Source organism: Argentina silus (assembly GCF_951799395.1).
Source record: "Argentina silus genome assembly, chromosome: 13".
NCBI lineage: Eukaryota > Metazoa > Chordata > Actinopteri > Argentiniformes > Argentinidae > Argentina > Argentina silus.
In genome coordinates, this window is record NC_139667.1 from 3,020,060 (window position 1) to 3,092,148 (window position 72,089).

The 72,089-nt window shown below is 43.6% G+C and overlaps 4 protein-coding genes across 5 annotated transcripts; 2 read left to right on the forward strand and 2 right to left on the reverse strand.

Annotated features, from left to right (window-relative positions):
* Positions 1-8,094: 8,094 nt before the first annotated feature.
* chrm5a (cholinergic receptor, muscarinic 5a) lies at positions 8,095-9,678 on the forward strand (the record flags this gene model as incomplete). The annotated part of the gene is made up of 1 exon (XM_083682845.1): positions 8,095-9,678. The coding sequence occupies one exon, from the start codon at positions 8,095-8,097 to the stop codon at positions 9,676-9,678; it is 1,584 nt and encodes a 527-aa protein (XP_083538971.1).
* A 160-nt stretch (positions 9,679-9,838) lies between these two features.
* LOC310814448 (fibrinogen-like protein 1-like protein) lies at positions 9,839-14,234 on the reverse strand. Its single transcript, XM_083683866.1, has 2 exons — positions 13,029-14,234; positions 9,839-12,270 (listed from the first exon to the last, which is right to left on the reverse strand). Exons 1-2 carry the CDS (start codon positions 13,171-13,173, stop codon positions 11,576-11,578), a joined length of 840 nt encoding a protein of 279 aa, XP_083539992.1. The 5' UTR covers positions 13,174-14,234; the 3' UTR covers positions 9,839-11,575.
* Positions 14,235-14,694: 460 nt separating this feature from the next.
* On the reverse strand, positions 14,695-17,893 carry LOC310814032 (KATNB1-like protein 1). The gene is made up of 10 exons (XM_083683255.1): positions 17,614-17,893; positions 16,853-16,981; positions 16,555-16,592; positions 16,096-16,363; positions 15,848-15,963; positions 15,706-15,756; positions 15,519-15,608; positions 15,319-15,423; positions 15,119-15,212; positions 14,695-15,036 (listed from the first exon to the last, which is right to left on the reverse strand). Exons 2-10 carry the CDS (start codon positions 16,967-16,969, stop codon positions 15,004-15,006), a joined length of 912 nt encoding a protein of 303 aa, XP_083539381.1. The 5' UTR covers positions 16,970-16,981; positions 17,614-17,893; the 3' UTR covers positions 14,695-15,003.
* acp7 (acid phosphatase 7, tartrate resistant (putative)) lies at positions 17,484-31,284 on the forward strand. Of its 2 annotated transcripts, XM_083683254.1 has the most exons (15): positions 17,492-17,508; positions 18,521-18,583; positions 18,724-18,860; positions 19,450-19,650; positions 19,763-19,945; positions 20,151-20,176; positions 21,211-21,308; positions 25,326-25,388; positions 26,748-26,862; positions 27,253-27,366; positions 28,672-28,738; positions 29,190-29,257; positions 29,375-29,446; positions 29,860-29,997; positions 30,448-31,284. In XM_083683254.1, exons 3-15 carry the CDS (start codon positions 18,752-18,754, stop codon positions 30,511-30,513), a joined length of 1,320 nt encoding a protein of 439 aa, XP_083539380.1. In that variant the 5' UTR covers positions 17,492-17,508; positions 18,521-18,583; positions 18,724-18,751; the 3' UTR covers positions 30,514-31,284. The 2 variants fall into 2 exon arrangements, with proteins under 2 accessions (XP_083539379.1, XP_083539380.1); XM_083683253.1 differs by having other exon boundaries at positions 17,484-17,512; positions 18,521-18,860.
* The last annotated feature ends 40,805 nt before the right edge of the window (positions 31,285-72,089 follow it).

Consider the following 72,089-nt stretch of genomic DNA (forward strand, 5'->3'; position numbering starts at 1 on the left):
TCAATTGTGTATGAAGTTGAAGATGACTACTTTCACTTAAGCAAAGCACATGTCCATTTTAAGACTCACAATGTCTCACCTGATACTTGCCTCCTTGCACATATAATTCCCCACTCAACTCCACTGAGCCTCAGGGGAAGCCTGTCATAGGTCCTCCTCCAGAATGCCAGATATGCTTGGATCTTAAACATGGGTCACTGGACCGACAAGAGGCATGCAGGATCCGCGGTGCCAAAGAGCCCTGGGGCGCTCCAGAGCGCACACACATAGACAAACACACGTGCACTCTCTCTTTCTCTCTCTCTGTCACACACACACACACACGCACGCACACACCTACTGGACACACACACACACACACACACACACACAGACGCGCACACACACACATACTGGATACAAACACACACACACACACAAACACACACACAGACACAGATGCGCACACACACACACACATACTGTTCACACACACACACACACACACACACACATACAAATACACACTCACACACACACACACACACACACACACACACACACATACACACACTCACTCACTCACACACACACATTCACTCACACACACACACACACACACACACATACTGTATACACACACACAGACACACACATACAAGTACACACTCACTCACACACACACACACACACACACACACATACAAATACAAAAACACACACACACACACACACACACACACACACACACACACACGCGCGCACACACACACACACACACACACATGGTACTGATGGAGTCCTACAGCCAGCTTAGAGTGCAGGGAAAGGTTAAGCGTGAGTGTTGGGGGGTGGTCAGTGCCAGTGAGGGGCAGATGGCTGACTGCCAGTGGATCTGAAGGTAATGAGCCTGTCATCCTATCCACTTAGTAAGTTTAGAATGGGACCTCTGCTACCGACTCTGAGCTCTTTGATAGACCAAAACACTAATGGCTCTTTGAAAAAAATACTGTTTTTCTCAATTGCTTGAGCACACTTCTTGAAACAGTATTCAACTTCAACAGTTAACACGTTCCCCTAAACCGTTAACACAATATCCAGAAACACCACATTTTTTGGGGCAAAAATTCACTAACTCTCACCAACTTAGAATACTGTGCATGTCACAAAAGCAAATCTGTGCATCAAAACAGTACTCGTTCAAGTTCAATCCACCACTCAATTCAAAATGACACATAGTAACTACACTCACTGAACACTTTATTAGGAACACCTGTACACCTTCTCATGGTGGAGGTGGTGGAATGGTGTGGGGAATGTTTTCTTGGCACACTTTGGGCCCGTTAATACCAATCAATCATCTCTTGAATGCCACAGCCTATTTGAGTATTGTTGCTGACCATGTGCATCCCTTCATGGCCACAATTTACCCATCTTCTAATGGCTACTTCCAGCATGATAATGCACCATGTCACAAAGCAAAAGTCGTCTCAAACTGGTTTCATGACAATGAGTTCAGTGTTCTTCAGTGACCTTCCCAGTCACCGGATCTGAATCCAATAGAACACCTTTGGGATGGTAGAACGGAAGATTCACAAATGTGCACCTGAAAAATCTGCAGGAATTGCGTGATGCAATCATGTCATCATGGACCAAAATCTCAAATGAATGTTTCCAACATCTTGTGGAATCAATGCCACAAAGAATTGAGGCTGTTTCGAGAGCAAAGGGAGGCCCTACCCAGTATTAGTATAGTGTTCCTAATAAAGTGTTCAGTGAGTGTATGTCAATATGCGCAGTCAGAATTTTATCCAGCAGAATAAAATTACATATAGTTACTACAACACAAATTGCGTTACTGTAGAACACAAAACGTGCCAACAAAAACATTTAGAGTAATCTATTCCCTCCCGTCTGCCAGACCACATGTTACGCTACTGATGACCTATTTCATTTGTGGTTACAGACTAGTTTGTTTGTTGGTTGGATACAGACTGGTTTTTAGTCGAACCGTTAAGCAATGAGAGTTTACATGAAGTAGAGATTCACTGTAGTGGGATAAATAGCTATATGCTGTCAGGAAATAGGAGAGTTGTGTTAACTGTTTTGCAAAAAGGTTCTTAACATTTGCATTTTGTGTGAAAGCAATGAGAAATTACAAACATAGTTACAGTGCTCATGTATGTTATTGCTGTGGGCATGTGAACCTCAGTTTAAGGCAATTGAGAAAAACTCATTCTCGTGTGCTCTGACGTCACATGTTCAAAACCATTAACACACAGGCTGAAACAGAAGCTGACTGGCCAAAATGACTCATTTTGTTTGCAAAATGCTCAAAACACTCACAAAACATGAAAAACATGCAACAAAAGCAAATATTTCCATCAAACAACACAACTTGTGGTCAAATTAATATATTCTTTCAATCAATCATTACACAATGGACAACAAAATACAGCTATCAATATGAACCGGTTCAATCTTAATTTGTGCTATATGCCTGTGCCATCTGCTGATACTTTACATAGTTATAGTATGTGGCAAAAAAGGCAAGCAAGCAAATCACAGCATGAACTGTGTTATTTTCTCCAAGGATGATTTTACTAGAGATAACAAACCCTGCTGCCCTGTTGAAATACTGAGACAAAAAAAGAGACATTTTCTAAGAAAGTTTTCTTCATTCATTTTATTCTTGTTGCAGGTCTTTCCGTGCCCATGAACTGTCGTTGACATGTAAGACATACAGTGAGCACCGAGATGAGACAAATTCAGACATTCATTCTGGTACGGCTTTTGTACTGCATTCTTTCTTCACCAAAGAACCAATAAAGAATTTCACCCAAAATTAGGAATACTCAGAAACAAAGAAACTCAGAAATGCTGAATACTAAAAATAAAATAAACATAAAAGTAACCAAAGGAAACTTATGGGTGGAAATATCCAAAAAACTAAATAAAGAAATGAAATACTCAGAACTTCACATTTAGTCCATCCGTTCCTGACGAATATGCCACAGGTTCTCATCAACATTGCATTGGATGTTCTCCCTCGCAATGCACCAAGGGAAAAACCTCTGTGCATGGCGTCTCCATCCCCGGCAGTCCTCTGCACCTTCCATCTCCAAGCAGAGAAGTATTCCTCAATTGGGTTCAGAAAAGGAGAGTATGCAGGGAGGAATTGCATTATCATACAGGACCGTGCTGCAAACCATTCATTCACAAGGCGAGAGAGATCATTGTCCCAAATGATGACATCCAGAGTCATACCAGGCCTCAACAGCCCCCTCTCTTCAGGTGGAACCAGTCTTTCATTCAGTGCATCAAGAAATGTGATGAGGCATTCTGTATTATATGGGCGGATAGTTGGTATGTGGCAAAGGACACCATCATTGGAGATGGCAACACACATGGTGATATTGGCGCCCCTCTGACCTGGCACTGCAACAGTGGCCCTCTGCCCAATAATGTTCCTCCCACGTCTCCTCACTTTAGAGAGGTTGAAGCCGGCTTCATCCACATAAATGAATACGTGATGTTGCCCCTTCAGCTTCAATCTCCATTATTCTCTAAGAAAATTCATAAAGCAAATGATTCCAGTTGCATGTAACTGTGTGGTATGACAAGACATTACAATAACAAATCCTTACCCGCACATACTAGTGTCTTGCCTCCTTGAAGTGAAAGAAATCCTCAACGGCTAACCCTTACTTAAGGAATGACCCTGATACAGCCCAGTCACACTCATCCACACTGACCCAAATATACAGAACACAGTCACACCCATAAACCAGACAACACAAACACACAGATATCATACTCATACTCACATCCAAACATAAACACATCAAATCTCACCTCCGCCTCTGAGCCGAGCTCAGAGTGGACACTACAGACTAACCCGGCAACCATATCTCCTCAGTTGAAGAAAAAAACCTTTTACCTTTAGACATGGTCGTCAAGCTATTCCCCCAAGTGCGTCACGCTTGACGATGTACTGCAACATCCCTGAAATGCGGTGAAAAGACAGACTATAGTCACTATTTATGGCGTTGTGGGGATATGTTTGGACTTGACTGTCTGAGCGTACCATTAGGGCTCTCTCAGAAGTAGGCTATTGTTGGCCCACACTAGCTCTGAAATCACCCCTGGGGTTTGCCTGGCATAGTGGCGTGTGTGTGTGTGTGTGTGTGTGTGTGTGTGTGTGTGTGTGTGTGTGTGTGTGTGGATGTGGGTGGGTGTGTGTGTGTGCATGTGTGTGTATGCTTGTGCGTATGTGTGTGTGTGTGTGTGTGTGTCTGTGTGTGTGCGTGTGTATGTGTGTGTGTGTATGTGTGTGTGTGTGCGCGTGTGTGTGTGTGTGACACTGTGTGTGTGTCTGTGTGCTTGCGTGCGTATGTGTGTGTGTGTGTATGTGTGTGTGTGACACTGTGTGTGTGTGCCTGAGCATGAGGGACAGTCATTGGTGAGTCATGAACTGAACGCAAGAACGCTTCGTCACTCAAGTGTCCGTGCATATGAGTCATAACTAATTCACGCTGTTCCTGGCATGGAAGGTGCTGACTGAGAGATCGTCAGACTCCGGTTCCCTCTTACTGCTCTTTCGGGAGACCTCTCAAACTTCTTGATGAGGCCTCATTGTGGAGGAGAGGGCAGTGAGGCTACTATGAACTAGATTACTTTGTCAAGGAAGTGAAAAGCAAGACGCCATTTTGCGTCACTTTCAAAAGTGGGGTTTCCGCTAGAGCAGGCAGAGAAAGAGAAGGAGAACGAGAAAGAGAAAGAGAAGGAGAAAGACAAAGACAAAGACAAAGACAAAGACAAAGAGAATGCATATAAAATGGCGGTGCAGATTAGAGGCAGGTGCCAGGTGCTATCTGGGTCCTCCGGCTCTTTAATGTTGATTGTGTGAGTGATATGAGAGGAAACGCCACGGCAATAATGTGAAGGGCAGTCCAAGGGTTCGCTGAGGCTCCCCACAGTGACTGGAATGTTGTTTGTGTGGGCCTCGGGCTGCGGCTGGCACTCCTGCCAACTTAGGTGTGCCAATAGAATACCAATGAGTGGCTAAGTTACTGGGAAGAATGGGTCATGATGGGGTCAAAAACACCGTCAGGGGGTGTGGATCTGAGAGAATGTGGAAGCTCATCCTCCGAGTCAGAAGTGATGACGGGGCGGGTTTTTCAGTTGATTGGGCATTCAGGTTCAGCAGATGTGATGGGAGGAGTGTGTGGAAGTTAGCGATCTGAATGTAAGCAATTTAAGCACCTTTTTTTTTTCTTCTCGAGAAGGACATTCAGCCAGATATTGCACGTCATACGTGAAGTCAGTGCCTCCGCTAGGGAAATCAAACCATTCAGGTCAGACAACGTACAGCAGGACTCCAAACTGTGGGCCTTGGAGGAGCAGCTGGTATATGAATAGTGACTGCTTCCTGATGGATTTGGCCACTCTGATCTCTCACTAGACTCATAATGGCTTCAGAATCCAGGTGTTTTGAGGAGATAAATGACCAAGCAGGTGTCTAGTTTATGAATGATAATGGGCATAATTTCATTACGCAACGGTCCCATTGATCAAACGTATCAAATGTGAGGTACCTGCTGCTGTGGTGTATCACCAGGCTCTTAACTCAGCAGCTGTGATGCCTGATCTTTCCTCCTACGTAGAGAGCTCTTTCTTATTGCATAAAGTAGATATTCAAAAAAATACATCATCCATCTAAGATACATTGTCTTAGATGTCCAGGCACAGGCTGTGGCATGCTATCCAGGAACAGGCTGTTGCATGCTACAGATTCCACCATCCAGAATCAACATATTTTGTCTTGATCTCCCATTTGATGTAAATGTATGAAGATATATTCAGCCCTATAGGCCTAGGTACGCTACTGTACTCAGACGCCTTGCAAGAACATCATACAGTGCAACTGTACATCTAACCATCAATACATTTTCTGTCTGAGGTGTTTTCAAGAGCGAAATGAAAGTAAAGGATGAAACAGTTGCTGTCAGATGTGACTGAAAAACACATGGCAGACAAATGATAGCAATCACTCCAATCACTATTTCATTCCCATTGTCTCTAAGGGTGCTATTACATTGACATATGCCTGAGTCTGTGATCATTAAACTGCACAATCTGGCAGGTAGAAAGAGGCAGAATGTTGAAATGACTTCTAGAGACTTCTGTCTCGTGTGCTAGATTTAGAAAAGAGCCACAACCCGGTTAGTTGGAGCAGTACAACTGGTTCAAAGGTTGCATGTTTAATTCCCCTAAGGGCCACCATAAACTGTAAATCACCTTAAAAGTGTCTGCAAGTTAACTACTCAGTAGGTCAGTCTGTTTGTGACTGAGACAATGTCTACCCGATATAAAATATGCCATTCAGCTGACGCTTTCATCCAAAGCGACTTACATTGCAGTGAGTGCATACATTTATCAGTATATATGGTCCCAGCGGGAATCAAACCCACAACCGTTGTTGTTAACGCCATGCTCTACTAACTGAGCCACAGAGGACCACAGGAGCCAGAGGACCAGAGGAGCCATAGATATGACTAACTATTTATCATACCTAACCAGAAAAGTCATCAGGTATGGACAGCAATTCAACAGACGCAGAAGCACAGACACAACTACTGCCACAGCTCGTAGATTTACCATGCAGCCTACAGCCAACGTCCCCAGTGTGATGTGAGGTGGATTAATTCCACATTAGGTGTGTGTGGACCAGAGAAACTGCAAAAGGTCCAGGTTTAATTAATCAATCCCAGTGAGCACACACTTGGCTCTCAGCTACAGTAGGTAAGGGAAAGACCCGTGATGTTGTCCTACATAATCTACACAGAGGGGCTGCTCTTCCCTCAGCTGGGTAAACTCACCCCAGCAGCAGAGCAAACACCTGGTATGACCGCCCAGACAATTCAAACAAGCCCCCGGGACTGAAATGGCACGGCCATCTCCCTTTGCCTGTTTGTTTATCGTTCCTTTCCCTCCGTCAAAAGCTTAAGCGCTTTCACTCCAGACAAACAGGTATCAGTCTTCATCACGCCGAAACAATCACTTCACCCGTCTCCCTGGTAACAGAGAGCCGCCGCGATAATACTGTGCCCGCGTGCGTCCGTACACAGACCATTTCGTGTCTTCAAAAATAGAAAAATGCTTTTAAATGTTAATGAAGGAACAAGGGACTGGGTTTTCTAATGACCTGGATTTAAACGTGTCACAGCTGTTTGCAGAGACAGGCTAAAAGGTTCCACATGGGGCCATGCAAAGTGACTATATCTGGAGAACGTGTCAGTACACGGTACCCACTGTAGCGTGCTGTGAGAGACCTCAATTCAGTCACGTATACATGCATAGTGGATGAATATATAGAAACTAGGGCACAAAGGGGTCTGCATGTTTCTGAGTCATCTAATGGCTGGGAACAGCCAGTTCAAAAAAGAATGCATGAGTCATTTATAGCAAAAGCTGACATGCATACTATATTTAGTGCATGGCATGTTTTTGCCTTGCATTGAGGTCATAAGCAGTCTTACCTGGTTGTTTTGCAGGGTCCCACTCCTTGGCCAGTGAAGGCATCCATGGTGTGAACAGGGCAAAACACCTGGTGAAGTGTTGTTTATTACTGACATCTAGTGTCTCACTGTGGTAGCTGCTACTCCTTTCATCATGTAGGCCTACACTTGCATACAGTCTGCATGAGCGGATATACAGTACCTGTCAAAAGTTTGGACACACCTTCTCATTCAATGGTTTTTCTTTATTTGTTTATTATTTTCTATATTGTAGATTGATATTGAAGACATCAGAACTATGAAGTAACACATATGGAATTATGCAGTAAACAAAAAAGTGTTAAACAAACCAGAATATGTTTTATATTTTAGATTCTTCAAAGTAGCCACCTTTTGCTTTGATGACAGCTTTGCACACTCTTGGCAAGTTTGTGTCCAAACTTTTGACTGGTACTGTAGATCTTCCTATATTCCTATATTATTATTAATTTACTTTCTCTTTTTTTTTTTGTCTTTTTTTTCCAGGACCCAGTCGAAATGGCGTATCCAAGAGACTGTTCTCTCATAGTCAAACCACAATAAGGAGAAAAAGACCATGGAGGGTGGGGCGATCCAGAACTCCACTGTTAATGGCAATGCAACAGATATCCACCTTGTCACACACAGTCTATGGGAGGTCATAACCATAGCCACTGTGTCGGCCATTGTGAGTCTGATTACCATAGTGGGCAACGTCCTTGTGATGCTGTCGTTTAAGGTCAACAGCCAACTGAAGACTGTAAACAACTATTACCTGCTGAGTTTGGCTGTGGCAGACCTCATCATCGGTGTGTTCTCTATGAACCTCTACACCTCCTATATATTGATGGGATACTGGGCTCTGGGGAGTCTGGCCTGTGACCTCTGGTTGGCTCTGGACTACGTTGCCAGCAATGCATCTGTGATGAACCTGCTGGTGATCAGCTTTGACAGGTACTTCTCCATTACCAGGCCCCTGACATACAGGGCCAAGCGGACCCCCAAACGGGCTGCGGTCATGATCGGCATGGCCTGGCTGGTGTCACTTATCCTGTGGGCCCCGCCCATCCTATGCTGGCAGTACTTTGTGGGTAAAAGGACGGTTCCTGAGAAACAGTGTCAGATCCAGTTCTTCTCAGAGCCCGTCATCACGTTTGGTACAGCCATCGCTGCTTTCTACATCCCTGTGTCAATCATGACTATCCTGTACTGCAGGATCTACAAAGAGACGGAGAAACGCACCAAGGATCTGGCCGAGCTTCAGGGCATCAATTTCGCCACAGATGCTAGTGTCACCAAGCCACAGAAGACCATCATCAGGTCCTGCTTCAGCTGTAAACAGCTCAGCTCCGCCTCCCACGACAGGAACCAGGCTTCCTGGTCTTCGTCCAATAGGAGCAACGCCGCCAAATCAGCCGCCGCCAACAACGACGAGTGGTCCAAAGTCGACCAGCTGACCACTTTCAACAGCTACGCCTCCTCGGAGGACGAGGAGCGACCCGTGTCTCCCGGGGTTTTCCAGCCCACCTACGCGAACCAAGCCTGCGGGCCCAGCAAGAGCACGACGTGCAGCGAGAGTGAGCAGCTCAGCAGCTACGAGGACAACTTCTTCCCCTCCCCACCCAAGAGCAACTGCCAGAAGGGCAAGAAGTGCGTGTCCTACAAGTTCAAACCAGTGGTCAAAGACGCCGGCGACCCCCTGCAGCAGGAGAGCAAAAACGGAGACACCAAAATGGCGCCAGCGTCTTTCTCCTCGGCGGAATCTATGAGCGCCCCCTCCACCTCCTCCTCCAAGCCCATGGACGCCACTCTGAAGAGCCAAATGACCAAGAGGAAGAGGATGGTGCTGATAAAGGAGAGGAAGGCCGCCCAGACTCTCAGTGCTATACTACTTGCCTTCATCCTGACATGGACGCCTTATAACATCATGGTGCTCATCTCCACCTTCTGCTCTGACTGCATCCCCGTCTCCCTCTGGCACCTGGGCTACTGGCTGTGCTACGTGAACAGCACCGTCAACCCCATGTGCTACGCCCTCTGTAACAAGACCTTCCAGAAGACCTTCCGCATGCTGCTGCTGTGCCAATGGAAGAAGAAGAGGGTGGAGGAGAAACTCTACTGGTACGGCCAAAACCCTGTAGTCACCAGCAAACTGACATGAGCCAAACCGTTCACTCCTTCAGGAGGAACGAGTGGAACAGTCATGAATCAGATACTGTACTTGTGGATATGTCTCTGTTTAGTACTTGAGTTACTGTATGTCTACAAGTAGGGGTGTCAAAAGTACAAACATTAGAGACAAGACTGTAGTTAATTTATGGTATTGTTCTTTAATTAAAACTTTGATCACTGCTCGCAAGAAATATATAAGTGTTGTAGATCATCTTGCCCAAATACTAATGTTGATACTGTACATCAATACAATTAAATATAAAAAAAATATGAATTCCCATCCTTATGCACAACATTTCATAGAATAACATTTTGCTGATAGTTTCATAGGTATCGTGTTTGTATTGATAATGCACATTTGGGTGTTAGTCTGTTTTAAGGGCTATTACTGTTTTTGTCTTGATTTCAGAGTCAGCTGGATAGGAAACGATTGTACACTCTGATCATCAACGCCTTTTTCACATGTGCCATTCACATAAGTCAGATACAAATAATCAAACATTCAACATGTCCTTTCCGCATTCTAGTGTAAACTCAAACATATATAAGGTCATTCATTCTTACGTCAAGATAAAAACCACACACTACAAAACACAAGGGTAAAGATTAGATGACAAGAAAATGCTGAGGTCTTGGTATCCTGATCATGTTACGGTTTGACTCAGCAACCGTGCACGCAAACAGCGAAACACGTGATTTCATGCTATATCTCATGGGAGACAAACATAACACATTGCTTGTCAGATAAGGGTCAGGCATCAATCAGTCACGCTGATCCTCTTTGTTAGACAGTTCAGGCACAAGCTGGATGTGATCGTATTACAGAGTGATTTCATCTGCCCCGGGTCACAATAACTTACTCAACAATGACAGCTTTCCACATCTACAACCATGCTGAGAGCGACAGAAAGCAGGATTAGATCAATGCACTGTTTCTTGTGTTTGTTACAATCTGTTTATCAGTGTCTGTCCTCAGGATTCATTCTATTTTTTATTTTTATTTTTTTTACCTGCCTTTAGTATTCATTAAACTACTTCCCATCCTTCAACAAAACACTGACAGGTTTTCAATTGAACAAAACCTCCAAAATATAAATCAAATCATATTTACATGATCATGCAACCAATCATAATGTAATCTACTAACTGTAAACTAAATACTGTATCAATCTTGATTTGATGCAGTAGGCCTACTATCTTGTTTTACCTCACAATAGCTTTGCCAACACTCAGCACATACATAAAGTAGCAACATATCCATTTAGTGTCCTGAGTGCGTGGGTAAAATACCCATCAGTAAAAAATGTTTTGATGTACCTAATAAGCCATGATATCATGACCACCAAATGTTTTGTACCCGTGTTCATTTAGAAATACAAAAAAAAACACACATGCAATGTTGGGAGAGGGTAAAAAGAGATATTGATATGGTGTATGAAATATATCCCAAAAAGAACTACTGCTTTTTCTTCTTTTTTTTTTTATCAATTTCTAAATTTGTGATGAATCAGTTAATACTGTGTTGTTTTATTTACAGTATTTTGTGATCATATGTCTCTGTATATTTCTGAATTAAATGTGTTGAAGCTATTGCCTCTTTGTGTTTCTGGCCTTTAAATGGAACAAATCTCTTTATTTCCTGATAAAAATCTCTTTATTTCCTGATTAGCACGTTAGCAATCTCGGAACCCAGAATCAATGTCACACTAGTCAGTCATTAGTCCTGGTCCAGCAGAGCTGCAGTGTGTGCCGGCCAGATGAGTTAGCATAGCCTGAGAGAAAAGCCAGTACAGACTGCAGCCCTCCAGGACAAGGAGGGAAGAACACTGCGTTAGTCAGTCTACGTCAGTCTGCATCAATGTTCACACCGCCGGGAGACAAGGGACTCACAGCTCATCCTTCTTGCAGTCCCCAGAGCGGACCACCTTCACCAGATCGGAAGGTTTCACCATCATCCAAGCGTACTTGCACAGGTGCTCCTTGTTGCAGTCCTTCTGCCAGTAGATGACGTTCCTGCGGTTAAGGTTAGCTCCGGCGCAGGCGTCGTACCACCAACCGCCCCCCGCTACCCCCTGGAACTCCAGCTTGGCGCAGTTCTGGTAGTAGTTGTCGTTGTCGCGGTCCTTGGTGGTGAACCTCTGGTTGTCGTGCAGGTAGTTCTCCGTGTCCTGGGTGAGGGCGTCGAGGGCAGTGCCCTGGAACAGGCCCAGGCGCAGCCTGTACCCCGACATCTCGCCCTCCACAAGGAAAGGGTCGTACTCGCCCATCTTGGTGACGGCGTCTTTGTCCACCAGCTTGACCCCCAACTTGTAGCGGCCGGGTCCGCGGGTCAGCTGGTGGAGGTGCTTGTTCCCCAGCCAGTGGTCATCGGTGAGGACCCCGAAGCCCTGCCTGTATTCGCTCCAGGTGCGGTCAAAGTCCACGCTGCTGTTGACGGTGATGTGCTGCACCACGGTCCAGCCGCCCTCCTCCATGGCGCAGTAGGCCAGTATTGGGGAGTCTCCCGGCTGGATCAGATACACTCCATCCCGGGCCTGACCTCCAGAACTCACCAGCATCTCATGACAGTCTCTTGGGATGTCTGCAGGGCAGAACAACAACTAATCAATCATCAGACTGTAGTCAAGGTGAACTGAATTCATCAAATAGGCCACAATACTACATATTCTGATATCTGTTGTTTACACCTAGGTTATTACATGTTTGATCATGGACTTGATAGATGATTAACCAACCACTCCCTTTCTTATTATAGGCTAATCTTCATTCCAACACTGTTTTTCAATGTATCCCTGATAAGCATAGTCAAACATTGATGCTCTATGTAGGATCTCAGCTGTTTCTCTCAGAAAAGCGTTTCACTACATGCTCAAATCTTGCCTTTATCAGCCGAATGTCCTCAGACTTTCATGTAAGAGCCAGTAAGTGACTGGGTCTAGGCTGTGGAATTTGAACCATCTCCAGGAGAGTTAACTCCAGGACAGTCAACTCAAGACAGAGAGGAGTGGCTGTCAGCGTTAACACTGAAGAGATTTGAGACTTCAAAGACGTCACACATAATGTTCTTCTGACACACACACTTACTACAGTACATTACCGTAAGACAATGGTTCCCAAACTTGTGAAATTCTCTCTCACAGCGTACCTCCTACAGAACCAGACGTGTAGTGCTATTTTTTGTAGTGCTTTTCTTAGTTACTTCCGTAAAAGATGAAGACAATTAAACACACCTGAATTCAATATGACAATACAGGAACAGTCTTGTGTCTTACTGTAGGGTCCTAGGATGTCCTTATGATATAATATAATTATATCATATAATTAATGACTATAGAGTACCTCTCAGTCCTTGGTTGAGGACCAGCTTGTGTTCCTCTGGGGGGAGGACATGCAGGTTTTCTGCTTGGAGGTGCTCTGTGCGTACTCCTACCAGACTGAGCAGAAGTGTGAACACTGCCACTGGCCAAGACCCCAAAGTCTTCATCCTTTACCGAAGTTGTTCCTTCACGGTCGACAGAGATACATGATAATAGTTAGCATATTTTGGTAGATGGATTCAATTGCGGACCATTCACAACTTCACAAGATGACGACACTTTCAATGCATCTCACCCCTCGAACAGTGATACATCCCATTCATAATTTAAGTGCTAATCTGATAATCAAACAAAGAAAAATCACCAATTAGGCCTACCGTACAGTAGCCCATGGCATATAGCATGACGTGAACTTTAGCAACAATAATTAAACAAATGATTTCCAGTGAAATACAGTACGCTGTAGCGAAATGAACACACTTACCTTGACTAATACCACTAGGGTAAGGTTACAGTCCTACTGTTTGGGTGCTGTCCTCTGTGCTTGAACCCTCATACACACACACACACACACTGTACTTTGATAGCACCAAACGAAGAGAGAGCAAATATGGCTATCCAGGCCGCCAATCATAGACTCAGAGTCCACAGAGGTGCAGTCCTTTCCACACAGTGCTCTACAGCCCAACCACAGCTGGACTTCAGCCTCGGTTTCACGTCACAATGGGAAACAGCAAGGATTAAAGGCTCCATTATCTGTGTCAAGTGGGATGGTTACCTCATATCTCTGTAGGTTCCTTCATTGGAAACATTTCATCAAGTGACTCTCGGGAAGAAGAGATTGCAAACGTTTTCTTGGAGTTGCAATTGTCAGTTTGGTATTTGATCATGTAGAACAACACATAAGACATCCTTTTAAAAATGGCTTCTGTAGCCATCACGAGCATCATATTCTGTATATTTTTGTTTTCTCTGACACACAAAAAAAAAAAAAAAAAAAGGTATTCTGGCATTCCTCAAAGGGGACTTTGAAAACTTCACGATTGAGAATAACTACAATAAAACACATAGATAAAGTCATAACAAAGCACTAAAAAGATAAGGCCTAAAAATATGTTATCTTTATGACAATCCCTATCAATCAAAACTACAAATACTTAATTTGTTTTATTCTTTAACTTTTGGAGGACTCCTACTTGTACACAACACACATCATGAGTTGCCAACTGCTACCACTACTGCCTATTCTTACACAGCAGTGGAGAGAGCAAGAAGCTATAACTTTGCACTCAGCTGCTTACCCAGTGGTAGCCACTCTGGAGCTGTCAGCACTGGCCTACACACCCTCCCCCTGGGACTCACCCCTATCACCACTTAGTGCTCTCTCTCTCTCTCTCTCTCTCTCTCTCTCCTTCTCTCTCTCTCTCTCTCTCTCTCTCTCTCTCTCTCTCTCCTTCTCCCTCTCTCTCTCCTTCTCCCTCCCTCCCTCCCTCCATCCCTCCCTCCATCCACCTCACACCTCCGTCCTAATGCCTGACTGGGCACACGCCTTGAACACCACAGAAGTGTCACAACTACACCACGGCCGGCTGGAGAGGCGGAGGATCATGAGACAAAAAAAGAGGTGTTAGACGTATGCTGTATGATCTGTACATTTTATTTCCATAGACTTTAGATACGCAATTAGGTAATAGTCCAGTGGTTCAAATGTCTGGATCACTGACTTCTTGGTGCTTCATTGGTGCACTTTGCAGGGGTTCACTACTAGGCAAAGGTTGATCATCATAATATGCTTATTCAAGTGTTTCAAAGGCAAAAAGGCACAGTCTGAATTGTCTAATGGCTCCTTAGCCCTCACACTGTAGGACCCCCTTTGTGAATAAAATATCAGCAAATACCATAAAGTCCATCAACTGCAAAGCACTGTGTCTCTTGATTTCCTCTAAGTTGTCTCAAGATGATCGTCCTACTGTGCTTGGCATAAATCCCTACTGCCATTAGGGAAGTTGTGACAGATAAGAGTCTACACCCTAGAAGACAAGAAAGAAGATGAACAGTTCTCAGAGATTTGCTCAAATATTGGCACTGTTAACGCTATTTAAAGTCCCTCACCTTTGCTATTTCACCTGCCATCCCAGGAACTAGACTCAAACAAGGCTCCTGGCTCCACAACTCCTGAAGCTGTTGTTTAAACACTTGAATATTTCTGCAACAACGATTAAAACAGGTACGTTTTAATTACTCAGCAGTTTGCTGGCGCCAAAGAGCACACATCTCTACAGTTCACGGTGCGGTGAGAACAGTAAACATACCCATCCAAAGGAAGAGTGTCAGTTCCAGGACCTCCACTTCTTGAAAGATCCTGCCACCAGATTGTCAACACTGACTGCACCCAATGAAGGCCAACTGTCAGGTACCTAGAAGACAACATGGGATCAGTTCACCTACATTGTCAAGAATCTGCCTTTAAACATTGTCAATTGAGAAATGATTAATTAATGGTGACACTCACTCCTCATACGGGCTGGTGAGGACATTTTTCACCAAAGGAAATAGGTCAACACAACAGCCAATGGAAATGATTGATGACTCATCATTAAGGCTATTGAAGGAAAATTCAAAGAAAAAGGAAAAAAAGGTCAAATGTTTTTTCAGTTTAAAGTTTTGCTGTTCCCCCGAAGGAAAAATAATCAAGTTACCTTTTTGTTATCACTGGAAGAATGTCAACAAACACACCAGTGTCTTGGATTCTGTGGGGTGAAAGGGATATGTTATTCTGAAATGAACACTGTGCAAGTAAATTCTCCCATCACATATTTCAATCAAAGGTTCAGAATCTACCTTAAAAGATATGTGAGCAATTCTCCAACATTTCTTTGCCACAAGGTCAGAGCTACACTCAGCCTCAGATTCCTTCCAAAGAGCACCTCAGTCATCGTACTGTGATCCTTTGATAACTGAAAAACAACAATGTGGAGAATGGAAATGGGATATATTTACAGTACTTGAGGTAACTTGCATATGACACAATATATACCACAAAAACAATAACAGACTAGTGTTAGATGAAATGTATACTGCAGTTTCACCTCGGTGAAGAAGTCACTGTATTTTGAACTGAGTTCTTCAGTCTTGCTAGGATGATTGACATCTGGTGGAAAATCCCAAGGCTCCGTGTAGAATATCTCTTGCATGTCCTGCGTGCAGGCCAGTTCATTCTCCTTGTTGGCCACATCAACACACCTCCCTGCCACAGGCTGCTTCCTCCTAGCCACAGTAAGACGGTGGGTCTTCCTCTTACATGACACCACCCGCTTTACTCTCCCAGGGTTGTTCCCAGAACGACCCACTGGACATCTGGGAAAACAGACCTTAAATTTGCAAGCAAACCAACACAATCATAAATTTATGTAAATCGTAAATCTAAATAAAAGAATTCCGGCTCTGATTCTGAATTCTGATTCTGATGATGGAATTAAAAAACTATTCTTGCATCATTTCAGGACTTCAATTAAACATTATGTATGTGATAATCGCGAAAAACCCACCTCTTTTTATTAACGTCTTCCTTTTTAGAGAAATCCACCTACAAGGGAATGGATTCATTTCATATTCTATGAAACACTTGAAATGTAGTAAACACACAAAAAAAAAACACACTCAAAATGTCAAAGGTACCTACTAATACTTCTGGCTAGACCAGCATCACTTGTAAGGCATTGTACTGTCAACTAGGCCATCAATAAAGCTATTGCATTGCGCTTACAATACTGTAGAGTCAACTAGTCGAGAAGAATTTAAACTACCTAACCATGCATGATCCGCATTGTATTGAGACACACTTGCCTCCTCCTTCCAAGAATGAGAGTAGCACACTCTGTACTGGCTCATTTCCCGGGGCAGGGCGTCCTCGAGACTTTGATACTCTCCCTCTTCACTATCCTGATCCTCTGAAGACATCATTAAGAGGTTATGCTGGAAAAAAACAGAAATTTTTGCAAACAATTTACAGAAAAGGATTCATGAAATCGATACAGCATAACAGGTTGCACACATTCCAACAGATTCATTTCCTCATAGGACCTTGAAGGAAACACTGTCATTACACGCTTCAGTGTATTTGTATTGGTGTTGTTAGTGTAAATATACCTTGTGGCAGTTCCACCCTTCACTGCATTTGCTAGTGACAGAACATTGTGAACGGAAAAAAAAACTAAACGTGCCACCTTGTATCATTTACATTTCTGTGCTACTTTAAAAATAAGGTAATAATGGTTATTATTGTATCGATTAAATACAGGTAAAACAGTCGTGATATATAGTTGGTCTTCAACTATACAGTATAAGAGGAAGGATGCCCAAGTGTTTCAACAGGGCCCAGGTGAAGTGACCATACATGTGACAGGTAGGCTAGGGAACTTCTTTACCCACAATCCCACGCGGACTTTATTATTGTTTTGATCAATGACGTAGCCAACCAATGTGCGAGCGAGCGTCCGTCTGTGAGTATGTGTAGGAGGGCTGTATTATGTCGTACAGTTGCATGTGTAGGTAGTTAACACATTATTATACAGGTCTCGTTAGCGTTATAAGTCAGAAAAACTCACCGTTTTGCTGCAACAGCATGCTAGCTAGGACGTATTCGCCCTGAACCGACCACTATTCCGGGTGCAGGGCTAGCGTCATGCTAGCTGTCAGATTGTTGTAGCCGCTGCACTGTTGACCCCCAGGCTGCAGCGCTCTCTCGCAAGTTATTGATAATGGATAATAATGGAATAATGTACAGGTGCGATTGACGAGCACAAGATAAGATAGCTTCCAGTCGAATGATTTACTGGCATGTATTCAGCTACAAGGTACAAAATCTAGCAAGCACAGTGTTTCCGTATCCTCACATCCCCATAGTTGAATTACAACGCCCTGACTGATCGAACACTAAGCCTTCCCTCGCTTCCCCATCTCAGAACCGGTTGGTGCTTCATGTCGTTAACAGGCACCCCGGCCGCTGCAGTGCAATGCGCCCCCTCTAGCGACAATGAGTGTGCTGTTGAGTCCCATTGTGTTGAGTGCAATCGAAATTTCAATCCAAACAGTTGACCATCAAATACCGACTCAACCAATGAGCTTTACTCAATGCAGGATTGATAATGGACTTTCTGCCAGTGCCACGATCAGAAGCTTTCCTTAAATTATTTATTTATTTATTTTTTCCACAATTCTCTTCTGATAAAGGGATGCAGCTTTTAAACATATGACAGCAAACTCTAAACACGTATCCTGTGGTACTGATGTTTATAGTACATGAGTGCACATCAATAAAGACATACAACAACATCAGCTGGTTTGACGGACACATCCCTTTCCCTGCTGCGCTTGCTGACTTGACAGTTTCTGGCTGCTGTTTCATCAGTTCGGTTGACTGATTTAGATTTCCCCATCAGAGACAGACAGACAGACAGACAGACAGACTACTGGGTGTGCTATTGTTAAACAACAATCTGTCATCTGGTACAGGATTCAGCTACAGAGACGACTTGTTGAAAAGATCGGCAGCGTGTCATTCAAGGGAAGAGCCCAGTGAGTTTACCGTACCTAACTGCGTTAATCATCTCATGTGACTTTTGGATTGAAGGGCTGTAAAAAGTCATGGGACTTCGGAAACAGATGTAGCCTATATTGCAGGCTGCACACTGCCTCTGTGTGAATTGTACCCGCAGGACTGTGCTGCAGAGGACCAGAGCTAAGATGATGTCTCTTGGTGCTGCTGTTGCTGTGCTGAGCTTGGCACCTTTGCTGGTGCTTGGTCTTCCTCCCATTGGGACCCAGCCTGAGCAGGTGCACATTGCCTATCCAGGTAGGTGTTTGAGCTGTTTACATCGCCTGGATATAATCGTGCATGAAAATCTCTTCTGGAATATTCTGCTAGATTTTGGACAGGATAGGTTTTTTTATTGGTGTAATATCAAGAGTTTGTGTGATCAACTCCTGTCCTTGGCAGCTGTTGTGTCTAAGGTTTTCTCATCAGCAGTAAGCAACAGTCTGGTCTGACATCTGTTTATAACCTTGAGTATTATTTCACACATAAGCACAAGGACCGTAGGGATTTTGTATGTAACTAGATCCTTAAAGGCAATCTCCCTTTCTTATACAAAGGTTAAAGACATGTGGGAGTTATTTAATGATTCTTGGCCGCAAGATAGAGAATAGATATGTTTCCAATGTTCAGATATGTTTCCAATGTTCAGCTCAGCTCAAGGCTAGGGCCTGTATCTTGCCAAAGGAGAGATTTAAAAAAAAAAAAAAAAAAAAAAAAAAAAAAAAACACTTGGCATGTGAACTATTGAAAAATATCAGTCTCAGCCATCTTACATAAGTGGGTCTGTAACTATCCAGTGTGTCTCTCCAATGCCCCCTAGTCTGAATAATCGTTATTTTCTCCCCAGGGGTCAAAGGCTCCATGTTGATCACCTGGACCACCTTCAGTGAGACAGACAGCACAGTGGAGTATGGACTGTGGGGGGGGAAGCTCTTTGAGATGACTGCCAAGGGCAACGCTACGTTGTTTGTGGACGGGGGAGCGGAGAAGAGGAAAATGTACATCCACAGAGTTACGGTCACAGGCCTGAGACCAGGCTCTGCTTACGGTAGGGTTAGGCTGAACCATGGCGACTGAACTGGTTAGCGTAGCTTATGGCCTTTTCTGGTCACAGAACTCATAGGGGGTGTTTTGTTTTGTCTTCCCTGTGTTGACTACAGTGTACCACTGCGGTAGCGATGCCGGTTGGAGTGAGGTGTTCTCCTTCATTGCTCTGAAGGACGGCGTTAGCTGGAGTCCCAGGTTTGCCCTCTTCGGGGACATGGGTAATGAGAACCCCCAGTCTCTGGCCCGGCTGCAGAAGGAGACCCAGGTCGGGATGTACGATGCCATCTTACACATCGGTAAGTGGCCAGGCAGCCAGCTCTTCCAAAGAGAGTGCATGTCACACTGGACCATAGTGATTGAATAAAAGTGGTTGACTTTGCGAATGGAATGGAATGGAATGGAATGGAATGGAATGGAATGGAATGGAATGGAATGGCAGTTGAGAACTTTGAAAATATGGGAAGCCCTTTGATCATGACAGTTTGCTTTTGTGTTTTCCAGGGGACTTTGCATACGATATGGATGAGGTAAATCTCCTTTTCTGTCTCTCTCTTTTTTATTGTCATGGTTGTTCATGTCATGGGGCTTTCAAGCTATAAACCTTGGGGCAGAAGTTGTCATAGTAAAAGCTTATGGAACCATTTAACGAGTCATGTTAATGTGGGCTCACGCAGTCATCACAGGCCTAAAGCCCGAAAAACAATTGGATATCTCACTAGAGCCATAGTGACAGATGAGACTGAACTACTCCACTCTCCACAGCCTCTTCCCCAGGCACCCCTTCACTTATCATCAGCAGATCTAAAGGGCCTCAGCTGTGCTGTAGACACACTGCTTAAAGAGCAGCGTTGCTGTGAAATGCCTTAATCCTAGTGCTGAAAGACTGGAATTAGGGTCATATTCCAGCCAAGTACCCCATAAAAGAATTCTCTGTTACCAGAGACCACTGATATGGACAAAGGGCATGTTTCTCACAGCATGGTAACATGTGTGAATCAACTCACCAATGACATGCGTCAGCCAAAGCTATTCCCCTGAAATGCGATTTCAGCCTTGCAGTGGTGTTATACCATTCTTACTCAAATATGGAGATGGATTCTGGACTTCATGAGCAGACGACCGCGGAATTAATCGCCGCAATTCATGCCGTGCTTTTAGTTGGAATTTCAAACTGTCTCGTGGCTTTGTCGATATTACGCTGGACTGCAAATAGAAAAACAGAAATAGAAATGAAATAAAAAAAATGAAAGCTCATTAATGACGATTAACCGCAGTGTGTTTCTAAGCTCCATTGCCACCATTAGAATATTTGAAAATGAATGGTTCTGGTTTCATTGGGGTTTGTTTGGTATGCAGATGGGACATTCCTGAAGCTGTCTGGAAAACTGACTTACAGGAATTGTGCAACAAATGTGGCTTTACATCAATGAGTGGAAAGGAAAAAGCTACTTTTGCCCTGTCAGCAGTTTGAAGCTCAGGCTTATAGTGTTATAGTATTTGACTTTTCATTAGCTTGTGATTATTGTATGCCGTGCTTTAGTAGTGAAACCAACTGTTTCAGGACAATGCCAGGATTGGAGATGAGTTCATGAGGCAGATCCAGTCCATCGCTGCCTACGTGCCCTATATGACCTGCCCTGGGAACCATGAAAATGCATAGTGAGTAGAACCATGTCATCCTCTAAACAACCTCACTCTCTCACTCTCACATACTCACTCAGTCACTCTCTGTCACACACACAAACACACACCCGCACCCGCACGTGTATTCACTCACTCACTCACTCACTCACTCACTCACTCACTCACTCAGACACACACACAGTCATAGTCATAGTCATTCAGTCCTAAACTGATCATTCAAAATGACAGTGTTATGAATAGTTTGTACTTTGCATAAACAGAGAGTAAACATGGAAGCTGTCTGCTCCCTATTAGCGAAGTTTTTCATTTTGTCCCACATAGTTTACTGCATTATCATTGCTATCATTAAATGTTCTGGGCAAAACACACAGGACATGCTGTATTCCATATTGGGTAGAGTGACAGCCAGACCCCCCTGACACAATATCCACAATCTCCTCGCTACTGCACCGTGAGGCTGGGGAAGAAACTGAGAAAAACAACCGTTTGGCCACAGCAGAGCAACCACAGCTTTTCCACTGTAGAGAACACTTTGGTCAACTCAACTCCACTGTAACATTGGAACAGATGGGAGCTATTTTAGTTTCTAAAGTCTGGAGCGGTTCAAGAACCACCAACATGTAAACAAGTAAACCATCACCAAGATAAACACTGACTGAGACAGATCAGCTATAACCCTATAAACGGAAACTATAACCTTTCTCTGTAATGCTGTTTTGTTTATTTATTGCACAATGAGTCAGCGACAAAGTAAGCAGGGATGTAACCTCGCTGAGACCAGGCTTTCTGTGAGAACAACGTGATTTGTTGGTATGGCAACGTGAGACTAAGCGGGAAGCTATTTCTGTGTAGTTCAGAATAGAACGGGGGACTGTGTACTGATAAACCTATTGCGAGGTGTTTGTCAAATGACCCTTCTGTCATCATATTCCACTCAGAAATGGGTTCATATTGTCCTCTATAGGAACCGGCCTGGTTTCCCCCCGTAGATATTTGAGTCAGTTTCAGGGCCTTAACATTAGTCCTGGAGATCTTGGTGAAGGCTATCAGCTTAGTTAGAGATTTGCAGGCTCAAATGTTTCAGATGTGTCATATCCTAAGGATCAGCTGCTCCATCTGTTGTTGGAATCTGTGTGTGAGTGAGTGTGAGAGAGAGAGAGAGAGAGAGAGAGAGACAGAGGTGTCAAATATAAAGCTGTCTAATCATACAGAAAAATGTGTGTGCCTCTTGTATCCACAGGCCTCTTGGGTAATGTACCTAACGCCCGGGCTCCATTAGGGAGCTGCTAACAGTAGTCTGTTTAGGTTGGCCCCTTCAACCTGATATCAGAAACCCGCTCTCTGCATTACAGTGCATACTGTGACCCAAAGTCTCCCAACCCGCTCCTCTACCTCTGTGTTTTGTTCTATGGCGCTCTCAAGAACCAAAGCCCTCAGCAGCTGCAGGCTTCTGCTTTTTTCTTTTCCAACCTCAAAACCGTCTGAGTAAAAGGCAATTGAAACTAGCTGACCACAAGAGTAGTCAGCATTCCAGCAGCATGAGGCCAGCGTGTCCACATGGAAGACGCTAAGTCCCCAATCAAGAACGCCTTTGTTCTCCTTCACAATGTATAGATCAGTGGCCCCTCTGAGGGAATGGGAAGTGACCAGTTGCCATTTGACACAATGAGCCATGACGTGAGTTTGTGATATTCATGCTTCCTGGCTGCAGAAAACAGTTGTTCCTTTAACAGCCGGGATTAAGTGGGCATCTTGTAGTACAGACTCATCAGATGCAGATTTGATTGGTTCGTTTGTGTGGTTTATGAAGAATTTTAGATGAGGGGAAATGTCCTGTTGAGTGTGTTTAAGAATCACCTCGTCCACATTGCATCTGACAAGGCTAAAGTTGGAATATCTCCACTCAGATTTGTATCTTGATAATGGTTTCTTGGAAAAGAAAACACACAGGGAAAAGAGAACATCTAGAGTTACACGGAATGACTCGCAGTAATATTATGTTAACATAATGTAAATGAATGAAACAAATAAGTATACTGTATCATATTGAGTTGATCAGATTTTCCACTGTCAAGAGGAGAAAAAACGTTGTTTATAATAAAAAATAATTATGGGGGACTGTTGACTGTTATTTTTCAGCTCTAATCGTTTCCCTTTCGCCATACAGGTATTTACTGTATATCATTCACTAGTTTTCCTAGAAAGAGTTTATATACTATGAACTTAATAAAAGTATGTTTTATGAGTCCTCTTCCATCTCCTTTATCCAGGGCCTCCTAAAACGTCTGTTGCCTTATGAATAAGAGATGTGTCGGTTGGTAATACGAGGCTCTGTGGTCTTGTGTTCAACCATCAGCTAATGTCTGCTGGTTCCCTGCCTAACCACAAGATGGGGGTATGAACCTGTGTCTGTGTGTCTGGCTGTCTGGCTCTGGGCCAGGCTCAGTACCTGGGGCTCAGATGAGGAGCCTGGCGTCTGTCTGCAGAGCTCAGCTCCGGCATCTACTTGCTGCGGCTCTCTTTCATACACGCATAGGATGGTGTGTGAGATTGAATGAGAATATATAGGTTGCATGAGTTTGGGGTTTTGCTTTGGATTGTCAGGATTTTAACTGTGCACCTTGGCATTAGATTTAGCTAGATATCAGGTCACCTGGATTGTATTCACATGATTGTATTTCAGGGGCTGTATTTGTGGTAGCATGTGTTTCGTGCTTCAGAAACTGAGATGGAGAGCTTTTTTGTTTTGGGCACTTCGAGAGCCCCAGGCTCTACCATTCCCCTCTGTAGCTAAAGTTGGAATGGCCAGTAGTAACTGCAACGTGACTGATCGTTATCATCGCCTTGACCATGTAATCCTAACCCCAAGGCTGAGAGAGACCAGAAAAGGTCTCATTAACTCCAGACCTGTCCAACCCACAGAATATGGTCCTGACCTTTTCCTGTCCTTTTAACCTTTGACCTGATCCTTGTCCGGTTACTCTAATCCTCCATTAACCCTGTTTCTTCACCTCCAGTGCTTTCATCCACTCTGGGTTTCTAGGGTGATGTGTCCCTGTCCCCGACCCTGACAGGAGATCAATTCCACTCACCAACCCCTCCCCATCTCAACGCCACATACCTCCCCGCTGGAACAAAGATTGGCTCCCAGATTTATCGGTGAAATAAAAATCTATGAACCTATAAAAAGACAGCTGGCTTTAGGGGATTGCTTTCCTAGAAAGACTTTTACTTCTTGCGTGCCGTGTGTCAACATCGTCTTGTCCAGTTGAAATACTTAGACTGGCAGCACGTGTTTGGCTGGATCTGGAGAGCAGGTCTGGCCTGGCGCTCTCTACGACTCAGGTCTGGGGTTTGGGTTTGGCTTTGGCTTTGGCTTTGGCTTTGGGTTTGGATTGTTTGGAACCTGGTCTGTGTGTGTCTGGTGGTTCTTCTGGCATTGCATGTCTGTGTTGTTAAATTACCGGTGGTAGAGGTGGTGGCGGTAGGGGGGCAGCGTGAAGATCAGGACATAGCAATAGCATCCTGTTCTGTCTAGGGATGTGAGGTGACCGTGCACCCCGGTCTGGCGAGAGCAGGAGATTGGTGTGGTGTTGCTCTGGATGCCTGTCTGGTGACTGGTTGAATTTCATTCCCATTTCAAGCAGATGCTTTACTGTTATGATCATCGTGGTCTGATAGGCATCTCCATGATGTATGTGACTCTGGACCATTGTGAATTACGGTATATGGTAGACAGGAGACATGTGATAACAAAAGAATGTTGTCAACATTGGCCAGTAATTAACTAAAATGGCAGGTTCATTATATACAGTATATAATGATAGAATGAACGTACAGAAGTCCCATATATATTCCGGCTAGACTTTGTAGTCTAAGATTAGCTTTTGTTTACGAGCTCTGGCAGGCGGGACCACAAAATGATAGAGAGCGAACTGTCTCTGTTGTGAATTATCTTAGCTGAGATATTCGAGGCACGTAGATTGCACAGTTCATGCATCTCATTAGCTTCACCCATCTCTGTTTTCACAGCAACTTCTCCAACTATCGAGGCCGCTTCAGCATGCCAGGGCAGACAGAGAGCCTGTGGTACAGGTAAGACAGTCATGCCCGTCCGTGGTCTCTGACTGAAATGTTGCACTTAACTCATTCCCTTAACTCTGTGTTCTGTGGCTCAGTCGGTAGAGCGTGGCGCTCACATCGCTTAGGTTGTGGGTTCGTTTCCCACTGGGACCATATATTCTGAAAAATGTATGTATGCACTCACTGCAATGTAAGTCACTTTGGATAAAGGCGTCAGCTAAATGGCATATATTATTCTATATATATATATATATATATATAGAATAAAGTCTCCCAAATCGTCAATATCCTGGAGTGCCAAGGCTGACTTTATTCTCACAAAAATGCATAAATGACGATGCTTCATTTTGTAGCCAATCAAAGTATTGTTGCTAGGTTAAATACCACATAAAAACACTTTAAGGTGGTGAGTGTTCCGGAACTCTTTGGCAGTTAGTGGGTTAATGTCCATTTGCAAGCAGGGGCGATGCGCAAGAGGTTCCTTATGTTTTGTACTACAGGTAAGGCAACGGAACACAGGCTCCTCTTCGTGTATTCGTCACATGCAGGTCTACCTTCCACTGTACTTCCGTAGTCATTAATGAGCTAAGCCTGAGACCCATCTCCCTATAGAATTCCTTCTTGAATAAAGGGGTTGTACAAAGGAGCCGTACATCTGACCGGTGGCAAGCTCATAACACACACAGCCCAGTCTCCCAGCCAGTAAGATAATATCCTGGAAGACCACAGGCCTGCTGCCCACTCCTCGACCGCCAGACTGGAGCAGGGCTGTGGGATGATGAGGCTCCCTCCATCACGTGCATGCAGGAGTGGGGACTGGTGATGGGGATGCCTGAGGATGAGGAGATGGAGGAAGCCTGGTTCCAAAACAGAATAAGGGTCCAAGACTACCCCCCCCCCCCCCCCCCAACTGCCCACCCCAACGTAGAAGACCACACTGACTGACTGTCCATGGCACATCTGTGCATAGTGGCCATTTCCCACTGTGAGCCAGAGGCCGGTCCTTGTTCCTCTCTCTGCAAGCTGCAATTACAGGATTACCGTTTCCCACATCCCTTCCACAAAAAAAAAAACAAGCAAGCAATCAATCAGTAAATGACTGCGAGATGAGTGAGTTAAAGACTTAGAGATCATGCTGCACAAACAAATTGCATCATTGGGTTGGGCGTTGAATCAAGAACTCGATGACTTTTTCTAAGATTCTGCATAATGGCAGTTTTTAGAGAGCAAATCCACACACTGCCTTGCCAAATGTTTTTTGGGGACAGATCTTTGAGAAAGGGCAGATGAAGCCTGTGCCTGTCAGTTGAATTGATGCATGTTTTCTTTTCTTGGTCAAGATGATTTGTACGGTATGTTCTTTGTCCCCAGCTGGAACATGGGGCCAGTCCATGTCATATCTATCACCACCGAAGTCTACTTCTATCTGGAATATGGTGTGGACCTCATCTTTAAGCAGTATGAGTGGCTTAAGAAAGACCTAGAGGTATTCAATAGGCCTGCTGTACCTCATTCACTGTACTCTCCCATCATTAGAGCCACTTTTGTGTCTGTGAACACCTTAATTAGAAAAAACACACACACACACACACACACACACACACACACACACACACACACACTCCTCTGTGGCTCAGTTGGTAGAGCATGGCGCTAACAACGCTTAGGTTGTGAGTTCGATTCCCGCTGGGACCATGTATACAGAAATGTATGCACTCACTGCAATGTAAGTCGCCTTGGATAAAATCGTCTGCTAAACAGCATATATTATTATATTACACGCACACACACACACACACACACACACACACACACATACACACACACGCTCTATTTCTGATGCGTCTTGTTCTCTCATTTCTCATTGTTCCTATAGGAGGCTAACAGGCCAGAGAACCGAGCTCTGCGCCCCTGGATCATCACCATGGGACACAGACCCATGTACTGCTCCAACAACGACGGAGACGACTGCACTAAGTTTGAGAGCTATGTACGAAACGCAGTTAGCCAGCTTGCTGTCACGGAAGCTAAAGTCACGGAGGGATGGACCATTTTCTATTACGATATACAGTACCGGTCAAAAGTTTGAAAAACCTTCTCATTCCATGTTTTTTCTTTATTTTTTAAATTATTTTCTACATTGTAGATTAATATTGAAGACATCAAAACTATGAAGGAACACATATGGAATTATGTAGTAAACAAAAAAGTGTTAAACAAACCAGGATATGGTTTATATTTTAGATTCTTCAAAGTAGCCACCTTTTGCTTTGATGACAGCTTTGCACACTCTTGGCAAGGTGTGTCCAAACCTTTGACTGGTACTGTATACCTATGAGAGATGGATGACAAGATGATGTCCTGTAATATATCATTGTTTGCAATAGAATAGGCCAGTAGGTTTTGTGTTATCAAAGAGCATGTTTTACTATTGTACATAGCTGTGTCATGTGTAGAAAAGGCCCAACACAGACGCAGCCTATTAAGCAACACGTGTTTGTAATGTTCTGGTCATCCAGAGAGTGTATATCACCCTGAGCCTGACAGGTCGATGGAGGTTAACAGTCCAGGAGGGAGGAGGAGGGTGATGGCGCCACGGACAGACAAACACACTGCACGCTCCTGAAGGGTGTAAATCCCCAGGTCCCATAGTCTGTAGTCAGGTCCCCAGACATAACTACAGACTGCCTAAACATCCCCTGGGCTACACTCATGATAAGAATGTTTAAGACCAGGAATAACTCTCTGCCCACTCCTAATACAACTACGTACTCATTATATGTTATTGTTTGTATTTGCTGACCTAGGGGGCCCTACATCATTCCCTTAACGGGTTGTGTAAATCATAGGTGCCAGATGATTTGTTTGGCATGGGATTGTTAGACGTGCAGAACACAGCTATGCTGTATCCCTGAAGGCTTTACTGTGCTACGTAAACGTATAAGGATTTTTTCGCTGGACACATTAATTGCCTTCTGTTATGAGGCCTGTCAGGCCCAAGGCAACTGGCCAGTCCCCATGGCCCGAAGCACGTCTATCTGTTCAAGACATAATCACAGCGTTTTGAAACAGAATAGTTTCCATTTGGACCTGTTGCATCTCAGCACTTGGCACGGAGTGTATGGAGTGACAGGCTGGCAAGGGCATGAGTAGGCAGTACCAAATGAACTTTCAGATGCTAATCCCGGTGCATGCTCTCTCTTCTCTCTCTCTGTCTCTCTCTCTCTCTCTCTCTCTCTCTCTCTCTCTCTCTCTCTCTCTCTCTCTCTCTCTCCCTCTCCCTGCTCGGTCTCAGGTCCGAATGGGAAGGAAAGACACCAAACCGCCAGCCCCGGGTCTGGAGGATCTATTCTATCGCCACGGTATGGACTTCTGTCTCCGCTTGATGACCTCACGTAACAGCACCGCGCTGTAATAGGTGTTACGCTCACAAATCTACCCACTCAGACAGACTAATGTCTGGTATTCCAAACACACATCCTTTATTACAACAGCAGACCCCTGGTTTGGCAATGTCCCAGCAGCCTTTATCCAAATGTTTTCCTATATTACATTACTCCAGCTTGTTTGTTGCTTTATAGAGTTTGTCGAGTGGTGAGAGTTATTTGGATCTCTTATCTGCAGTGTCCTTTGATGGTTAGCACACACAAAAAGGAAATGGACAGTGGATAGATTACGCTGAGTAATATTCCACACACTTTCAACACCCCTGAAATGACCTATGGCTTGTTTTATTTCTTCTCTCTGTAGCACTGGGGAACGTGTGAATACATTATTAAAAACGTTGAATCGATTGTGAAATGTCTTTCTCAGGGGTGGACGTGGAGCTGTGGGCTCACGAGCACGCGTACGAGAGACTGTGGCCGGTCTACGACTACAAGGTCAGTCCGTTCCCATATTCACCCAGCAACTCATTACATCATACTCCCTTCTCTTCCAGCCCCAGTGTTGGCCCACAGTCCGACGTGTTATTTGATTTGATTTGTTTTTTCCCCCAGGTATTCAATGGCAGCACTGAGCAGCCTTATGTGAACCCCAAAGCCCCAGTACACATCACCACAGGCTCTGCTGTAAGTACGCTGCAAGATCACGTCAACATCACTTTCTTTGACTGCCATCCAGATATCCCCGAATGCATGGAAAGTGGAAAATGGAAAAATATGTGACCCTTTTTGCACAGCATTTAGCCCGCCCCATGAGTGCAGCACTAGTGGTTTCTTCAGTGGTGCTGGTTCTCTCTGATGTGGCATTCAACAAAACAGTAGATGCTTGGTCATCCAACCACACTAGTATTAGTCATCCCCATATCAAAGTGTAGTCGGGATAGCTGCAGAGCCATAGTGCCACTCGGGGCTTGTGGAGGAGCAGTAGGGAAGCACATGGTTTTCCACAGATAGGGTGTCATGACCCCCTTGACTGAAAACAGAGAGCAGACAGGGAGGATAGTTGTTGATATGTTGTGGAAATCTCTGGTTCTTTCCAGGGTTGTCGGGAGAAGCACGACCCGTTCGTCCCTAACCCCAGAGACTGGAGCGCCATCCGTAGCACCGACTATGGCTACACCCGCATCCAGGTGTCCAACTCCACCCACCTGTACCTGGAGCAGGTCTCCGATGACCAGGTCAGTAGAGGGGAACATTTTTACATTTACATTTATGGCATTTAGCAGACGCCGCCTTAATCCAAAGCGACTTACAACAAATACGTTTGTTTAAGTAAGTGAATCATCTATCCACCAGTCATCATAAGAAAAAGTAATCAATGCTCGGACCAGAACTACCTAGAACTGACTCAGGACTGCTGCAGTCTCTTACGGATTGGGATGGAATGCACTTATTACTTGGGAGTCATAGTGAGGAAATAAGATAGCGGTGCAGGAAGACAATGATCTGTTTATAGAAGCGATATCTGGACAGTGTTTGTACTCGTAACTGAATTTCATAGGTGAAGGGAGAATTCACAGGCCTGCTCATGCGTGTCAGATGACATCGCCATGTCAAAGGGGACAAATGCTTGGAGGACTCTGTGTTGTTGTCTCAGTGGTAAAGGATAATGCTTCTTTGTCTTCCAGTACGGCAAGGTGATTGACAGCATCTGGCTGGTGAAGGAAAAACACGGCTTCTCAGCCTGGTTTTGAAGACCCTACCCAGGAGGCTATGGGTCTGACTCCAACCCCTGACCCCTACCCAGGAGGCTATGGGTCTGACTCCAACCCCTGACCCCCACCAATCTAATCTTCTCAGGAAACGCACTTAAAAACCCAATTATGGGGATAAATTGCACTTTAGCTGCTATCAGACCAATCAAAGGACAGACATTGTTATTATTCTCATAAAAATGGAAGTCTTCACACACACGGGTTCAGAGGATGGGACGTGATTAGGTCCATGTGGTTTAGATTGGGGAGGAGAGGCGAATCTTACGATTTCTAACTCTCAGATTTATGCTGTTTACTCTCCTGTAGGAAATTGGTGATTCCAAAATCATGATTGAATGGATGAATCAGCTAAACACAGTTGGAAATCCGTAAACCCTTGTTGAACGTTCCTTTATAGATCACAATCATAATTCTATACTATCTTAAAGCCTTATTCCAACAGACAAAATATGGCCTGTTTTTGCCTGACACATTTTTAGATAATATGATTTTGTTTTTATAAGCGTCGGTTTATATTTCATAACTTTTTTATCTACGTATCTTTAGAAAAGGTCCCAACATTTTTCATGTTATTCAGAATGGGGCACGCAATTTGATTTCTAAGCACCGCTACAAATATGTCGTGAATCTGAATGTAAATCATCTGTGATTTGGCTGTTCTTTTTTGGAAGGAATGCTTTACACTAAACAATGTACTGTAAAACATGGCATCAAAGATTGTAATGACTCAATAAATCTTGCTTTTCCGAGTATCTCTGTGTCGGATGGTTTCAGCAGACGCAGTCGGGACCCGGCAGGCCATCTCTGACAAATGAGAAGCTCCTGTAACTCTACACCAGCCCTGGGTCCTCACAGGCAGACAAATGGATAGGCTGTGTGTAGCACAAGGACATATCCTATCTCTACTCCATGCACATTTCCATAGCCAAACCTGGAAATACGTTTAAAAAGATCCAAGTGTCTCCTATCGTTCCGTCAAGATGACAGATCCCTCCTTGGCAAATCTTGTCACATTGCTGCAAACGTCAGCTGACTCGTCCAACAGCTACATGATAGTATGTAACTCATGGATGTGTGTGGCTTCTGCAGATGTAGATCGGTATAATGCTCTTTCCCAGGGGAGAGCCTGTTAGGCCATGAGTCACATAGCTAGGGTATTCATTCCTAATGGCCGAATGCAGCCTGGGATGGATGCTGGCAGCCAACCAGCCTAACTCCTGTGTGTGTGTGTGTGTGTGTCTGTGTGTGTGTGTGTGTGTCTGTGTGTGTGTGTGTGTCTGTGTGTGTGCGTGTGTGCACACTGTATATGTCTCCATGTGAGCTTGTGTTTGTTTCCCTAAGTCTGAGGTCAGTGAAAAGGTTAGACTATTCCCTCTTGTCCACTATACACAAACTGTTTCTCAAGCAGAGCCACAGTACAGTAGGGTCTTCAGGAGCAATTGGTTTGAGTCCGGTCTGGTCATGACTTCAACCCCACGGAGGACCTCAGTCGCTCAGAGAGGGACTCCCACTGTGCTGCGAGGTCCTCTAGGAACATGAGACACAAGCACAGGACTTCTGTCTGGCCTGAGACACTGAGACATCCCACCACAGCACAGGCACAGCCTCACATGCCCATGGCGTGTCTGCCGCTTGTTAATACCAGCCCAGCAAAGCCTTCCCTTATTATTGTAAGCTTACCTCGCCTCAAAAGGCCCCAACAACACTGAGTTAGTTTTTTGCCCTTTGACCCTCTGAAGCACGGCCCGGTATATTGCTGAGACCCAGTCGTGTGCTGTGTGAGGCACACATGGAACAAGTAGTCCTCAGCACGTCTGGGTGGGGGGAGGCTAGCACGGTCTGGGTGGGGGGGAGACTAGCACGGTCTGGGTGGGGGGGAGGCTAGCACGGTCTGGGTGGGGGGAGGCTAGCACGGTCTGGGTGGGGGGGAGGCTAGCACGGTCTGGGTGGGGGGAAGCTAGCTAGAGAGCTGTGAATGTATAACTTGAGTTTAACATTGTATTTGTTTACTGTGATTAGTGACCACATTTATAACCCTATAAAGCAGGTCTGATTTTCCACTCTATCACCTAACAGTAATGAATAGTGCATGAGAGGACTATAATATACATTGTCTTAAAAAACGGGGGGGGGGGGGGGGGGGGACTCTGTAAACACAAAGTTCTTCTGTAATAATAAGAGTCTCACATGGTGTACACGTTTCTTTGTCGCTGACTTCATGTGATTTTCTGAAAAAATTGATCCTTTTCCAGGAAAAAAGAGCAGAGAGAAAATAACAGATCACATGCCTATTTCTGAAATACGATGTGCTTATTACTGTCTACGGCAGGGGCACAGCAGGTCTGCGGCATCGTGGTTGAAGTTCTTTGTTGACAGAAACGATTCGTGCTGTATCTTCGATAGGGTCGTTGTATTTTCTTCAAGTCTTTGTCTGCTATATGTAATTCTCACTCTCAGGTACAAAACAAACAGAGTTGGTGTAATAAAGTCTTTGATCTTTCAGACCCTTTTTGAACCTTGCTACTCCTAGCTAATCCACGGCGCTCCCTGGCTGGGGTGTGAGACTAGCCTGGGCTGTGTACCGCTGTGCCTTATGCTGCAAGAGGTCAAGGGGATCCGGTGCCTTCTCAGATAGTGCTCCTCCTGGCCTCGGAAGTGGAGAAGGTCACCCTGCTGTTTGACTTGTCTCAAATGAACTAACAGGAATTCACCTTGTTAGTCCTCATCAGCCTGCGCAGCTCTGGAAACCATTAACGGGACTGGCTTTGAGTTATGGGGATATAGCACAGAGTATCGTCCTGTTGCTCTGTTGTCCCCTCCGACTACTTCCTGAGGCCTTCACACAAGTGTACTTTGTCTACTTCCTTCCTCAGTAACTGTATCACTTGAAATCATTTGCTGTGACACATCTATACCCACATACTTCTTCTCTGGAGGTGGATGGGTTAACAATCTTATGAATAACGACCACAGAAAGACCACATGTGACTGGGAAGCAAACGTCTCCTTCTGTTCCAAGCAGCCTTCAGCTATCCCTGGGAGAACACTCACTCCTCAGAAAGACACTGCTGTGCCGTTTCGACTTAGTTTATCTACTTCCAAATGAGTCTCAAGTCGAAGATCAACAACAAATTCCCCCACAAGTGTCAACTTCGGTGTGGTATTTCTTCCTCCACGGGAGATGAAGAGGGAGAGCTTTATTCAGGGTAAAACTCCCGCTTCTGTGTGGAGACCGGGACATTTGTATTGAATTCAAAGGTCTCAGATGTTCCTTGGGGAGATTTCATCAATCCAACGGCCCAGTGTGCTTCCGCGACCACAATGCCACTGTTCTGGAGAGATATTTCGCCCTCAACCCACTACAAAGAGGCTACAAATAGCAATGGTATGCATTGCACGTCTCCAACATTCCCCCCCATAGACATTCTCTCAATAACAATCCCTTATAACAATCCCTTAATAACAATGTCTTATAACAATCTCTTATAACAATGCCTTATAACAATCTCTTATAACAATCCCTTAATAACAATCCCTTATAACAATCCCTAAATAACAATCCCTTAATAACAATCCTGATTAACAATCCCTAAATAACAATCCCTTAATAACAATCCCTTAATAGCAATCCCTTAATAACAATCCTTAATAACAATCCCTTAATAATAATCCCTTAATAACAATCCCTTAATAACAATCCCCCCCCAATAATTCTCACTGAATTACAGGACCCTAGACTGGGATGTCAACAGAGGGAGTGCAGCACACTGGCTTTCAAAACAACCGGCCGCCGGAACAAAACCACGGCAGCCCAAGGTTTCTCCGACTCGCACACCGTGCGTAGGGGCATGCAAAATAAAAAACACATTTTCCCCTCTCCTGAAATATGTAAAGAAAAGTGGATTAGGGGAGGCTTTAATGAAAGCAGTATATTATTTCTGGAGATGTGGGAGGTAAGCCGTCGGGGTTAAAATAACAAAAATAAAGGCACGTCTAGAGCTCATCGGGTTTAAACAGCATAATGGGGGTTGAAGTAGCTATGGAGCACGTGTCCTGTCTCACTCCCACACATGGGCCCTGCTTGTATGGTGGTAACTCATCCTAACAGGGAGGCACATGTCCACTTTCAACAGGTAAGGTGCCTTGGTTAGATTAGGTTGTTGCGTACACATGTAAGTAGTTACTACCAGCAGAGCTGGAGCAGCCCGCTTTGGCACGTGTTGGGATGAAGGATACCTGCTGTACCATGGCTGTTAGGATAGAATGGATGTCAATACCCTGCGAGGCTTCATGTTAACTGTTGGCGAAAAAGGAAATGGATGATAGAGAAGTCCCTGCTGTGTGCTTCTCCTATCAAATCATACCTTGAAATATGTTAAAAACTGACCTTTAGCTCTCCAGCAAGATGTTGTGAGGAAGCCTTTATCGGAACTTGATTTTCTTTCGTTGTGCAATTATAATGCACATGTACTGATCATTTGCAGATGGATATTTTTCCATTCTGTTTAGAGCACAAAGGCACGAAGAGGAAAGCTCCCACGCAAAGCTGACAGAAGAAAAAAAACAAAACAGGAACAATCAGAGGCACTACACGTGCAGTCATCTCCCGAGGGACAGGGACAGTGATGGATGAGCGAGACATCAGTTTAATCGTTGGACAATCAGAATCAACCCGTGCAACAAGAGCCATTAGCAGAGCCCCGTTATCACTTGCTATGGGCTATTTAACAGACTGTGGGGACATGCCCCCTTCTTCGATGTGTCTTGCCCTAACCTACATGTTTCCCACCACCGAACACCCTGCGTCTATGAAACAAGTCCATCGAGTAGAGGAGGGACTTGGGGTGAGAACATAGGTCATACTGTAATGCCCTAAGAGGCCTGAACCGCTCAGTCCCTCCCCGAGAAGTGATGCCCCTGCTGGGACGGCAGGGCTGCGGAGGTCTGTGCCAAGGGGCATGGATTCAACTCATTAACTTTGAGCCCCGACACTCAAGGACATCGGGGGGCTCCGCTGCAAGTGCGTCAACAAATCAGCAGCTATTGGCAAGCGACGCTGGGACAGGCCTTTGTGCATAAAAGGTCTCCGTTTGGGTCTGTTTACCTCAAAACAATTCTAATTGAAAGCCTGCTCACTTCCTGGAAGCTGTGTAGCCTCTGTCTGGTCACTTATCTAACCCGGTGAAATAGTACAGTTAATGCTGGAGACTTTACAATCAACAGACCGTCAAGGGAATCTGGTATATGACTAATGTAGTTTAATCCTTTTAGTCACACAAGGAAAGATGCAGTCAAAAATCATTAAAGAATTTGAGTTAATGACACAATTGCTGCTCCAGATGTCCATCTAAATCCCTGGACCCATTTCAGGCCAGGTCATAATAACTGGCCTTTTCATTCTCCTGCCCAGAGTCATAGGTTTCTGTCATACTGGTGGTAATAAGGTCATCAGGGAGACAAACAGTATGGCATGGCTGGCACTAAGGTTGGCACAGATCACTAGCAAACTCACAGAATGCAGGATGCTGCTACCAAGAACAATGCCTACCCTGTTACGGCTTCCCTCGGCCCCGATTCTGGCCCATGCCAGGCAGTCTCTCTGTCTCCTTTAACATCGGTTGGCGGTTGGCATAGTGTTCTCATCGCAAGGCTTAAGACATCAGGGAGAACGTTAAGAGAACATTAAATGGGTAAGGAACATTGCAGCCGGGACAATGAGGCTGTAGATACGTGTCACAGTCAGATCATGTGTTACTGTTAAGTACGGGGCTATGTTGAGGTGAATGGTCCTCTCTGTTGTGGTCCCAGGTATAAAACCTCACTTTATCTGTATTGGAGATCTAAGCATTCCCTGTCTAAAGGGCAGTGTGTGGTTTACATGTCCAGGGTGATTTGGGGGGGGGGGGGGGGAGAGGGGAGGGGAGGGTGATGTAACACAAGTAGTCTCGTAAGTCTCCGATTTTAAAGCCATTTAGATAGGAATGACCCGATAAACAACTTTAATGGACGCTAGACTGTAGTGTTCAAGGAGTTACAACCCCTTAACAACCACAAAATGAACCTGAGATATTCTGTGGCAGGGCAGGCACGTGTAGAGAGCAGCAGAGAGCTAGACGGGGGCCGCTCCTCACTCCTCACTCCCCACTCCCCACTCCCCACTCCCCACTCCCCACTCCTCACTCAGAGACAGAAGACGTGGTTCCCTCGGGTCCTGCAGCCTGGGTTAAACAGGGAAGCACTGCTGGTTGTCTGCGTCTGACAGTAAAGCTAGCCTACTGTAGCAGTGTCATATAGAAACAGTATACTACCTCTCCAGTGTTATGACAAGGTGTAAGACCACACCAGCTTAAGCGGTCGTTTTCAACACTCAGTTCCTAGTAGGGGATTGAGCAGGCACTCTCATTGGCTAGGTCTATATCCTGCGCTACTGACAGGGCAGGCACCTCAGAGGAGTGCCTCTCAGCTCCGCGGCAGCACCATGTCAAGTAGAAGAGCAATTGCTACCTCCACTAAGCCCCTGTGATTCCCCTGAGGTGATCCATCTTGCGTATTAGATTGTCACCTCACCTCAGATCCATTGACAAGTGTATGTGTCAACAAGGCTGCCTCATGCGTCCAGGGCTGGCTGAGGGTCACGTTGATGAGCACTCATATTGACACCTACACATAGGAGCACTCTGTACGCCTCTCAGCCCCCCCCCTGCCCCCCCCCCCCCGGCTGACATGATGACACACAGGTCGGAGGGCAGTCTGGGAGCTGTAGTAGAAAGCTGTCTCTCTCCGTCTTCTATGCCACAGGAAGGACTGTGAAGGTCAGGTTCTTTTGGAGGGGATTGAGAGATCTGCAGCTGCAGAGGCCATTGGATCCAGAGGAATGAAAGCTGTGGATCTCCAGTGTACCTTGAACACCGCCTTCACCAGCCTGACTGCAAAAACACAGATGTCCCACCGCTGAATAAAACTATTTGAAAATTCTGTCCAACAACAGCACATGTTTTTGTCATTAGAGGACCTTGTGGCCTTGGCCTTGTGACTCAGACATTGTGTAACTGAGTAAGGTCCAGACAAGACAGACAGACAGACAGACAGACAGACAGACAGACAGACAAGGCAGGCATGCAGGCATGCAGGCAGGCAGGCAGGCAGGCAGGCAGGCAGGCAGGCAGGCAGACAGACAGACAGACAGACAGATAGGTTTGGTAGTGTGCTACCTGTCTTGACCTGTGAGTGGACATCAGATCTGTCTACTATGAGCTAAACTGGTTAAGATTTCTAAAACCTTCAAACAGATTATTAGTGGCACTTGATAAACTCAGATTCAGAAGTATAGTACACTCTATAATAGTTAGTTATCATGTGATTAGACAAAAGCAAAGACATTATATGTCACAATGTTTACTGTGGAATGGACCTGGAACTGGAATTGTCTTTTGAACATTGTAAGTCATCCCCAGTATTTCCCCCCAGTGATTTTTATTGGAAAATTACCAACCACAAATTATTACACAAATAAATGCTTTGTTATGTAACCATAATTCTAGTCCTCAAGAATTCACTAAAACATACAAAAACTGCACACCTCCACCACCTTTTTCGTGATAAGAGAAACAGATGTTTGTAGTTTCTGGACTGTTTCCCCACGAGAGGAAAGGAAACCTACATAAACACAGCGATTGTTTTTGTACTTCACAATAGACACATTTGTCCGACTATTAGACTGGACCTGAGCAGATTTAAACAAATCATCCTCTAGCAGAGAGCTGCTCTGTGTGGCCACTGGCTGTCAGAGCTGCTTGTTTAAACAGCCCCAGACTGAAAGACTTAATGGCGATGCTGACAGCAGTCATATGAGATGTAGTGTCTAGTGAAGCTGTTGTGCTGTGGTTGAGAGCCCTCAGCAGAGTTGACGTGTTGTGGCTGCCCTCTCTTATGTAAGCTCAGGGGGAAAGGGGGCCTGTGAGATGGCTCCCCTCGCCTGTCCACTAACCAGACTTCTCTATTTGTTCTAGGAGTAGACCCAAACCAACTGGGTATATGGCGATGCACGCAGTAGTGTTTATCTTGCCACCTCAACCTGAATTATTTTTTCTCTCTCATGTCATCTCAATTCCATGTGGGAGAGCAGATACAGCCCAGCACTGAGCTGAGGGACTAAGAGAGGGTTCATGTCTTGGTGGAGTGCTAACATTGGATTGGATCCTGAAAATAGTCACGTTTCGGAATAAATTTGCAAGTTTGATGGATTTGCCCCCTCTGAGAGATATACATTACACTACATGTGCTGAGCACCTGAGGTCTAAGGAACAGAAATGTAATTCATATCAATTATGAATATGCAAATTCTGGCCTTAAAATACTTTTTTAACCGAGTAGAAGGAATCTAGAGGAATCTGCCGGGGCAGGAGATGAAGAGCAGCACTGTTGTACTGTCGAAAGAAGTCTCCGCTCACTCAGGGTCAATGCAATATTTCTGTCTCATCTATTGGGCTAAAAAGACCTTCATCAGAGCTTAACTGAGTAGAAGACATGTGATCGGTACTGAGTATTTTGCATCAGGGACAAGAGAATCACAAGAACTAATATTGATGGGATCCTGCAGGTATGCGTAGGCTGACCAGATAAGAGCCTTGCTCTGGCCAGATGTGGCCTGCATGATCTTCAGAGGGTCCGACCGCTGGCCCACAGCCCTCTGGCTCTTATCCTCAGTCCCAGCTTTCCCACATGGTGATCAGACAGGAAGTAGAACCTCTGGAATGTTCTCTGATCCGGTACAGGACAGTTTATCTGATAGAGACTGGGTCTGGTCTGATCTGGTCCAACCAAGGTCAAAGCAATTTGGAGGGTCAGGACAGGACAATGGCTAACTCTCATTTCTACACTCATTGTTCATGCTGAATCCAAACATTCCTATGCAACACACTTTTCTTTATTTCTACGAGGCATTAAAGCCGTTCCACCAGATAGGTTTTTCTTGGATATGGAGATTTTCCACAGCTAGAACAGGTTGTGATTTTACTGTTATTCATAGAAATTAAAGGTATGACATATTACCATGCATGACAGACACATTATTCCTAGAAAACACTCCCCTAGAGGGTGATTCAAATGTATGAAATGTCTATAAATATGCAATGGAGTTATTAAAATATTAGTGTAATAAATTAGCGGGATTATTGAATTTGTTTTTGTCTAGTGAATATTGCGTCAACATTATTTTGGATAAGATGCCAGCGCTATAAAACTGAACTTTAAACTACAGTAATAAACTACTGAAGGCTTTAATCACATTCTCACTTCACAATGATTGTTTTTTCTGGTAGTGTGTACAATTCATAGTAAATCTCTTTTTCATTACCATCCTGAGAATTGTTGGTGTACAGGGTGTTCCCGATGAGGATTAATAGAAAGGAAGGCCTTTAGTCACACATTTTTTGAAATGGCAGAGATAGTTTTCTCCAGCGATACCGTCGTTATTCAGAATCATTACCCTGTGAACATACCTCAAGTCAAGACAGGCCCCCTCTTATACACTGAGTTGCCAACCACTCCCTCACAAAGATAGCTGGTTGAGTTACATCACCCACTTCCTTTATACAGTGCCTTCGGAAAGTATTCAGACCCCTTCACTTTTTCCACATTTTGTTGTGTTCTAAACTCGATTTAAAATGGATTAAATTAGAAGAATTTGCCATCAATCCACACATAATACCCCAGAATGACTAAGTGAAAACACGTTTTTTGAATTTCAATTCAACTTGTTGAATGGTTTGTTGGTGACATTTTAGCATTTTAGCTCATTTTAAGAGTGTCATAACAAAGGGTCAGAATACTTATCTACATGAGGTATTTCTGGATTTCAATTTTAATAGATTTACAGAAATTTCTAAAAACGTGTTTTCGCTTTGTCATTCTGGGGTATTGTGTTTGGATTGATGGTGAATTCTTTTAATTTAATCCATTTTAAATTTAGTCTATAACACAACAAAATGTGTAAAAAGTCAAGGGGTCTCAATACCTTCCGAAGTCACTGTACATGTATCACTACTCTCAGTATGGCTACTCTCGTTCAACAAACATTTGGCTGGAGGCCTAGCATGTGAGTCATTCCGGTAGTGACCAATTCTACATTAGTGTAGAATGTCCTCTTCATGGACCCCCTTACCTCTCATCATCACACCTCATCTCCATACTTGCAGAGAAATAATTTAGGAAACTAGCTTAGCTTGAGACAGCTGCAAACACAACAGCCAGTGCTAATCGCTAAATCTCACTTCAGACATGCTCATCATGCTACAGGGAGTAAACAAGCTCAGCCAACTACAATAAGATCTGCATCTGCAACACAGCTGAGTTATGCAGAGAGACAGAGAGAGAGAGAGAGACAGAGAGAGACAGAGAGAGAGAGAAAGAAAAACATGACATGGCGAAATAAAATCCAACTTCTGGTGGTGATTTAAGACTTCCCAGTCTGCAGATTTTTCAAAGCAAGAGACATTTGAAGCATCCAAGAAGAGCAGATTAAATACTTTTGGAGTGGGAATGTTGACTGTCCTTCCTGTCGCGGTAGTCTTATTTAAAAGAAAGTCACAAAGGTTATTGTGTTGAAACAGTTTCCCTCTGTTGGTGAAAATCTGTGTTACTTCACTCCAGATGTCATAGTAAGTATTCAGCTCAGACTTGGACTGTCTGTTTGAGCTAAACTTATTCTGCCTCAGTAGAGACATCTTCAAATACTTCATATAAAAAACCTAAATAATATCATGACCTCTGTTGTTAGTTTTGCTATTTGCATGTTGTGGGTTGACAGATGAACAGTTTGGACAATCTTTTAGCAGGGAGAATATACAGTATGTACAGTAACATGTGGAATGCATAGGATAGATACATTGAATATTGACTGGGCAGCTTACAAGCTGTGAGACTGTGCAGACACTATTTATCTTCTTTGAAGAGGCAAGAATCCGGGCATCATTGACTATTACACCACCAAGCCTACGCCTGAGAACACACAGAGCCTTTCTGTCTGATATCACCAAGGGGATTGAACTAGCTATACAACAGGAAGGAGTGGGAGAAATGGAGAACACTCTGTTACACAAAGTCAATGTCATGTCTCTTCATCTCGCACAGAGTTTCCCTTCTAAGTTCAATTTTAGCTCCATGTTCACCCAGAGCTGCCATAGGGTCAGCTTTTGGCTTTTACAGGAAGGTGAGATATTTATCCCTGTGTTTGCTTTAGTACTTCCTGTCTGTGCTTGTTATGTCCTCGTCCCTTGCCTTGTCTGTGGCCATAAAGATACATTTACATTTATGGCATTTAGCAGACGCCTTTATCCAAAGCGACTTACAACAAATACATTTGTTTAAGTAAGTGAGTCATCTATCCATCAGTCATCATAAGATAAAGTAATCAATGCTCGGACCAGGGGCTATTGGCAGTCACAATGTTAGAAGAAAGGAAGATTATTTTTTTATTTTTTTATTAACAGGAGCGAAACTTGTACAGGGGGGTAGTGGGGGTGAAGAGGTCTTTAGGAGGGACCGTTAAGATGCAGCCTGAAGAGATGGGTCTTCAATCTACGACTGACTGTGCAGAAAAAAGATGGAGCACTTCACGAATTTCCCTTCGCAGGGGCCATGCTAATGTTCTGTGTATCGATCCAATTTGAGTATATGTGCCACCATGGTCAGCACTTTGGCCAATCACTTTGCTGCACATAGCCAACAATATGCAGCTCCAGACCAATCAGAAGCACCGATAGAGGTGAGATTCTCACACACAACATGGTTGACTATAACAGAAATGACAACAATTGCAATTATTTCAACCTAACTTGATTTAATTTCATACATGGTTGTAATTATTGGCAATAAGGGAATTGCACTCTAAGCAATCTAAGCTCTTCGTTGGGAAAAAAAAACAAATAATGTGTGCCTTTGAATATTAGCTACTAATTAATTAACTAATTCAGTTAAGGACTGTCCTCGTACAACCCTGACCTTTGAACCCTGACCTTTGGGGACGTGTGGCTGTTACTGTGTGGGATCCCTCGGCTCACACTTGTCAAGCACACACATATGAGGCGGCTCTCCAGTCAAGGCTGGGGATTCCAGCCATTTGCACGGCTGCATACGGTCCAAACACCAGTCACCCGGCCCAGCGGAGGAATGATTCACTCCCTCTGAGCTGCGTGACTCAAAGCCCTGTTCCCTCCCTCCCTTTCACCCTTCTCTTCCCCCCTTCACTCCTCCATGGATCTGAAGTCCTGCCAGCTCGGACACTATGCCAGCGGTCAGCTGTGGGATTGTATATGTCCACACAGTTACGTGGACATGCAATCAAAGATGCACAGGCGGAGAGATGACAAACAGATGTCAGAGAGTACAATCCTTCCCGTCGGACTGAAATAATGATTTAGTAGCAATTGTGTCTCCTAAAGAAAGTGTCAACTGGAAGAAAGAAATACTTCCCCAGAGCATAGTAATTAGATGAAAGATATTAATGCAATCTATCAGTGTGTACATGTATCTTTTCTATTTGTACTAACTGACTCCATTCCCTTCAGTAGTTTGACATTATACGTTGCATGTGAACCCTATTACTAACACAATCCCCAACAGGCACTCTGGTTTTTGCTCTGGTGTGAATCAGTTCATGCAAATTGGTGGTCTTGGAATGCGAAGAATCGCTCCTTTCATGAGCTCTCAGTCTAAATAAAAAACCCTGAGCAACTCGCAGAGAGGGGAGACGCGATCCCTTCAAATTGATCCCACATCGCAAAATATGTCCAATCCGGCCAAACCAACCAAGCTGAGGTATCGCATCGAACCGGGGTCCAAGCGGGCGGGGGCGCTTGCCGGGCGCTAAGAGGGACCAGATGATGGGACAGACGTGTTTTTGGACGGGGGCTTTCCGATTCCCATATTTTCTCTGCGGATGGGAAGAGGAGGAGTGCAGATGTTTAGGCCTGTCCTGCTGCCCTGAGGTCTCATATCCCTTTGTTAGGATCCAGATCGAACCCCTTGATCCAGATTACGTAAGAGGTAGCCCCGGCGGGACGGGATATCATAGCTCTGGTCACTTAAGGATAGAGTTGGGGTGTGTGCTGTTAAATTGGACCAGAGAGACCCTGAATAAGACAAGGGGAGTGTAATGGACCAAATATTTTAACGTCCTTAGTCACAAAAGTTGTACTCTGGGGCCCTTTTGAGTTGATGGAAAGACATCCCTATAGATTCCTCATGAGCTGAGAAGTAATTTCCTCGGTTTTTCACCAACTCCATCACAACTGCACAGTATGGCCTGGTGCTCTATAATGAAGGCAGTCACTGGATTGAAATGAGGGGAAAAGTCAGTCTGACCTGTGCTCAGAAACATGGTCTCATGTAGGCTTGAGAGCCAAACGCTACAGTACAGTATGGGAGCCAGGGAGGGGCCCGGGCCTTTCCGTCTCCCAGGACCCGGCAGGACCCTCCCTCACACACTTAACAAGCCTTATGGTGAAGCACAGAGGTAATACAGCCACAACACAGAAACAAAGCAGTTACATTATTTGCATCATTTGTTAGATGGGATCTCAAACGCCATTCTATTTTTTGTGAAATATTAGAAATAAATATTAGAGCTCCTTTTATTAATGGAATGACATGGCTTATGTTCGGTTATGTTCAGCAAGTGAAAAAGAGAAGGAGAGAAGTGAAGGAGTGAAGGAGAGCAACACATAATAGTTGATTCCCAAATAGTAATCATTATTGTATCAACTAGGGTTAAATGGATGTATTATGCTTTAGGCTGCTTTCCTGCGTAACTGATTAAATAGCTTTTAGCACAGATTATGACATAGTGTTGTGCAAGAGTAAGTCCTTGCCTGGTATCCAGAACTACCAGAATGTTGTTTATGGAAACAGAATGTATTCTGGCATGAGTCGGTAAACTTGATAATCAAAGAATGATGTGTGCTCACGGAGTGATCTGGATTTCTCTTTGGGTTTCTTCTCTCTATCGTAATCAACACAATTGAGCGTTTTGCTATTGATTACATATAATCAGCAGTATAAACACTCACATGGTGACTTAGGTTGAAAAGAAAACAGAGGGACTACTGCTTTGGCATCAATATTTTTACTCAAATAAATCATTTGTTTCTCATTCTAACAGTGTGGATTAAGTGCTATTAGACAATGCTTTTCTTATTCAAAAAGGACTCAACTGTGAATTGTAAAATAAATGCTCAAAGAGAGCCCAGATAACTAGCATTGTCAGCTGTCTTATAAATATGTATTATATCATTAAAGGGCTACACTGTATTTTACTAAATCCACAAACAAACAGACACATTTTTCGGGGAACTCTCCGCTGTTTTGTGGAGGGAAAAGCCTCTCTGTTTGATGTTTGGTTTATAAGAAAGTTGAGGAGCAGAGCAAGTGGCACGCCATTGCCGAATTCACTTATACAACAAGACTGACTCAGACAATAAGGCAAGGTTCCAATGCTGACAGGAACATGTTAATAAAGACACAATCCCAATGATAAAATCCCTGTTTACGATAATGGATTTACGATAATGGAATCCCAATGGGTGAATAGACTATGCAGACCTGACCGTAGGAAAAACCCAGTCAATATCCTCTTGAGCATCAGGTAAAGACAGAGAGGATTGAATCATTTAAAAAACAGGATATAGTCAAATAATGGGGGCATACATGCCACAGTCTAAACTTGTGAGGAGACGGAATGGAAAGAGGAGTAGTCGCCCAACTTAAACATCTCATTCTGTCTCAAAGCATGAGACTTTGTTTTCCATCAGGTCCGGTGGATGAGCTATAACCAAGAGCACCTGCCCCAACTATCAACAACAGACCCTGACAGATCCACATCTACTCATCCGGGTCAAAATAGATGTGACACGGATTCCATTGCTGCTCTTCAAATAAGCACCTCACAGTGTGCAGGAAGAGAGGAAGATGAGATGGAAAGAAGACAGAGACCTGACTGTCCTCTCAGCAATGGAATGAGAAAACTAAACACCTTGGTTTAAACATTCAATAATGGAATCCTCTCCCTAGTTAAAAACAGCTATGAAAAATGGAGAGAACACAGTTTATGATTCATCTGACGTTTTTTCTGTAAAACATAAAAGTGTCGACGAGTTGCAACGAAGTTCCAACACAAGGGGAGATGTGCCAAAGCAGCGCTGACCAACCACAGTCCCTTCATCCTTGCCTCTCAGACAGACCACAGCTGCCTCTGGTTCATTAGTGAAGCAACCAGTCTCATTTCTGTCTCGCAAATGGTGTTCATCTCCAATGCATGGTGTGCTGCATTCAACTGAGCTGTCACAATCCCAGACAGTGGCGCCAACACTGTTGGCTTCAGACTCAGACGTCCTACTGCAAACCGATGTCGGATAGATATAATATAACTTTAATAACTGTTGATGAGTCAGAAAAAATAAGAATGCCACATGTAGGTCCTAGGAGAGTACAAAACGTATGTTATTTCAAACACCTGCCCTGCTGCTTAGGCCCATTTCCTGGTGCTGTTGGTGGTGTCCCACGGTGAAAAAAAACATTTGCGTTCTATATGATATACACCTCCTATGGCAACCATGCTTTTGGGGGGGACCACACGTTCTGTTTAAACAAACACCTTTGAAACCGTCATGATATAGAATCCAAATAATAAAAAATAATTATTTGTTGTCCTCCCCGTAGGTTCCCATGGAGATGAAAGTACGTATGAGAGGCGTAAGAATATAAGAGTTACCCGAAGAGCTAAATCATCGCTGCCTCACTTTGCGCCCTCCTCTGTGGACATGTCCATATATGGAAGAGGAGGAAGTGATCGCGTCGTCAGCATTCCGAGTCGACACTCTGGCTGTGGACGAGTCTCCTGTGGAATCCTGGGAGATATGAGGGGTGACGAGGCCCAGCTGCTGACTCAGTGACTCATTCCTGCCTCGGCGGCCAGGGGAAAGGGAGCGAAGGGGAGAGCAACTCTCACTCAGACAAAGAACAGACCCAGCCTGGCCGACATGCACACTGGCCCAGTCAACACACATTTTTGTGTACTGAATCAATTTTCACCCTTCTTCTCGCTCTTAACAACGAGCAGATTGAGATACAATTGTTTAAATTTGAAATGGTAGCAAATATATGAAGTGGAAAATGAGACACAGCTTAAAGCAGTAAAACGAAGAACATATTTGGTGTCATACATGTTTTTGTGCTATGGTTGAAAAGTTTGCAGTGTATTGTGGGCCTGCAGATACACAATGGGTAAAAAGCTACATGTGCAGTGTTCTGTACCCAAGGGAACTGCGCTGCCGTAACTCACCAGTAGTCTGGTCTCTTAGCTATCTGGTCTACAGCAGAGCATCACAAGGCTGCATTGACCCACCGTGTGTGGTTAGGCTACTGGAGGAAACAGGTACAATACTGTGGCCTTAGCATAAGCAGGAGGAGGCAGTGGGTCCATGTCACCTCAGGCCATGAGACCAGCAGGGCTGCCCGAGACAGCTATGAGCTGGACCCTACTGAACCCTAAGTCAGGATGTTAGGGCTTCGGCCCCACACACACTCCCATGCCACAGACCAGAAAAAAAGAAGTGTTTTAATGAGAGTGTACTGTATCTAAGCTCTTGGATCAAGAAACCATTACATGCCTCTCAAGATGATTATGCATTCCCTACGCGATGTGATTCCTTCCAGGTTTTTGATTTCATAGCTTTAATGTGTGCAACAATGGTAAATCCGCCCAAAGAGTTTGTGTCGGGGGGGATGCCTTTGAAGACATCTCCAAGACATAAGGGTCTCATGCCTCCCATGAGCCCTCTGCTGCTGGCCCGCCGTAAATAAACTGAGAGTGAGAAGGAGATTACGGCAAATTAAGGACATCCCTCTGGGGAATAAGGATCTCAGACAGTCAATGGCTATTGCAAAGGTCATTTCCAAAACACCCCAAATAACTTTACCATCAATCAAATGTAAGTTTCATTGAAACTCAATATGACCTTCTCATATTATGAATACCATCAGAGCTCAATTTAAAGAATCTGTCAACACATAACTATTCGGGCACATGACATCAAGCGTGATTACTCAGGAACAGCCCTCCTAAAATGAATGATTTACCCTATAGTACTTCTCACACACTCTGGAACAATTAAGCAATTAGCCCTATCTGTCTCACATACACATTCTCTGTCTCACATACACACACATGCTCGCTCACACGCCCACGCCCACGCCCACGCCCACGCCCACGCCCACGCCCACGCCCACGCCCACGCCCACGCCCACACCCACGCACTCACACCCACGTACAAACGTAACACACGTAACACATACAAGAAGGGGTAGGAGAGAGAGGGAGAATAGCCATGAGTCATTCTCCAATTACCTACCGTCTCCGGCCTGGGAGTCTGTACGTTGCTGGAAGGTTATTGGAAGGTTGTTGGAAGGTTAGAGGAAGGTTAAAGGAAGCGCAGAGGGAGATGCAGTAACCTTGCCCTTATATGGCAGCCAGCGTCCTCCCGCTTCTCCTCTGAGTGCAGAGAGAACCCCAGGCAGCACAACGTCAGAAGGGAAGACATTCATTACGTAACAGACTTGGCCATGGAGGAAAAAATCTGTATACTAAAGCCCTAGTTTGAACCCTGAACCTGGGATTTAGTCAATGAAGTCCTTAGGAATGCCTGGCGCGGCCTGTTGAGTGGTGCTTTCCAGACTTGTCATGAGAACACAATCTGCTGTTTGTTAATCCAGACGTAGGACAAACAAACCACTGTTATTTTTCCTAGCGAGCTAGAATCCCACGTCACCACCCCAGACACAAGGATGTGGATATCAATGAGTTTGAAAAGCACCTGACTATGGGTATACTGTATCAAAGGGGACAATGGTGGTGCGTGTCATGATATAATAATAATAATAATAATAATAATAATAATAATAATAATCATGATAGCACAACACTAGGAAACTACTCATATTGTATGTGTGTATATCAGTGCAGAGGTCAGGAGAACGGCTAAGCATTTTACATCCGATAAGATCACAGTTGGACGTTAGTCGAATTGTGTTTTTCCACACAACTGGCTGTTCATGTCTTTGATTATACGCCGTATAAAGTTACTGAAATAGACATGAGTCAGAGCCATTCAGATCAACGAAGAGGCCGGTTTTGATTATGGATTATTGTTCAAAGCATAGTTCTTTAATTATTATCCAATTCTTGGGGGCTGGCAGCTGATACGTCCACTCCTGCTCTCAGCAAGTATGTCAGTTAAACAACGCCGGTGACGCTCGACATGGGGTCATAGGAAACTGTTGTCCTCATCAGAGCGTGACGGCTGTCATTAACGGACACACTCATCATTTTATAATTTATTTTGTTTTGTGTCAATGAAAAGTATGGGGTTTATGAATGGAAAAGGTGTGCCATGCAATGTGTCCAATTTGCCCACGTCATACGTTTCCATCTGCTAGTGATTAGGCATATTCAGTAGAGAGCCTTAGCAGCGTATCAGCGAAATCTAGTGAGGGCTAACTGGTCATAGGTAATCAGTGTTGGTGCTCAGGGTTGCCAAAACAAACAAAAAGTAACTACTGTAAAAGTAAATGTTTTCCAGGAAATATATCGGTTGAGTAGTGTTACAATGGTGCTGTCCTTCTGAATGGTAACTGAAGGCCATGTTGTTTTAAAAAAAAGGCTTTTTTCCTCAGCAAACTATGAGAGACAATCTGAAACCTCTCTATTTCACTTTTGCCAAAAAAGTGTGTTGGACTTCCAACTGTTAATTATGGGTTGTGACCTGTATTTCCTCCCATGTGATCTCTGGGTTTCATTGTTTGTTTTTGTGGATCCAACCTGTGGAAACCCATGACAATAAAAGACAATGCAACTGAGGAGAACTTAATGGGGCTGTTGCTCTGACGACCATCTTAGCATGCAGTGGTCATCCGCCTAAACCCAAGAGAGACGCACGTTTATACACACAATACTATGATACTTAAAGACGTTAATACACACAATACTATGATACTTAAAGACGTTAATGCACACAATACTATGATATTTAAAGACGTTAATTGTATAATAAGTTATATAAAGAATCACCATTATGTATAACTGGCGTGATTTTTATTCCATCAGCTAAACGCATGATGGATGAGACAGAGCAATCGCCGTTAACGACCAAATCTCCGTTTTTGGGGGACGCGCTCAAAGGCTAAACAGCTATGCTAGGGGACAGACAATAGCCTCACTTATTGTTGTTTAATTTGAGCTATGAATACTGCACCAGAGAACTCACTATTTTACCGCATATTAATCTATCCCTAGTCATTTTGGTCTGATGAGTTATGACCCCTGGAACATATAACAGAAAACAACCATTCTGAAGCAATATAAGTATATGTACTGGTTATGGAAAATAACCCTAATTGTCCTATCTTCAATGACAAAACAACGTTTCCCAACAGCTCTAGTTAGAGAAAACTTGTTCCATTTTTATGTGAGATAAGTCATTCTGCTGGAATTTACTAAAAGAAGTACAAATGTTTGGCAAGAAGGAGAGCGAGGCAGGCCCTTGGTCAGACCTTTACTGGAACTGCTTCATGAAGTCATCTGAACACGTTTCTGTTCACTGAAGGGTCACGCCATTCTTTTTAATACTGCTTAAAGTCTATCTGACTACTGAAATGTGACCATCTTTGATAAAATGCACATTACAGAGAACTGAACAGTTTTAATACTCTAGATATCGCTGAACATCAATAATTTGTTGTGTAAGTTCAAAGAATCTTTTTTTTATTTTGCATTCAAAAGAAAATAACAAATGAATGAAACAATATAATATATTATAGCATAAAAACATCAAGGTGCAGAGGGTATTGAAGGTATGTTTTTGCAGGGGACATATTACAGAGGTAAATACCTACAGAGTCATTTAAACTCATTCATTAATATGGGGAAATTGCTTAACCGCAAGCCCAAATATAAATGTAACAAAATCTGACACCCAATCAACACAGCAGATTTCATCTAGAATAAAGAGCAGCATTATTCTCATCTCCAGCCGGGAGCTGGACTTGTTGGCAAAACTTTGTCCTTGAGAATCCTTGCCACAAACTACATGAGCTGCGAAACCTTTTCTGCAGCAGTTGAACCTGTAGCCAAATGATTGTGATAAATGAGCTGAAAAATGTCATAACTCATCCACTCCCTTGATCTGAGAAACAAACTATTTGTTTACATTATTCTCCCTGGAAATGTGCATAGTGTGTGACATCACCTCTCACCACTGTGTAAAGCACCTTAAAGGGATAGTTCACTTTTTTACACCTTATAATCAGATGGTTCCTTACCTTGAGAGTAGTCTGTGGGCCAGGAGAAACTGTAATCCATGGTTTAGAGTTGTTCAAATAGCCACGACTAACTTTATAACTACTAACTTTAACCATCGCAAATAAAAAAACAATGGGAGTAAAAACTTTTTTTTTTTTTTTTAATCAACAACTGTAGCCAAATCACCTCAAAGTAACTTCCAATCAAATCAGAGAGCTCATTTTAGGTGATTTGGCCACAAATGTTGAATTTTCTGTTCCCCAATCACTGGATTACAGTTTATTCTGGTCCATTGACTACTTTCAAGGTAAGGAACCATGTGACTATAGATTGTAAAATAGTGAACTACCCATAAAACGTGGTTTTAATATGTTGACATTAAATCCACAGAGTTTATTGAAATGTCATATTACTATTTTCCAGACAAGAAAAATGACAGGTTGATTTTCTATGAATCAGCGGGGTATTGCAAGGGCTGTACCCCTAACCCAACATGAGGGAAAATAAGGGAAAATTCATACATGTGACTCAATGCTCTGCAATGGGACTGTGTTAATAAAATTGACTTGATATATGTAAACTGGTCCTATGTTGTTTAAAACGTAGAGACATGGGTTAAGACTGGAGAATGTGTTTATCCGATGCCTCTCTCTGCGCTCATAGCTGTGGTTAACCACAAGAGCAGTCTTACTGAAAGCATTCATTCATACCTGCTTGTACAGAGCAACCATTCCATCAGACAGAACGAATATACAGTCCAGGCAATTATTAAATTAGTACAGATGAGAATACCATTCAACCGACCAAAGACAGTAGAAAATATTATATAATAAATTCAAAAGTCAGGCACAAGAGTCAGGCAAAGCATCAGTGACAGAATAAGAGACAAAGAAATGTGACATTGTTGCGTTTATTTACATAGCAAAAATAACCTAATATGGGATCAGGAGAAACATGAACAACGAACCAAAGTTGATCAACTGATCAATGTTTATGACACGTGTACAGGCTGTTACAGCTGTAACGCTTTGAGGTAAATGTTAGCGCTTCATCACCTGCAGTCAGCCTTGCCATTCACCTCAAGTGAATGACAGGTTTATAGATGTGGAAGATTTTAGATTATTTTTACGGATCCTATGAGATTATATTAAGGGGGGAAAAAATCGGATATGCTAAGGTTTTAAAGACGGTGTGGTTTTAAATGCCTGGTGTGTGGTACAGTACGCTCATAAAAGTCAGCAAGGATATGCTATAAGCAGGCCAACATGCTAGTACTGAGCAAATAAAAGATATTTCCAAATATCACTCCTTTAATAGAATTTAATTTTCTACAGTATCTCTCTTTCTCTCTCTCTCTCTCTCTCTCTCTCTGTCTTTCTTTCTGTCTGTCTCTCTCTCTCTCTCTCTCTCTCTCTCTCTCTCTCTCTCTCTCTCTCTCTCTGTCTGTCTCTCTTTCTCTGTGTCTGTCTGTCTTTCTTTCTCTGTGTCTGTCTGTCTGTCTGTCTCTCTCTCTCTCTCTTTCTTTCTCTGTGTCTGTCTGTCTGTCTGTCTGTCTCTCTCTCTCTCTCTCTGTCTTTCTTTCTCTATGTCTGTCTGTCTGTCTGTCTGTCTCTCTCTCTCTCTCTCTCTCTCTCTCTCTCTCTCTCTCTCTGACCGTTAATCAACCATTGTTAGTTAGACGTTTTATAAACACCCTACATGCACCACAGTGATGATTTATTTTACGTATGTCATAATTTCTGTTTAAATGCAATCCATTTAGCATGAATCCTCATTCCATACCTTTGGGTGGCAGTATGTACCTTCATAGTTTCTTCATAGACATGTCTGTTCTCCATTTCCACCTCTTGGCTTGTGAGCTATCCATTTTTCATGATGATGATCCTTGAGTGTAAAGTTTTTATTTATTTTTATTTGTATGTATGTAGTTACAGGTATATTCCAACCAGAATCACAGCATGGTGCATACAAAAACACTGAATACACATTAGACTTTGATGAATGTTGAAGGATTCTCTAACTAATATCTCTTCAGAGTGACATGTCTAAATAACTTCCATACTTGTCAGTTGGTGAATCAATAAGGATGAAAACCAAAAAATGAAATTTCCTCTCTGACAATCAATATAATCTGATACTGAAAGGACTGTTTTGTGCGTTAAATTGTGATTTGCCAAAAGAAACATTTGATACTTTCATTGGGCTTTAATAAGTAAATATTTCATGAAGAGTATTGAGTAACATATGTCTCTCAGGTGATTGTATGCCAGCAATACAACACCTTTATTTTATGTATGCATAATATTTTCTTAGGCCCTCAAGATGACAGGTTGCAAATTCAGAATTTAATAAAGCGTTTTAATATATATTCACGGCAAGTACCAACAGCAGACTTCTTGATTAAACTTTAGTTTGAGCAAGGTCACACAGTTCAGTTTCTTTTTTTAATCTTTGTTGCATATGGTTTAACAGTTACACAGCCTGCGGACATAACGCAGGCAGTAATTGCACATCTACATTTTCTAAAAAACTAAATAACAATAAAAAGCAGGCTTTAATTTCACAGACACAGAGGCTGTTGTGCTTGTCGCTAGGCAATATACAGAAATATATTGAGGATGATTATATAATAATAAATGCACTGAATATGCACTGAATATTACTTTCACCTGCTATAAATAATTGTTCATATCATGTCTTTATTAAAATATGACCAAGCTTGTCTCTCTTTATTGGTGACATTTATGATATAGGCTGATCTTTGAGGTCTGAATTATTTGAGAAATACTTAGAACATATCTCAGGTTATCAACTTTAAAGGCTGGTCTAAAATGATTAAATGCAAGTATTGTACAAGGTTTAACTGCGACATGGAGCAGTTAAACCTTGTGTTACCCCATGTGAATGTTGTGTTGGTTGGTGTTTCCAGTCTGCAGATGTCCGTGTAAGCCTTGGTCAGAATAAGAATGCCTTCTTTCACAGTTAACAGAAATGTTTCCAAGCAACACCCTGTGTCCACACCATCACTCCCAGTGTTGCATCCACGATCATATGGTCATAATTCAAGAGGTATGGTTCCAGTACAATGGGCAGCTGATAAGGGCTGAGTGACCTGGTTTGTGTATTGAAATAGGCCCTGGTTTAGGCTGATAATGGTGTAGGTGCATATTCGGTTGAGCATGTGAATTACTGTAATGATCTTGTATTGTAGTGTACAATGTTGAAGATAAGATGGGAAGTCATGTTGCTTTTGGCTGAAACCCCAGGATTTGGGCAACCCAGATCATTCAGCAGTGAGTCACCATTGCAAAAGACAAAGCCAGTTAGTCGTAACACGTCCATTCCATGAGAGCTGAAGTGAGGAATTTGACTGTGGGAGAGATTTTCTTTTATGAGAGTGTGGCACCAAAGTTATCACTTTTTTTCTAGCAGGGGGTAAAAGTAACTCATCTATCCATTCATAATGTCCTGCAGGGATTCATAAATTAATTCACATGTCAGTAATAAATGATCTTGTAACAAATAATGTAGGAGTTACAGTCCTACCATCCATGAAAAGGAAATGGAAATCGTGTCTCAAGTTACTAGAGGCACCAATTTATTTCATGTTAATTTGATTGGGCACTGGAAGAAGACTGGGCCAAAATGTTCTCGGAGCCAGGGAAAGACTGCTGACTTTTGGGAAGCGAGAAACACGTTCCAGTACCGATGTTAAGGGCAGGGAAAGTCACTGTGCATGCCCATCACGGCAATTCATCAACAAAGTCTTTACTGATGTCTTCTGATGGAACACCCAAAGCCTACAGGAAACCTTACGATTACAGGCTTCACCAGACTTCACCTCATTGAAATTCCACAAAAGCCACTCATTATATGAGTCTTCCTCCTAGAGAAGCAAGGAGCGTGCCAAGGACATTTGCGCGATAAAACAGGGGTGTGATTTTATGGTGAAAAGACTCTTAAGCCATGGAAAATCACCCTGTAAAAGAGAAGAGTTAACAGGCTTCAGCAGTCAGCTGTTTTGTTTGCTTACCTGGAAAGCCCTTCTTGCTGAGAGCAAACCATCTGGGAGTTAATAGCCAAGAGACTTGATGTACAGTCTGGGTGTTCAGAGTTGTGCTTTGCCACCTCTGTTTTAGCTGAGAGGGGAAAATTGGAAGGCTATAACACATTTCAAGAGTGCGCTGTCAAAACTCTCAAGCCAAATGTGACAGTACCTTCTCTTCTGGATAATGTGATAAGCCATGGCAGAATCAGAAAACATTATTGCCAAGCATTGGTTGCCAGGAATTTGCTTTGGTGTTGCATGTTAAAAACCTATATTCTTCACAAAACAACACACACAATATCGATTCCATAAGTCACTAGTGCATCACATAAGGTATGCAGACACTAGTGCATAACATCAGGTGTGTAGGGCCTAGTGCATGTTCAGGTGACGGAGGTCCTTATTTAGTTTTTCTGATGGCAGTTTTTAAAAGAGATGATTTCCAGGGTGGGTGTGGTCTGACATAATGTTGCTTGCTTGTTTCTTTGCCATGGAGATGTACAGTACAGTTCTTGAATGGAAGGCAGTTGGCAACTTACAATTCTCTCCATTGTCAGGATGATGTCATGGTTCGGACTCCATGACTGCCATTCCCTGAACTGTGAGAGACCAAGAGCAATCAAGATTTAAAACATCTGAACAAGATTTAACCTTGTCATACATACTTACAAATGAGTTTCAATTCCCTAATTTCATTAAAACAAATCACATTAATTGGCCATTACCCATCTGCTTCAAATAAAGAATCGGCAACTGAGATGAGCGTATTTCCAGCCGAAGCCAAATTTTCACTCAGAATCTGTCAGTTGACCCATGTCTTATATTCAAACTTTATCATGCCTCTTTATCCATCCGGTTTATTCATAAGTGTTATGCTTTGATATCCCCATATCGAAAATATAATAAAGATAATAACATTACCATTTTGGGATATTTCCCTCTCAATGCCTAATTGAAGAGGTCTCAAGCAAACAATGAGCCAGTTCAACCGCTGTGTCCTTTATACAGTCCCTGTTTGTATAGAAATCACAAGATGGAAAATAGAGAAGCCAGGACCGGCCTGAGCCAGGCTGAGGACAGATTTCCAGAGTGCTCACAAACAGCCACGATCAAGTAGACTCCAAACCTCAGACGTGATGTGTTGGAGAGAACCTGGCCATTGGGAAGACTTAAAATCTCCTTTAACAAGCTCCTTTGGCTGGCTAGGAAATTTGCTGGATGATGACCTGGCCTGGTGTGACCTAACTAACTACATTTACACTCCTACACACAACAGCCAGGAGATGGTTTTGTCATATCAACAAACAAAATGAAGGTGTTTGATCATAAAGGCTTGTGGAGTTGAAACTGTGGAGCAGTTGTCACTCTCACTAAGAGTTTGCCTTTGGTACACGGCTGAGGCAATTGTCCAAAGTGTTTGAAATAGCCTGGTGATCAGGCCAAAGACAAGTCAAGTCCATCCACTGAGGTAAAAATGCACAGGACGTGGTTTGCCTCCCTCCTTGCATTGCCTCTCAAGGGCTCGCTCAACACAAAGGCTCTGAAGCTGGCGGTATATATTAAGTGATTCTGCAGAAGGAAGCCGGTTGTCTGCAGGGCTGGTCAGACTGAGATGTATACCATTAAGGTTGTGCATGATCATATGTTCAGATCGCACAAAGTATCCCCTACCGTCAAAGCTCCAAGGCCGGAGTGGAATGCTCTGCAGCGTTGCCATATGTGATTGCCATTCGGAGGGTTACTGGAGGGAACTCACGCAATGCAATGAAATACTTACCTGTGACGAAAGCTTGTACTGGTCGATGAAGGGGGGATGTTCAGAAGGACCATGGCGTAGAACCTGAAGAGTTCAGTGGGCCCTATTTTGTCTCATTCAGGAAAACCCATGTCTTCTTTTGATAATCAATGCTGAATGATTACGTTTACCCAACAACACGTGGTTGGGATGTGTCCAGCCTCGTCTCCTCAACACAACCCTTGCTGTTGTTTGGAGCATCACAAGGACATGTGCTCTCCACATGTGAATCCTTGTCCACACAGACAGGTTAAGGTATGTAGGCCTGGCTCACTAAGGCCATGAAGGCTTCTGGCTGATTCAAGACAATGGGTGAACTACACCTGAGTGTACATCTGTAGATTTATGGCCACTGCTGTCTTGTGGTCCTGACGTTGGAAAGCAGATGGCATTCCTCCCAACAGAAAAGGCTGTGACACGGTTCTGTAAGTTAAAGCAGCACGCTGTACAGTATACGGTAGGACGTGCATCTAGGGAAATGAGAGAAAACCCTCAGGAACGTTTTCTGACACTTCTATTATATTTTATATATATAACATATATATGCCATTTAGCTGATGCTTTCATCCAAAGCAACTTACATTGCAGTGAACGCATACATTTCAGTATATATGGTCCCAGTGGGAATTGAACCCACAACCTAGGCATTGCCAGCACCATGCTCTACCAACTGAGCCACAGAGGACCATCTTTTCTATAATGCATTTAGAGGGGAAACCCTCAAGCAGCTAAGTTATGTTTACAGTATAAAGGGTAAACCAATTAAAATGGGGGTAATTGTACAATGTAATAAACCTTTGTGTTTACTATTATGAGCATGAGTGTTAAGTACACCTATGATAACTTTCCAGAGGTGTTATGTTCTGTATATCTGTTGGCTGGATGAGGCTTGATGTAGGTAGAGGCATACAATGTCGGCACTGTCAGGTTTTCCATGTGGAGGACATTCCAAGCTACATCTGCTTTTGATATCACCACATGTCTAGCTGTTTCTAGGCTTTACTACCTGTATTTCCCCAATCAGTCTACAGAGACGGTAAATATGAATGGATGAAATGGAGGAGCACTGCTGGACATGGAGGAGCACCTCTGTATGTGGAAGCAGAGAAATTTGTCATGCATGTCCACTTAAAAAAAGTAGGTGGCACTCCTCCCTCTGGTCTAAGAGACCCCAATGCCCCAGGGCAGTGAAAGGGACCCTGCCTTGCAGAGGATGCCGTCCTCCAGATGAGATGTTGAACCGAGAACCCGTAATAAAAACGTTAAAAAAAAAAGCTGAAAACTGTGCTGTTCCAGTCAGGCTAATGCACAACCTCTCACTACAGTCCAAAATGTTGCCAGCATTTTGTATACATTTTCTACACTGCCAGGTTGAATTCCAGCCAAACTGCCACGCTAATGAGTGCAACCATTTGTGCTCAATTTGCTCAATTCCACAGCACGGCCTCGCTAATGGTTGAACTGACTAACCTGTTTCATCTGGTTCTTAATCCACCACACACAGTTCTCTAGTGGTCGATGGAACATAGCAGCTTCACAGGCTACCAAATATGACTGTAGACGGCAGAGAACCAGAGAAAAAACGTTCACATAATTGCCCTTGTTTACGCTTTGCATGGGAGCGTAACCCTCTTTACGATTAGAATAGCATCCAGATTTGATAATTACTTGCAGAGGAGAGGAGCTGCATGTGTTTGCAGATGTTGGAGACATTACACCTCACCACATAAGCCAGTCGGTCAGGACGGTGCCGTATGAAGAAACAGATGCCATGGGTGGAGGTCTCGCGCGGAGGAACGTGCGGTGTTTAAGTCAACATGGCAAAAGCAATAACCATGTTTTTACTTCCCTGCTCCATGCTCCGATGTCAGGCGTCACGTTTCCACAATGTGTTATTTTGTTCATCTCTTCGCTCCGCCACACGTGAGGGAATTTGCATTGTGGGGGGAAATGCTCTGCGTGATAGGCCCCTGTGATAGGCCCCTGTGATAGGCCCCTGTGATAGGCCCCTGTGATAGGCTCCTGTGATAGGCCCCTGTGATAGGCCCCTGTGATAGGCCCCTGTGATAGGCCCCTGTGATAGGCTCCCCGTCGACTCCCACATGTGATCTGCATCAAACATCACTACTGCAGCTATACTGCCTGGATCCTGTCCCATAATAATAGCTTCTTAGGTAAGCATGTACCGGGAGGGAAGGAGGCCAAGGGGATGAGGAGGACAATTTAGGGCTTCTTTCCTTCCCTGTGTGCTCACGTAGTCATGAATACCCCCTCCAAAGATAAAGGTTTTGTGCCAGGGTTTGTGATTCTGATTTGATTTTAGTATTGTGAGCTCAAAGAATGGTATGTTTTGGATATCATACGTATAGTTCTATGAGAGTTTCTAAAGGGTTTTGCAAGAAGAATAAAGGCTGTAGTTTATAAATGTATAGATAAATCATCTACAAGATGGTTAACAATGTTTAAACTATTCATAAACCCTATTCATAAACCCCATAAACCCTATAAAACCTGTAAATGCTACCTTAATGTAAACATTGAGGAAACATTGATGTTTAGTGGCACTGTCTCAATAAATCAGTAAATGCTGACTGTAATTGATGTGGCTTGTTGTTTTGGGTGGCATGACTGAGAGGTATCAATCAGCCCCAGAGGCCCCTCAGGCTGCTTCGTCTCTCCTCCAGCAGCCTGCCAGGACCCCAGAGAATAGCCTTCACAGTGTGTAAACGGGCTGCTGATTTACATAGATTTTACAACTGTGAATGCCAATGTCATCAGACACTGGAGACCTTGACCCTGAACTGTGAATCCCCCCCCCATCAGTAGACACTCAAGTCAAACTGCCATTTGGATCACAATTTTCAAGAGGATTGCGACTTAAAATCCAGAGAGAAGTTTGTTCTATGGTTGACTGTTGTGAATGTTGAGAAGTTTCGCTGCATTTCCACAATAGACCTGTAAATGCCGACACCAGCCAGTTTTGTCTGCTTTTGCTTGCTGTTTTTTTTTTTTTTTTTTTTTTTTTAATCAAAATGACTTATGTGGGCCTTTAATTCATAAATAGATATAATAGACATGTAATTAATTTCACTTTAATTTCCCCCTGTAACGATTATCTCAGGAACTATCCTTTTCTAACAATTAGAAGCTTTGTAAGGGAGTTTATTTTAACTATTTCTATTATCTCCCTTTGAGCATACATTTCCTTCCTGGCTGGCTAATGTGTAACTAAGTATGATGTGTTTTATGCCGGCCATTATTACTGTTATCTTTTCAAAGGCTGCCACTGAACTATTTTCACAACCAACCAAAAATAGCCCTCTGCAATTTCCTGACTACCTTCATTTGGTGATAAGACCGTACCCGTTTGACCTTACACTCATGTGGACTATGGAACCGTGTCAAGCTCTCCTGGAGGATAGCGGGGCTGCCATGAACTCTCTCTCTCTGAGGGTAATGCAGAGGGACTGCAGCTCACCACGTGTTTATACAGGGAAAGGTGTGGTCTGAATGGCTAAATAAGATGTCATGTACGGGGAATTTCATTCTGTCTGTAAAAAAAAAAAAGAATACTGTGCAAATATTTGTATTTGCACATTTCTGTGGCTGAATATGAATGGCCGATATGAATATGAATAAAATGAAGAACTGAAAGTTGCTCTCTAGCATCGGAGCCCCAGTGCCAGGTCTCGGGTTCTGATTTACAGCACCGGTCCAGCTCCGCAGGTATACGTCCAACGGCTAAGTCCACAGCGCCTTGATGTGCTTCCAACACAGCTTCCAAAGCTAAACTGTTTTGCAGATGAGGAGAACAACACTCTCCTCTCAACGTATAGATTTGCCCCCTGGAGCAGCGTCAGCATATTTCTGTTGACAGTTGAGGCTCAGGTCAAGTTCTCCTGTGTGTTTAGACCTTCCCCTCCAGTGAACTGGGTCAAGACCCCCACAGACCCCAAGCCCACAAGCCCCCCATCCCCCCCAATCCAGTAGCATGCCGCTGCAGTCTTGCTTGGTCGGTCTGCAGATGGTTAGGAGTCCAGGCACAGAATTTGCCCTGTTTAAACTCCACTTAATCTTAATCCACAACATTCATAATAATGCATTCACATTTAAAACCACTAAAACTTAGTTTGATAATAAAACTATATGGCTAAATCAGGAATGGCTAAATCAGCATATTGCACTGTATAGTTCATGTGAAGAAGGGTACACTACAAACTTTTGTTAACCTGACAAAATCGAATTCTCTTCTCAATTAATTCAGTCTTTAAATCTAACCGTTTACATTGTTTAACCAAATAAAGTGCATTGCCAATAGCTTATTTACTCCTGTTTTATATGTTGATCTTATATTGGGCCATTCCATCAAATCAAAAGAGGTATAATGTCTATTGAACTACTGTACTTTTTCAGTAATTTCATCTTTCAAGAGTGAGACTGCCCTGTCCTTATAGATTTTAAATGACATATTGCAGAGATTTCTCTCTTCGGATCTCATCTCAATACCCCCCCCCCCCCCCCCCCCCCCAGTTAAAATATACTGTACCCTTCACATCACGTCTCCATGGATACTCCAGAATAAGGAAGTATCGAGGAAAATGAAAAAGCAATTTATCCCGTGGGTCGGGCAATTAATTTCCCGTACTGTTTTTGAAAGTTCTGCAGACTTCCGCACCATGGTGTATTGCTTGGCAGGAGCCATATACGGTGATGGAGTATAGTTCAGTTTACTCTATGTACCATGACTAAAATGCACACTAAATCATACATATTCAGACATGCATATTATTTCAATTCATTCCATGAAAATGCAACCCAGCAGTGACTTGGCCATCGAACCAGACTTCTTTACATTAAGAGGAGGTTGAGACCAAGAGATCATTTTCTACGTATAGTTATAGGGCTGTTCCACTAATTACTGTATGGAGTTAATGTCTGGGAGCACTGAGGGAGACACAGGTAGGATATTAGGACAGGTTCTATCAGGGAGTGTCATCTTTCCCTCCTGCATACCTGAGCTAAAAGCCTGCAGGTAATGAGAGTTACCTTGACCTTTGGTATGTAGCCTCACACACCCCTGCAGGGGAGACAAGAGCAGCTAGTAACAGCTAGGAGTTAGAGTTGTGCACGAGGCACATAGAGTTGGTTTATCTCAGCTCTGACACAACTCGTGGTAGACTCATCAATACAAATACAGCATCTGTTTGCATCGTAGACAAAGTCAAACTATCTCCACGTCCACACTGTGCCAGAAATAATGTGTTACCAGTGAATACACTTTAAAGTAATTAGATAGGTGTTTCCAAGCGACTGAATCTATTGACTTTGAGACTTTGGTGTGACTTTGACGCGGGTGTATTTCCTCGGGTCAGTCGCTAAGTGGTCAGGTACCGTAACCGCCAGCAGTGTCCAGGCTGAAAATAGCCTGAGCGGTTTCACAGCACTGGTGATGATATTGTTACAGGTCACTGCTTATTCTGCACTTCTCGTGTGTCTGAATGATTGGCATGCCGTCAGGAGTTGGTTGGGCTGTCACAAGCTGTTGTCATCCCAAAGTCTGGAATGTCCAGCATGCAGGAAATTCCATCTTTGGAAAACTCAAGCCCTCATTACAATTTAAGAGCCAAAACCACTGGGACAAGGAGAAAAATAATGACACATTTCTCTACCATGGTTTCAAAATATCATCACATGGCACAATGTAGACTCTACCTAAACGAAAACAAGTAAATCACACGCTATTCAAGAGTGTGATATTGTCACAAAGTTGAGAGGTTGACCACAAACCTAGAATCCTTTTAAATAATATTATGACAATAATTGGGCAATATTCTGCTTCATGAGTTGGATTCTGTCTACGTTTGAAACATCAGAGCTCAGATTTTCTAAGCAGGTTGACATAATTTCTAGTCAACTTTGTTTCGCAGAAGGAGTATGATTTTTGAGAATGCATAACCATCAAAACAATGTGTTTTTTCCAATGTGTATTATTGTCTGTTAGGCCGGCACAATATGTATTTCAGATGCTTGTGATGAATATTTTCCCTCCATTTATTTTAACAGGTTCCCACGATCATTCTCTTTGTACTGCTAGCCTTTGGCAGATAGATAGCTCTGTTTATTTACCAGAGGAGGACTTCTCAAACAAATCTGCACTAGTCGAGTATACAATAAGCAAATTCAAACTTCATGCGTCCGTTAACTATGACACCGGTCTTTGAGAGAAAAGTGGACAGAGCCACATGTTAGAGCATTGTGAAAGAGCAGTTATTGTCGGAGACGTCACTTCAACAGATGTTTAAATGATAAGTGATGTGAAGGACATTGATTTGTCTGTTGTGACTGGTCTGGATGGTGCTACCTTACCTTACTGGCCCTCTGTTTCCCTGGATAGCTCACATTCCTCTCTGTCTCAGACCTGGGATCAGTGAGGAGCTCTGTTCAGACCCTAACACTCACTCTCTCGCACGCACGCACGCACCCACGCACGCACGCACGCACGCACGCACGCACGCACGCACGCACGCACGCACGCACGCACGCACCCACGCACCCACGCACACACATATACACACATATACACAAACACACACACACACACACACACACACACACACACACACACACACACACACACACACACACACACACACACAGTGGTCACAGTATCCTTCAGTCAGCTCTCATATTTATCATCTGGACAGCTGAAGTGGTCAAAGCAGGGTCCTCTTCCCTGCGTTGCTTAACTGTACAACATACCCTTTGTGTACTGTGCCTGAAAGAGTTGTTTTTGGCAGGAGACTGTGGTTCTTAGTGTTGTTGAAGCATTAGAGAACACAAAGAAGCTCCTAAAGTGGTATTCGAGTGCCACTGTACACTTTAGACGCTCTTGAATATGTTGTTTATTGTGTTAACTACTCCACCATGTCAAATGCTTAAGGCTCACAAACCAGATGTCTAGCATTAGCCATAAATCTTTAGTCTTTTGTTCAAAACATCCCAGATAACCATCAATCACACAGTTGTTGATGAGAAATGCAATGTTTTGATTTGAAGTCTACCCTTGCCTGTTATTGAAGGTTAGAATAAAATATAGTTACTGCACTTGAAATAGTCCAAAGGAGGTTCCCATGGAGTGCAGTGTGTGTGTGTGTGTGTGTGTGTGTGTGTGTGTGTGTGTGTGTGTGTGTGTTCGTGTGTGTTCGTGTGTGTGTGTTCGTGTGTGTTCGTGTGTGTTCGTGTGTGCATGGGTCCTCGAACACTGACCTTGAGACCTCCACGGTGGCCTAAAGTGGAGTGTCTTAAAACTACCTTCTACGCCCATCTGCCAGAGGACACCCAGCCACCCGCCCAGACGGTCTGTGAGGTTGTCTGTGCGTGTTCTTTCTGCAGGGCATGAGTGAGTGAGGCCGCGCACCACACAGACAGTCAACAAAAGAGAGTAGACAGACAAATCTCTCTTACCCAAACTCCCTTTGAAAAACCACTGGAACAGAACTCATTGTACGCACAGTGAACCAATGGGCTCTGGCCACTGGAGCCAGCTTCCTCAGACCGATGCTCAGCGTCTCAGACCAACCAGAGCCACAGAGTTGACTCGTTGTGGTGTGAACAATGTGAACGCAACGCTCCGGGTAATTCTTAATCGCACTGTAACGTGCTAATGTGGGAGGGGCCGATGTGGCTGAGGCATGCCTTGTTGATTGCACACGCCTCCCAGCTCAGTTTCACCAGTTTCACTCTGGACAGAGGCTGCTCTGTTATTGTGCGCCATCCCAGTCCTACTGTACCGCCCCCCCCCACCAACCCTCCACCATCACCACCACCACCACACGTGAAGCTCTGACTTTGTGCAGCTCTGTTGAGGTGTACAGTAGCTGGAGCCTAGAGCTGCCAACAGCAGTAGCGGCTCTGCTTGGAAATATGATAGTCCCTTAGGACCAGAGGGGGGATTCTCATAAATCCTTCAGCTTGGGGAGAGGGGAGGTAGAAAGGTCTTTAAAAACTCCTCTCCATTAAAAACACTCAAGACGTTGCTTTGTACTCAGCACAATGACTGATTTCCACATCAGGAGTGGTGTTATTATTGCTCTTTCTAGACAAAAGGTGAATGGGTAATTAAATGTCCATGCAAAACCACTAGTTTTAAATATGTTATATCAATGCACAGTTTTCGGCAGAGGTCTGTATATAAACAGTGCGATGAAGCCTTTAATTTCTCATTATGCGTAGTCAGGAGGATGAAGGGCTGTGGCTACGCTTTCCTCCCTTTCCTTGATTGCACTTGTTGATACAGAACAGAGCTGGCTAAAATCATGGATGATTTGACATTTAACACACAGCTGTAATGAGTTTATAATAATATGCAAGGGGGAACCGGGGGGGGGGGGGGATTGTCAAAACCTTTAACAGAGGGCTTTCTTTCCACTTTTTTGTCGAATACATTTCCCAGGGTACTGCTGTTATAACACAGAGGCCTAGCTCATTGGTGCCCAAAAACCCACTTCTTTGATTTGTGTTTCAGTGGTCATCCCCTGGTGACATGAAAGACGAGATGTAACCACGTCGATTACATTTCAAAACGCTTAATATTCCACAGCCTGGAAGAAACATGATCACTGTAGACTCACTGGATCTCCTCTCTTGGATATGCACACACAACAAGAGTGTGAATCAGTATGAAACTGAGACAATGAATTGTGACTGGCATCATGGTGGTTCATTTAGTAGCTGCAGACATCTGGCGAACAACGGCACCATTTTACTTATACACACTGTTTGTATCATTAGAGTCACAAAGCAAACCAGGCTGATGAAGACTATGGACAAATCCCTCTGACAGGTCAAATAAAGAGCCTTTTCATCTCCCTTTCTAAAGACAAAAAACTAAGCTGGATCAAGAACTTTGGATCCTGTTTTGGGTTTTCCGACACTTGAGATGTCAGCGTAATCTTTTGCAGTGTTGAGCTCATCTTACGTTGTCAGACTTCCTAATCCACTACAGAGATATTCTTTTCCCCTCCTCTCTCCCATGGCTCTTCTTCCCACACTGATGAGACCCTTTGCGTTTGTGTTTCCACACCAGTGTACTGTCGCTGCTGTGTGTTAGCTCTTTGCTCCTGTTATCAATTTGCTGGATGACCTGGTCATTGGTTCGCCTCATCGCCACCATCGCATGTAAACACTGTACAATAAATACAGGTCATCTCCCTCCATTTTGAGATCTGACTTGTGCCTCTCTGATGAGGCATGCATTTGATGAGCCATATTTCTCATGCTCAAGATGACAGGTGATTTCTTGAGCCCTGTTGGAGATGACTAAGTTATTTTAAACCATTTATTTATCAATGCTTACTTGTTGTCTCTGTAACGGCGTGGTAATAGCAAGCTGATGGTAGGCACTGAACTAATGACCATTGACTTATTTTATAGGCACCAATTTTGGTCTGTTAGTCATCTTTTGGGATTAATGGGGCATCCTAAAGACCTCTTCATCCCCACTACCCCCTGTACAAGTGTCTCTACTGTAAATAAAGTATTTTTTTTTTTTTTTTTTTTTAAGTAATTCTTCCTTCTTCTAGCATTGTGACTGCCAATAGCCCCTGGTCCAAGCATAGATTACTTTTTCTTATGATGACTGATGGATAGATGATTCACTTACTTAGACAAATGTACTCGTTGTAAGTCGCTTTGGATAAAGGCGTCTGCTAAATGCCATAAATGTAAATGTAAATGTAATCCTCTATCTAGCCATCTTGTACTCCTTGGCATTGCAGTGGAGGCTGCTGGAGGTAGAAATCGGAGGACGGGAGTCTGTCTTACTATTTCCACCTCCACTGACAAAGGGTAGTAGATTGTAAACAGACCTCCTCTCTCAGCAATAGGAAACATTCATTACCCATATTCATATCCACCAGCGTGTGTAGAGGATACTACACTGTTTATGGGAGAGCACTTGAAAATGACCATTTCTAAACCAGACCGAGACCTCGTATATTTTCAAACTCAGCTTTCATGTAAACTCTACAGCTGCGTTGTACAGTACATATAAAAATACCTCTGAGGGTTTTGGCGCAAGGTATAATTATGGCATTGGGCATGCTCCCTAAAGTCATGTAAGGGCTCGCTGAATTTCAGCCAATGAGTGTTATAACTGATTTGTAACTGATTTACAAACTGTAATCCTGCCATCTTAACTACTAATCACCCTTTACAACACCTTAATTTATATATATATTAAAAAAAAAAGCATTTCACTGTCAAAAACTCAAACACTAACAAAACATTCCTTAGCCAGATTCAATTCCCTTCTGCTTAGCAAAACATTACACTTTACAGTTAGGAATAAAACAGAAAAGACAGGAAATGTGTTACATGTTGTCTATGTTTATGTTTGCCATTCTGATTGAAACAACGCATGGTATTGTCTTTGAAATTAACAATAACCATATGCCTTACAGTATGGCCAGTTTCCTGCAGGCCCCCTAACTCTCTTCTCAGCTGCTCCTGGCCCTGTGTCTGAAGGCTCTGACGGAGTCTGGAAAACATGTCTCCCAGCGAGGGCCTACAGCAGACGCTGCTGCACGCTGCTGCACGCTGCCTCGGCCCAGCAGGTTACGCACCCCTGTATTATGTCTCCCAAATGGGAGCACCAGCGGAAAGTGTCAGTCACAAGACTTTCTGCAACCTAGAAGAACAAAAACAGCCCGTGTCTGTTTCTCCACTTTCCCTGACACAGCACATCTCTCAGGGCACACGACCGCGGCAAACGCCAGAGACCTCCGGTGACGGGCTGAGCACGTCCTCCGATTTCTACCTCCACCAGCCTCCCCTGGAGTGCATGGAGCAGTATGAGCTACTGTAACCCCTGCAGGACTGGTAAAATGAATGGGAAGGTAATTATGGAGACTGGCTCTCTCAAGTGGAACTGTTGTGCTATGTCACGCCGTATTGAAAGTCTCATCCATCAGGCTCAGCTGGCGTTTACCACTTCCCTTTTCAGCAGATGACAAAATGGCATCCCAGGGCCAAAACTCACAGACCCCGCTATCTGTAAACAAACCATCGGCACCAGGCACTTTGAAACTGTCAGTTAATTACGTTGCTCCTCTGATCACAGAATCGGTTAAACTACCGCATTGGAGCCTGCGATGATGTTGAACTTCATCCGACAGTATATCATCACTGTCTTGGCTGTTTGATGAAAATATCAATATCCACTGTCCATTTTTCGGGGTGGGAGGGGGGGGGAGTATTATTATGAATAATATTCATGGCAGTTTGAGATATTTCCTGGCAAATGTGAGTATAATCAGTGAATGCGTAGGTGGGAAAAAGAAAGCTGCAGTGCGAGAGCCGTCCCTGAGTGGTTCTCCGGTCCGTCTTCATCAGGGAGGTTAGTGCAACGTGATGAAAGAGGCGTTGACCTTTGTGCACAGCTGATTTAGAAGATTAGTCATTCGTTACTTTTCCTCCGGCCCTCTATGGACTCCTGCTTTCTCCACAGCTAGGTATCATCTGCTAAAGAAATCCTACTTACAGTCTTTGTGATATATTGGTCCAAGAGGATGTATCACTGACCTACAGTCTTTTTTCAGAATCAAGCTTCTTGAACAAATGAATCCCCATTGACCAGCCACAGTGAGTTGGAAAATGTAACGTTAACCCATCGTGATCTGATTTATAGGGAATGTGGCAAAAATAAACTGAATGTACCGTGTGTTGTTAGCAGAAATTTAGCTTGCTTTGTTCCATCTTGAATGTTGTACCGGAGGGAGCAGCAAGAGGTTTGCAGCATTGTGAGGTGTACAACAGTACAGCTAATCAATACAACAAGTCCAACATGAAAACACAGGGCAAATGCAACTGATCTAAAAATAAAAATAAATAAAAAGGTCCTTGCAGATGTTCATGTTTCTCTGCACTGTGACTTTGGACTAAAACGACACAGGCATCGTATTAATGTCTTTCTGCTGCGTGGTCTTGCTTTAATGTCAACAAACATCAAAGCAGATTTGGAGTGCATGTAAACAAGTCTCAGATCACTGATGAGTGAGTTGAAGTCCACGTGATTTATGTCCATGTTGCACACAGCCCAAGCTACCAATTGGAAAATGTTGCATGCAGCTGTCGAGTGACTGACTGTGCTCTCGGTGTGCCAGACAAGTCACAGGCTGAGGTTTGGCTGTTAGCATTTGCTCTTGGCTGATTAATTAGCAATATGATTTGTTACTTATGGTATAACTGCTGATTGATGGATCTTTTAATCCTAAAAGCAACCACTTTGCATTTTAGTAGCCAACTATTGCCTCATGCGTGTAAACAAAGTTCTTCGACATAGAATACATTCAGTCTCCTTCAGCGAGGTTAGATGTACTACTTTACACACATACGGTGTGAGATTAATACCCTACTCCCGACTCCGTGCCTTTCCAGTCATCTGGGAAACCCTCTTAGTTTGTTGAGGGGCAGCTATGGACAAATCACCTGGCAGACATACTCTCACCAGCGTTCTCTCTTCCCTCCAAAACAGCTGGAGAAGGCAAGCACACCGAGACAAAACACAGGGGTCCTCTCAGGGTCCCCAGAGAGACAGTTCCGTGCATGCTTCAGCTTTACCGTAAACGCTTGTAGTTATCCTCCATCAGTGGAGCGAACCGCTCTCCTGGGGGACAGAAAGGGGGACAGAAAGGGTCAGGCCTCGGACAAGAAAGGGATTTCCCGATCGTCTTAAAGGGTGAAGACCAATATTTCACCGTTGTTTGTCAGTGATAGTTGTGAGAGGCCTAAAAGCCTGGAGCATTCCTCAGATTCCTGCTGGTTCCAGTAAATCCAACGGGGTGTTTACTGGTTTGCCTCCACTTTTACAACACATTTACGCCTCGTGTTGGTTAGTTTCCACCAACCTGTTCCCCAAGGCAGTTGGTTTGCCAAAATCTGCAGAAATGGTTTAATATGATTCTTAGTCATGTGGAGAACACATGGTTTGTCTCTACCTTCCAGCCCATGTACCCTAACAAGGATTCATTCCCTAAACATTGCTAAATATAAATATGATTACCAATAATTAGACTGACTATTTATGCAAATATTTACTGAATCATTCCACACAAAATAGAGGGTAATAATACCTTTCACATTCAATTTCAATGACGACTTAATATGACTGATGACCTTTTAAACTTTTCATGAAGCACAGCACATGTTGTGCTCTAACTTCCAGTAAAGTTACCCAAGAAAACCATTTTCGAGATGGAACACGTAGCATACATGTGTCACTGTAAGTCAGATAACTGATAACGTTCTCTGTTCTTCGTGACTAAGAGTCTCCATACATGCTCCTGGCGTGTTTAAATGGTACGTTAGCATGGAAAAGTCTAATCTTGAATTACAGCGTTTACAGGCAAGAGTAGTAAATCACTTCTGCTCATAGGCTGAATGCATGACAGTACTACATAAAATAAGCCTAATTACCACGTTGGTCAACATGTCTTATCAGTGGTCAAAGTTGGGGCTTTTTCTCCTAGTTATGAAGAAAGAATTAGTGTCATGTATCTGCTAACATGTAGAGGCATACCTAAAAGTGACTGATCAATCAGGAAACATCTAGTGAACATCTGTTCCTGGCCACGAGCCCTATAACAAATGACTGGAAGTGATGCACAGTCTCGGGGAATTCCATAGCGACCTCTCTGAGCTTTGGCATGAATCACGGCAGACAAAGTGTATGTCCTCTGGTGAGTCTTTGGCCATTTGGAAGTCAGGTTTACTGGTGTAATAGATGACAACAGGAAATATATTTCACACTCGTAATGTTATTATACCGGGACTTAGAACGGGGATCTAGGTCAAAATATTGTTTGTCCATTTTCTTTATTATTGCAGGAGAATTAATATGATGTCATGGATACAAATAACACCTGTTCTTTGTTGACATGGACATATTGAGGACCAGAAAATCAGTTTAGACTGCATCATGGAAGTAATAGAGGAAGCAATAAATGCACATTCCAAAATCTATTCATCACGGCTCTGAAGCAACCCTGCACAATGACTGATGAGCAAAATCTTGAGATTTTTATTTTTATTTTTTAAAACAACCACCAACATCTTGAAAATACTTTAATTCAGTTGCGCATAATTTACTTTAATCCTTACATCATGACTGCAAAACGAGTTAAGATCATATGACGGTAACAGGCGGCAACTGATCATGAAAAGAACATTTACCAAAAGACAAATACTCAAAGCTGATCAGAGTTTAGAGCAACAAGTCCACATCGGGAGTGATCCCCAGGAGTGATCCCCAGGAGTGATCCCCAGGAGTGCGCCTCAGACTCAAACTAAACATGACTTGTGTTTGGATGGCTTGACCCGCCGCAGTCAGACAAATGTTAAAAATCTCTTTAAAAATCTCTTTTTTTTAGACATGGAGTTCACAAAAGTAACATACACATGTGTGAGAATCAATATCAATTTGCAAGCAATTATCACTATTGGTACTCCAATTGCCAATCTCAATATTTTTCCCAAAATGTTAAGTTAATCCAATTGTGCTTGATTTCACAGAGATGTAATCAGTATACTAGCTGCCTCGATATTCTGCCAATATTTCCATCCATACAGACATGTTTATTGAAGGAATGGTTCAGCTTCACTTACATGTCCGCATTTCCTCAACCACCCCCTGCAGCTTAAGCAGCAGAGGGAAAAACAGAGAGCTTAGGGCAAAAAAAACATAATACATTTTCAAGATGGTAGGACCATGAACAGTAGTCAGCACTTCCCTTTAAGCACTCTCCAAGCTGTTTGAGAGGCCCTCACAGAGCGACTGTTAATGGAGTCAGAAAGAGCCAGGACGATGTCTGTGTTTGGGTACATTCTTAGGCAAAGTGCCCAGACACCAACAATGGCTTCCATGACTCTCCTGGAACTTGTGCTTTGCCCCAGCCACAGGGATGCCTTTAGATGTGATATTATGAGAATTGTTCATCTATTTACGCTGTGTTTTTTCATGCCACGGGGAGAGATAACTCATTTTGATTGTTAGATTGTCTTTGATGGTACGCCTACAGAGCTTGGCAAACCGTTATCCATTGCCTGGAAGGATCAAGACCACAGGCAGTAAATAAAGAAGGCTATCTACTGCGTAAAGACCGATTAAGATAATAAAACCACTGTCATTCATTAGATACTTTACTATGACCCTGACAGCCTCCGTTGATTGGTTTCCAAGAGGGGAGCCCTGGAATGGTTGGAGATGGCACCATCCCCAGAGTCCAATGGACACTATTCTACATGAGCCAACTGCTTTGGAAGGATGATAAATCTGCCTTGCTTCGTTTGAAGAATTTGGAGGAGAA

What these genes read in the sequence shown, in the direction of transcription:
- LOC310814448 (XM_083683866.1), bottom strand. Translation starts at nt 13,173, where the DNA reads ATGAAGACTTTGGGGTCTTGGCCAGTGGCAGTGTTCACACTTCTGCTC. An exon ending in CCTCAACCAAGGACTGAGAG is followed by an intron (nt 12,271 to 13,028) that starts GTACTCTATAGT and finishes TCTGCCCTGCAG; the next exon opens with ACATCCCAAGAGACTGTCAT.
- LOC310814032 (XM_083683255.1), bottom strand. Translation starts at nt 16,969, where the DNA reads ATGATGTCTTCAGAGGATCAGGATAGTGAAGAGGGAGAGTATCAAAGT. An exon ending in CTCACCAGCCCGTATGAGGA is followed by an intron (nt 15,424 to 15,518) that starts GTGAGTGTCACC and finishes GTTGTCTTCTAG; the next exon opens with GTACCTGACAGTTGGCCTTC. An exon ending in TGGCAGGTGAAATAGCAAAG is followed by an intron (nt 15,037 to 15,118) that starts GTGAGGGACTTT and finishes CTTGTCTTCTAG; the next exon opens with GGTGTAGACTCTTATCTGTC.
- acp7 (XM_083683253.1), top strand. Translation starts at nt 18,752, where the DNA reads ATGATGTCTCTTGGTGCTGCTGTTGCTGTGCTGAGCTTGGCACCTTTG. An exon ending in TTGCATACGATATGGATGAG is followed by an intron (nt 20,177 to 21,210) that starts GTAAATCTCCTT and finishes CAACTGTTTCAG; the next exon opens with GACAATGCCAGGATTGGAGA. An exon ending in GGCTTAAGAAAGACCTAGAG is followed by an intron (nt 26,863 to 27,252) that starts GTATTCAATAGG and finishes TTGTTCCTATAG; the next exon opens with GAGGCTAACAGGCCAGAGAA.